General features: G+C 45.5%; 2 protein-coding genes across 3 annotated transcripts; both read left to right on the top strand.

Annotated features, from left to right (window-relative positions):
* Positions 1-819: 819 nt before the first annotated feature.
* LOC109736426 (S-type anion channel SLAH2) lies at positions 820-3,194 on the top strand. The gene is made up of 2 exons (XM_020295648.4): positions 820-1,555; positions 1,640-3,194. Exons 1-2 carry the CDS (start codon positions 926-928, stop codon positions 2,861-2,863), a joined length of 1,854 nt encoding a protein of 617 aa, XP_020151237.1. The 5' UTR covers positions 820-925; the 3' UTR covers positions 2,864-3,194.
* Positions 3,195-33,391: 30,197 nt separating this feature from the next.
* Positions 33,392-35,774, top strand: LOC109736434 (S-type anion channel SLAH2). 2 transcript variants are annotated; one of them, XM_040392295.3, is made up of 3 exons: positions 33,392-34,084; positions 34,179-35,399; positions 35,633-35,774. In XM_040392295.3, the coding sequence occupies exons 1-2, from the start codon at positions 33,542-33,544 to the stop codon at positions 35,394-35,396; spliced, it is 1,761 nt and encodes a 586-aa protein (XP_040248229.1). In that variant the 5' UTR covers positions 33,392-33,541; the 3' UTR covers positions 35,397-35,399; positions 35,633-35,774. The 2 variants fall into 2 exon arrangements, with proteins under 2 accessions (XP_040248229.1, XP_020151245.2); XM_020295656.4 differs by lacking the exon at positions 35,633-35,774 and having other exon boundaries at positions 34,179-35,592.
* Positions 35,775-72,089: the final 36,315 nt, after the last annotated feature.

Genomic DNA, 72,089 nt, shown 5'->3' with positions numbered 1-72,089 from the left:
GGTGTTTGTTGTACTGCCATGATTGAGGATGAATAGATCAGAAGTATTCCCGCAAAAAAGACCGTGCGCTACATTTCAGAATACCCACCATCCCCACCACCCACACCAACTTTAGTCAATTGTATTTATATGATTAATGGAAACCTTCCGTTATCTCGAGAAAACTATTATACACCTATAATTCTATAAAAATCATGATAAATACTATTATAGTTTTAATTTACAAACGTGTTACTCGTTTGAGCACGACTGGGCCCCATATATGCACCATTTCGTTGCACCAATCTAATCAGTCGTACTCCTAGTATTACTATCATTTAAGTCAAATTGATACAGCTATACTATTATTCAAGTAAAAACAGACTCAGAAATATCTATCCACGCCGATCCACACTTGCCGGCTCACCCCAACACACGAGACATGTTCGTTGGATCGAGCTCTCTCCGTCACATCGTCTGTCAAAGTCCAGGTGTCACACAAAGAATTTCGTCTCCTTCGACCGATCGATCGGTGGCCGAGGACGTGAAGACGACGACGGGGGTGACGTCGCATTCTGAGATACTACAACTACGGCGCGACCGCGCGCTATATCTTTAGCTGTAGCTTTTCGAGGTGCGGTGCGGCCTGTGCGGTGATGCTTGGAACCTTCGTGTTCCCTCCATCCACGTGCGTGCCGGCGCCGCTGACCTGAGCGGCCCGCCCGCCGGCGCCACTAGCACCGGTCGGTCGGTCGATCCATTTACTGGCTGGCCGCGCGTGCGCCCTCCACTCAGGCCATGTGTGTGTATATAAGCTAGCCACGAACACGCTGCGAAGCACATACATTCACTCGCCACCCGCCGCCAACTCGCACGCGTCTTCAGGAGCTTGCTGGCTGCTCACGCGTCTTCAGCACAGCACAGAGAGAAAGAGAGAGTTGTTAGCATGGCGTCCAGGGAGGTCAGAGTCCAGGTGGCGGGGGTACTAGACGGCAAGCCGAGGTGTGCTCCGTCCCCGGAAACGCTTCTCGATCGTGTCCCCTCGCGGGCCGCCGGTGGCGCGGGCAGGACGGCCAAGGACGCGGCCGTGGCTTCTCACGCTGACACGCCGTGCTCCGTCTCGTTCAGCGTGCCGGGCTCGCCGTCGGGGCTCCACCTCGCGCAGCTTGGCATGCCGCCGTTCGTCCGCGGAAACGACGCCGACGTGGGCGCTGCTCGGGTGCCGCCGAGCGAGTCGAAGGTCGAGCTCGTTCACTACCCGGCGGTACCGCAGCTGCTGAAGCAGGCTCGACACCACTCGCAGCCGTCCCTGGTGGTCAGAGGCGGCGGCGAGGTGCCGACGGTGCTGCGGAGCGACAGCACGCGGGAGCGAGACCGGCGGTTTGACCACTTCAAGACGTTCTCTGGCCGCCTTGAGCGCCAGCTCTCCAACCTCCGCGGGGTGCCACAGGATATCGACGTCGAACAAGGTGCAGCGTCGAAGATCTCAGAAGAGGACACCGACGAGGACGATGAAGTGCCCACCGCCGACCGCTACTTCGCCGCGCTCGAAGGCCCCGAGCTCGAGACCCTTCGTGTACGTACCACGTAACCGTGTAGCGTTCCACAAAAAAGTTTCACCATTACAATCTTTGTGTCTAATGACCACATGAACATGCAGTCGACCGAGGTGGCGGTGCTGCCTAAGGACGAGACATGGCCGTTCCTGCTCCGGTTCCCCATCAGCGCCTTTGGGATGTGCCTTGGCGTGAGCAGCCAGGCCATGCTCTGGAAGACCCTGCAGACAGAGCCCTCCACCAAGTTTCTTCACGTGCACCCGGTCGTCAACCACGTCCTCTGGTGGGTCTCCGTCGCACTCATGGTGGTCGTCTCCATCACCTACCTCTTGAAGATCGTCTTCTACTTCGAGGCCGTCCGCCGTGAGTTCCATCACCCGGTGCGCGTCAACTTCTTCTTCGCGCCATGGATCGCCTGCCTCTTCCTCGTCAAGGGTTTGCCACATCCGGTGTGGGAAATCCACCACGCCGTCTGGTATGTGCTCATGGCGCCCATCTTGTGCCTCGACCTTAAAATCTACGGACAATGGATGTCTAGCGGCGAGCGACGCCTCTCTAAGGTGGCTAACCCATCCAACCACCTTGCCGTCGTTGGCAACTTTGTCGGTGCGCTGCTAGGTGCCAGGATGGGCCTCCGGGAGCTTCCCATCTTCTTCTTTGCTGTCGGGTTGGCCCACTATGGCGTGCTCTTCGTCACTCTCTATCAGCGGCTCCCCACCAACGTGCAGCTCCCCAAGGAGCTCCACCCAGTGTTCTTCCTTTTCGTTGCCGCACCTAGTGTTGCATCCATGGCGTGGACAAGGATCTCTGGCGAGTTCAACAATGGTGCTAAGCTCCTTTACTTTGTCTCACTATTCCTCTATGTGTCGCTGGTGGTACGCGTCAACCTCTTTCGGGGGTTCAGGTTCTCGCTGGCATGGTGGGCGTACACATTCCCAATGACGAGTGTGGCCTTGGCGACGGTGTTGTATGCATCGGAGGTAGACAATGTGTTGACGCGCTCACTGGCAGTCGGGTTGTCAGGAATCGCTGTTGTCACAGTCACCGGCGTGCTAGCCACCACCATGTACCATGCCTTCGTGCGCAAGGACCTCTTCCCCAACGACGTATCCATCGCCATCACGCGGCGAAGGCCCAAGTTTAGCAAGATCCTCGCGCACCTTCGATCGTCGGGCTCTGATGTCAAGGAGCTTGTTCTCTCCATCCCAAATTTCAGTTCCAATTCCAAGCAGGGTGCATACTCCGATGATGCTGGCTCCAACTCCAGGATGAGCAGCAGTGTCGGCGAGTCTCCAGTGGCGCACGGGCATGGGAGAATAGAGTGTTAGACGGTCGGTGCAAGACACGGTGCATGTACGCACGGCTAGCTTATGTTGATTATTAGTAGTACTTGTATAGAGTTCTTTAGATTTTTTTCTTCATTCTTTTTCTTCTTTGCAGACTTTCTGCACATAGTTGCAAATTAGGACTGCACTGACGTAACATTTTTCCACCTTCAAGTTCGCCGTGGATTTACCTTTTCCACACAAGCTACTAGTACTAAGTACATACAAAAAAAGTACGTAAATGATGTACGTCCACAGGTGTTAGTCGATGTGCATTCACATATCCTTGTGTAACCTTTTTCCACCCTCAAGTCAAATTCGAAAGCTACTAGTACTCTCTCTGTTCTTAAATATAATTCTTTTAAAGATTTCAATAGAGATTACATATGGAGTAAAATGAGTGAATCTACGCTATAAATGTGTTTGTATACAGCCGTACGCTGTCCCAATTGGAATATCTATAAAAAGACTTATATTTAGAAACGGAGGGAGTACTAATTGTGTATACTTGACGTGTGTTTGCTGGTGTTTTTTTAAGAGTACGTCAAAGTGTACCATATTTTGACAAATAATATATAAATTATACGTAGCAAAAATAATATCATCAGAAACTATGTTTAACTATGAATTCAAACTTTGACAAAAAATACGAAGAGGATCAATAAACGAAGAGGATCAAACTTTAATAGTTAAAATATTTTAATAGTAAAATGACAAGCATTAATAATGCTCTAGGCCGGTAAAAGTTCGTACCTTGGATTCCTTTTGAAAAAAAGGAATCAGGTATGAGTGTAATGTACGTACGGTCAAAGGTACTCACATTCGGGTTATTTTTTTTTTTTTTGAGAAATCACCGGGAGAGGAGTCCCTTCACCTGAATATATTACTCAAAGTGGCCATTATGCCAAGAGAGTGATCCAGTTTATAAGGGAAACCGGATTGAAAACCTGAACAAGTTGACCCCGTTTATAAGGAAAACCGGGCCGAAAACCGTACAAGTAACAATATTACAAAAGGATGAGAAGAACATGACGCCCAAGATAAGGCAGGACCTAGCTAGCAGGTGAAAAGGACCATCACCACGAGAGAGGCTAGGTTAGTTCTAGGCCAGGTTCACGGGAACATAAGAGGAAGGGTTTACTTGACTTTGGTGATCCCATAGCTACTGGTTAGCTAAGACTATCTATATAGGAGTATCATAAATGGTGTGATGTGTAGAAAATATGGTGGAAGCGTTCTACCCTCCGTGGAGGGCCACGTGAGTATTTATTGTTACGATGGGGCTTATCCCATAGGGCGCATACAGTTGAGATTGTAACTTGGAGAGAGAGAGAGAGAGAGAGAGAGAGAGAGAGAGAGAGAGAGAGATAAGATCTAAACAACATGCAAGTCCATCTCTACAACAACATGACCCTAACTACCTGAAGCGCCTGACTACAGAAGATATGTTTAACACACCCCCTTAATCACAACTTGGTCAAGTTGAGATTATACTTGAACTCTTCAAAACTCTTTATGAGCAATGCCTTGGTAACACCATCTGCAATATGATATTTTGAATGAATAAAACGGATGTCCAACTATTTGCAAGCAACACGTTCTCTCACAAAATGAAAATCTATCTCAATATGCTTTGTTCGAGCATCGAACACTGGATTTGCAGAAAGGTATGTAGTACCCAAGTTATCACACCAAAGATAAGGAGCCTGAACCTGTTTCACACCAAGTTCCTTGAGTATAGACTGTATCTAGATAATCTCTGCAGTGGCATCCGCCAAAGCTTTATATTCAGCCTCTGTACTAGACCTGGAAACCGTTGCCTATTTCTTAGCACACCATGATACTAGATTTGGACCAACGAATATTGCAAAACCTCCTGTTGACCTCCTGTCATCAAGACCGCCAGCCCTGTCAGCATCAATAAATGGACTGATAAGGGTGGAATGAGATTTGCTAATCGTTCGTCCAAAGCCAGCTGTGTTGCTGACATATCTGAGAATACGCTTAGCAGCTGTCCAATGAAGAGTGGTAGGTGCATGCAGAAACTGACATACTTTGTTTACAACAAAGGAGATATCTGGTCTAGTAAGAGTTAAATATTGCAAGGCACCAATCATGCTTCTATACCGAGTGCTATCTTCCTGATTCAGGAGCTCACCTTCATGCAGACTCTGAGCCTATATCCTTCAGAAGTTAAGATCTCCCAAGTCCTTCAATGCAAACTCTGAGCCTATATCCTTCAGAAGTGTTGTCACTGCCTCATCAGATGCACTAGTGACGATGATATCATCAACATATATGTACATTGTTGTATTAAATTTATTATAAATAAATAATGAAGTGTCAGACTTGGAAGAAACAAAACCAATATCTTGCAACTTCACGCTTAATCGAGAATACCATGCTCTTGGCGCCCGTTTCAGACCATAAAGAGTCTTGTCAAGTTTGCACACATGAAACAGTGCATTCTTGTTCTCAAACTCAGGTGGTTGTTTCATGTAAACCTCCTCTTCCAGAATACCATGCAAAAACGCATTCTGTAGTCCAACTGTCTTAGGCTCCATCTCCTAGACACAGCAATAGACAAAACCAATCTGATAGAAGCAGCTTTAACAACTGAACTAAAGGTGTCCTCATAATCTATGCCATATCTTTGTTTAAAACTTTTAGCTACCAATCTAGCTTTATACCTATCAATTGTTCCATCTGCTTTTTTTCTTAATTTTGTACACCCACTTACAATCTATCAAAATTTTACCTTGACCACATGGAACCAAGTGCCAAGTATTGTTTTTCCTCAAGGCCATATATTCTTCTTCCATGGCCTTACTCCATTTCGGATCTGCCAAAGCTTCCTCAACAGAATGTGGTTCTCCTGTGCTACATGTCAGTCCAAACTTCAATTTTTTTTGTAACTGACAGGCTGAATTTTCCCTGTTTGTAACCTTGTACTGGTGCATGGAGGACGTGGAGCAGGCACATCCGACTCGGCCGCAGAAGATCCCACGCCCGATCACCCAGTCCTAGCGGGACTCTGTTGGAAATATGCCCTAGAGGCAATAATAAATGGTTATTATTATATTTCTGTGTTCATGATAATAGTCTATTATTCATGCTATAATTGTATTGTCCGGAAATCGTAATACATGTGTGAATACATAGACCACAACCTGTCCCTAGTAAGCCTCTAGTTGACTAGCTCGTTGATCAACAGATAGTCATGGTTTCCTGACTATGGACATAGGATGTCACTGATAACGGGATCACATCATTAGGAGAATGATGTGATGGACAAGACCCAACTTAAGCATAGCATAAAAGATCGTGTAGTTTTGTTTGCTAGAGCTTTTCCAATGTCAAGTATCTTTTCCTTAGACCATGAGATCGTGCAACTCCCGGATACCGTAGGAGTGCTTTGGGTGTGCCAAAAGTCACAACGTAACTGGGTGACTATAAAGGTGCATTACGGGTATCTCCGAAAGTGTCTATTGGGTTGGCACGGATCGAGACTGGGATTTGTCACTTCATGTAAACGGAGAGGTATCTCTGGGCCCACTCGGTAATGCATCATCATAATGAGCTCAATGTGACCAAGGCGTTGGTCACGGGATCATGCATTGCGGTACGAGTAAAGAGACTTGCCGGTAACGAGATTGAACAAGGTATTGGGATACCGACGATCGAATCTCGGGCAAGTAACATACCGATTGACAAAGGGAATTGCATACGGATTGATTGAATCCTCGACACCGTGGTTCATCCGATGATATCATCGTGGAACATGTGGGAGCCAACATGGGTATCCAGATCCCGCTGTTGGTTATTGACCGGAGAGGCGTCTCGGTCATGTCTGCATGTCTCCCGAACCCGTAGGGTCTACACACTTAAGGTCCGGTGACGCTAGGGTTGTAGAGATATATGTATGCGGAAACCCGAAAGTTGTTCGGAGTCCCGGATGAGATCCCGGACGTCACGAGAGGTTCCGGAATGGTCCGGAGGTAAAGATTTATATATGGGAAGTCTTATTTTGGTCGCCGGAAAAGTTTCGCGCTTTATCGGTATTGTACCGGGAGTGCCGAAAGGGGTCCGGGGGTCCACCAAGGGGGTCCACCAGCCCCGGGGGGCCACATGGGCTGTAAGGGGTGCGCCTTGGCCTATATGGGCCAAGGGCACCAGCCCCAAGAGGCCCATGCGCAAGAGATAAGAAAGAAGGGAGAGTCCTAAAGGGGGAAGGCACCTCCGAGGTGCCTTGGGGGGGAAGGACTCCCCCCTGGCCGCACCCTTCCTTGAAGGAAGGGGCAAGGCTGCGCCCCCCCCTCCCTTGGCCCTATATATAGTGGGGGGAAGGGAGGGCAGCAACATCTAAGCCTTGGGCGCCTCCCTCCTCCCCTGCAACACCTCTCTCTCTCTCGCAGAAGCTCGGCGAAGCCCTGCCGGAGACCCGCTACATCCACCACCACGCCGTCGTGCTGTTGGATCTCCATCAACCTCTCCTTCCCCCTTGCTGGATCAAGAAGGAGGAGACGTCGCTGCACCGTACATGTGTTGAACGCGGAGGTGCCGTCCGTTCGGCACTCGGTCATCGGTGATTTGGATCACGGCGAGTACGACTCCGTCATCCACGTTCATTGGAACGCTTCCGCTCGCGATCTACAAGGGTATGTAGATCCACTCCTTTCCCCTCGTTGCTAGTAGACTCCATAGATGCATCTTGGTGAGCGTAGGAAAATTTTAAATTATGCTACGATTCCCAACAGTGGTATCAGAGCCAGGCCTATGCGTAGTTACTATGCACGAGTAGAACACAAAGAAGTTGTGGGCGTTGATGTTGCCAATTCTTCTTGCCGCTACTAGTCGTTTCTTGTTTCGGCAGCATTGTAGGATGAAGCGGCCCGGACCGACCTTACACGTACGCTTACGTGAGACAGGTTCCACCGATTGACATGCACTAGTTGCATAAGGTGGCTAGCGGGTGTCTGTCTCTCCTACTTTAGTCGGAACGGATTCGATGAAAAGGGTCCTTATGAAGGGTAAATAGAAATTGGCAAATCACGTTGTGGTCATACGTAGGTAAGAAAACGTTCTTGTTAGAAACCTACAAACCACGTAAAACTTGCAACAACAATTAGAGGACGTCTAACTTGTTTTTGCAGCAAGTGATATATGTGATATGATATGGCCAGAAGATGTGATGAATGATATATGTGATGTATGAGATTGATCATATTCTTGTAATAGGAATCACGACTTGCATGTCGATGAGTATGACAACCGGCAGGAGCCATAGGAGTTGTCTTTATTATTTTGCATGACCTGCGTGTCATTGAATAACGCCATGTAATTTACTTTACTTTGTTGCTAAACGGTTAGCCATAGAAGTAGAAGTAATCGTTGGCGTGACAACTTCATGAAGACACAATGATGGAGATCATGATGATGGAGATCATGGTGTCATGCCGGTGACGAAGATGATCATGGTGCCCCGAAGATGGAGATCAAAGGAGCATGATGATATTGGCCATATCATGTCACTATTTGATTGCATGTGATGTTTATCATGTTTTTGCATCTTATTTGCTTAGAACGACGGTAGCAAATAGGATGATCCCTTATAATAATTTCAAGAAAGTGTTCACCCTAACTGTGCACCGTTGCGAAGGTTCGTCGTTTCGAAGCACCACGTGATGATCGGGTGTGATAGATTCTTACGTTCGAATACAACGGGTGTTGACGAGCCTAGCATGTACAGACATGGCCTCGGAACACACGCAATACACTTAGGTTGACTTGACGAGCCTAGCATGTACAGACATGGCCTCGGAACACGGAGGACCGAAAGGTCGAGCATGAGTCGTATAGAAGATACGATCAACATGGAGATGTTCACCGATCTTGACTAGTCCGTCTCACGTGATGATCGGACACGGCCTAGTTGAGTTCGGATCATGTTTCACTTAGATAACTAGAGGGATGTCTATCTGAGTGGGAGTTCATTAAATAATTTGATTATGAACTTAATTATCATGAACTTAGTCTAAAAAATCTTTACACTATGTATTGTAGATCAAATGGCCCACGTTGTCCTCAATTTCAACGCGTTCCTAGAGAAAACCAAGCTGAAAGATGATGGCAGCAACTATACGGACTGGGTCCGGAACCTGAGGATCATCCTCATAGCAGCCAAGAAAGATTATGTCTTAGAAGCACCGCTAGGTGAAGCACCAATCCCTGAGAACCAAGACGTTATGAACGCTTGGCAGCAGCGTGCTGATGATTACTCCCTCGTTCAGTGCGGCATGCTTTACAGCTTAGAACCGGGTCTCCAAAAGCGTTTTGAGAAACATGGAGCATATGAGATGTTCGAGGAGCTGAAACTGGTTTTTCAAGCTCATGCCCGGGTCGAGAGATATGATGTCTCCGACAAGTTCTTCAGCTGTAAAATGGAGGAGAACAGTTCTGTTAGTGAGCACATACTCAGAATGTCTGGGTTGCACAACCGCTTGTCTCAGCTGGGAGTTAATCTCCCGGATGACACGGTCATTGACAGAATCCTCCAGTCGCTTCCACCAAGCTACAAGAGCTTTGTGATGAACTACAATATGCAGGGGATGGAAAAGACCATTCCCGAGGTGTATTCAATGCTGAAATCAGCTGAGGTAGAGATCAGAAAAGAACATCAAGTGTTGATGGTGAATAAAACCACTAAGTTCAAGAAGGGCAAGGGTAAGAAGAACTTCAAGAAGGACGGCAAGGCGGTTGCCACGCCCGGTAAGCCAGTTACCGGGAAGAAGTCAAAGAATGGACCCAAGCCCGAGACTGAGTGCTTTTATTGCAAGGGAAGTGGTCACTGGAAGCGGAACTGCCCCAAATATTTAGCGGACAAGAAGAAGGCCGGCAACACCCAAGGTATATGTGATATACAAGTAATTGATGTGTACCTTACCAGTACTCGTAGTAGCTCCTGGGTATTTGATACCGGTGCGGTTGCTCATATTTGTAACTCAAATCAGGAACTACGGAATAAACGGAGACTGGCAAAAGACGAGGTGACGATGCGCGTCGGGAATGGTTCCAAGGTCCATGTGATCGCCGTCGGCACGCTACCTCTACATCTACCCACGGGATTAGTTATAAACCTCAATAATTGTTATTTAGTGCCAGCTTTGAGCATGAACATTGTATCTGGATCTCGTTTAATTCGAGATGGCTACTCATTTAAATCTGAGAATAATGGTTGTTCTATTTATTTGAGAGATATGTTTTATGGTCATGCCCCGCTGGTCAATGGTTTATTTTTGATGAATCTCGAACGTGATGCTACACATGTTCATAGTGTGAATACCAAAAGATGTAAAGTTGATAACGATAGTCCCACATACTTGTGGCACTGCCGCCTTGGTCACATTGGTGTCAAGCGCATGAAGAAGCTCCATGCAGATGGACTTTTGGAGTCTCTTGATTACGAATCATTTGACACGTGCGAACCATGCCTCATGGGTAAGATGACCAAGACTCCGTTCTCCGGAACAATGGAGCGAGCAACCAACTTATTGGAAATCATACATACCGATGTGTGCGGTCCAATGAGTGTTGAGGCTCGCGGAGGATATCGTTATGTTCTCACTCTCACTGATGATTTAAGTAGATATGGGTATGTCTACCTAATGAAACACAAGTCTGAAACCTTTGAAAAGTTCAAGGAATTTCAGAGTGAGGTTGAGAATCAACATGACAGGAAAATAAAATTCTTACGATCAGATCGTGGTGGAGAATATTTAAGTCACGAATTTGGTACACACTTAAGGAAATGTGGAATAGTTTCACAACTCACGCCGCCTGGAACACCTCAGAGAAATGGTGTGTCCGAACGTCGTAATCGCACTCTATTGGATATGGTGCGATCTATGATGTCTCTTACCGATTTACCGCTCTCATTTTGGGGTTATGCTTTAGAGACTGCCGCATTCACTTTAAATAGGGCACCGTCTAAATCCGTTGAGACGACACCGTATGAATTATGGTTTGGGAAGAAACCTAAGCTGTCGTTTCTAAAAGTTTGGGGATGCGATGCTTATGTCAAGAAACTTCAACCTGAAAAGCTCGAACCCAAATCGGAAAAATGCGTCTTCATAGGATACCCTAAGGAAACTATTGGGTATACCTTCTACCTCAGATCCAAAGGCAAGATCTTCGTTGCCAAGAACGAGTCCTTTCTAGAGAAGGAGTTTCTCTCGAAAGAATTGAGTGGGAGGAAAGTGGAACTTGATGAGGTGATAGTCACCCCTTCCGAACCGGAAAATAGCGCAGCGCGGGAAAATGTTCCTGTGGTGCCTACACCGACGGGGGAGGAAGTTAATGATGATGATCATGAAGCTTCGGATCAAGTTGCCACTGAACTTCGTAGGTCCACAAGGACACGTTCCGCACCAGAGTGGTACGGCAACCCTGTCCTTGAAATCATGTTGTTAGACAACGGTGAACCTTCGAACTATGAAGAAGCGATGGCGGGCCCGGATTCCGACAAATGGCTAGAAGCCATGAAATCCGAGATAGAATCCATGTATGAAAACAAAGTATGGACTTTGACTGACTTGCCCGATGAGCGGCGAGCCATAGAAAACAAATGGATCTTTAAGAAGAAGACGGACGCAGATGGTAATGTGACCATCTACAAAGCTCGACTTGTCGCTAAGGGTTATCGACAAGTTCAAGGGGTTGACTACGATGAGACTTTCTCACCCGTAGCGAAGCTGAAGTCCGTCCGAATCATGTTAGCAATTGCCGCATACTATGATTATGAGATATGGCAGATGGACGTCAAAACGGCATTCCTTAACGGCTTCCTTAAGGAAGAGTTGTATATGATGCAGCCGGAAGGTTTTGTCGATCCTAAGAATGCTAACAAAGTATGCAAGCTCCAACGCTCAATCTATGGGCTGGTGCAAGCATCTCGGAGTTGGAACATTCGCTTTGATGAGATGATCAAAGCGTTTGGGTTTACACAGACTTATGGAGAAGCCTGTGTTTACAAGAAAGTGAGTGGGGGCTCTGTAGCATTTCTCATATTATATGTGGATGACATATTATTGATGGGAAATGATGTAGAATTATTGGAAAGTATAAAGGCCTATTTGAATAAGTGTTTTTCAATGAAGGACCTTGGAGAAGCTGCTTATATATTAGGCATCAAAATCTATAGAGATAGATCAAGACGCCTCATTGGTCTTTCACAGAGTACATACCTTGACAAGATATTGAAGAAGTTCAGTATGGATCAGTCCAAGAAGGGGTTCTTGCCTGTATTGCAAGGTGTGCAATTGAGCACGGCTCAATGCCCGACCACGGCAGAAGATATAGAACAGATGAGTGTCATCCCCTATGCCTCGGCCATAGGGTCTATTATGTATGCCATGCTGTGTACCAGACCTGATGTAAACCTTGCCGTAAGTTTGGTAGGAAGGTACCAAAGTAATCCCGGCAAGGAACACTGGACAGCGGTCAAGAATATCCTGAAGTACCTGAAGAGGACTAAGGATATGTTTCTCGTTTATGGAGGTGACGAAGAGCTCGTCGTAAAGGGTTACGTCGACGCTAGCTTCGACACAGATCTGGATGACTCGAAGTCACAGACCGGATACGTGTATATATTGAATAGAGGAGCAGTAAGCTGGTGCAGTTGCAAGCAAAGCGTCGTGGCGGGATCTACATGTGAAGCGGAGTACATGGCAGCCTCGGAGGCAGCACAGGAAGCAGTCTGGATGAAGGAGTTCATTACCGACCTAGGGGTGATTCCCAATGCGTCGGGCCCAATGACTCTCCTTTGTGACAACACTGGAGCTATTGCCCTTGCGAAGGAGCCCAGGTTTCACAGGAAGACCAGGCATATCAAGCGTCGCTTCAACTCCATTCGTGAAAGTGTTCAAAATGGAGACATAGATATTTGTAAAGTACACACGGACCTGAATGTAGCAGATCCGTTGACTAAACCTATCCCTAGGGCAAAACATGATCAACACCAGGACGCAATGGGTGTTCGATTCATCACAATGTAACTAGATTATTGACTCTAGTGCAAGTGGGAGACTGTTGGAAATATGCCCTAGAGGCAATAATAAATGGTTATTATTATATTTCTGTGTTCATGATAATAGTCTATTATTCATGCTATAATTGTATTGTCCGGAAATCGTAATACATGTGTGAATACATAGACCACAACCTGTCCCTAGTAAGCCTCTAGTTGACTAGCTCGTTGATCAACAGATAGTCATGGTTTCCTGACTATGGACATAGGATGTCACTGATAACGGGATCACATCATTAGGAGAATGATGTGATGGACAAGACCCAACTTAAGCATAGCATAAAAGATCGTGTAGTTTCGTTTGCTAGAGCTTTTCCAATGTCAAGTATCTTTTCCTTAGACCATGAGATCGTGCAACTCCCGGATACCGTAGGAGTGCTTTGGGTGTGCCAAACGTCACAACGTAACTGGGTGACTATAAAGGTGCATTACGGGTATCTCCGAAAGTGTCTGTTGGGTTGGCACGGATCGAGACTGGGATTTGTCACTTCATGTAAACGGAGAGGTATCTCTGGGCCCACTCGGTAATGCATCATCATAATGAGCTCAATGTGACCAAGGCATTGGTCACGGGATCATGCATTGCGGTACGAGTAAAGAGACTTGCCGGTAACGAGATTGAACAAGGTATTGGGATACCGACGATCGAATCTCGGGCAAGTAACATACCGATTGACAAAGGGAATTGCATACGGATTGATTGAATCCTCGACACCGTGGTTCATCCGATGATATCATCGTGGAACATGTGGGAGCCAACATGGGTATCCAGATCCCGCTGTTGGTTATTGACCGGAGAGGCGTCTCGGTCATGTCTGCATGTCTCCCGAACCCGTAGGGTCTACACACTTAAGGTCCGGTGACGCTAGGGTTGTAGAGATATATGTATGCGGAAACCCGAAAGTTGTTCGGAGTCCCGGATGAGATCCCGGACGTCACGAGAGGTTCCGGAATGGTCCGGAGGTAAAGATTTATATATGGGAAGTCTTATTTTGGTCGCCGGAAAAGTTTCGCGCTTTATCGGTATTGTACCGGGAGTGCCGAAAGGGGTCCGGGGGTCCACCAAGGGGGTCCACCAGCCCCGGGGGGCCACATGGGCTGTAAGGGGTGCGCCTTGGCCTATATGGGCCAAGGGCACCAGCCCCAAGAGGCCCATGCGCAAGAGATAAGAAAGAAGGGAGAGTCCTAAAGGGGGAAGGCACCTCCGAGGTGCCTTGGGGGGGAAGGACTCCCCCCTGGCCGCACCCTTCCTTGAAGGAAGGGGCAAGGCTGCGCCCCCCCTCCCTTGGCCCTATATATAGTGGGGGGAAGGGAGGGCAGCAACATCTAAGCCTTGGGCGCCTCCCTCCTCCCCTGCAACACCTCTCTCTCTCTCTCGCAGAAGCTCGGCGAAGCCCTGCCGGAGACCCGCTACATCCACCACCACGCCGTCGTGCTGTTGGATCTCCATCAACCTCTCCTTCCCCCTTGCTGGATCAAGAAGGAGGAGACGTCGCTGCACCGTACGTGTGTTGAACGCGGAGGTGCCGTCCGTTCGGCACTCGGTCATCGGTGATTTGGATCACGGCGAGTACGACTCCGTCATCCACGTTCATTGGAACGCTTCCGCTCGCGATCTACAAGGGTATGTAGATCCACTCCTTTCCCCTCGTTGCTAGTAGACTCCATAGATGCATCTTGGTGAGCGTAGGAAAATTTTAAATTATGCTACGATTCCCAACAGACTCGATCCCGAGGGAGATCCCGCGCCAGATGTGCCCGCCCTCGATCCCGAGAGGGGTTCGCTGGCAGACAGCCCGGGCGAACCAGCAGCGCCCACGTTGGAGGTGGGGGCCGCAGCTGGCTGGAGCTGTTGCGCCTGAGTGGGGGACAGCCGAGCCAGGCTATCAGAACCCCACAGGCCCGCGGCGCGCGTGGCAGACGGAGATTGGCTCGCGTCAGCCCCGCGTGGGCCGCCCGCCCCGTCACGTCCGGAGGTTGATTCAGGATGCATGCTACCACTTGAGCACTGCGTTGGTATTCCCTTGAAGAGGAAAGGGTGATGGCAAAGTAGCGTAAGTATTTTCCTCAGTTTTTGAGAACCAAGGTATCAATCCAGTAGGAGACCACACGCAAGTCCCTCGTACCTACACAAACAAATAAGAACCTTGCAACCAACGCGATAAAGGGGTCGTCAATCCTTTCACGGCCACTTGCAAAAGTGAGATCTGATAGAGATGATAAGATAATATTTTTGGTATTTTATGATAAAGATGAAAAGTAAAGAGTGCAAAATAAAATAGATTGGAAACTTCTATGATGGAGAATAGACCCGGGGGCCATAGGTTTCACTAGTGGCTTCTCTCAAGATAGCATAAGTATTATGGTGGGTGAACAAATTACTGTCGAGCAATTGATAGAATAGTGCATAGTTATGAGAATATCTAGGCATGATCATGTATATAGGCATCACGTCCGCGACAAGTAGACCGAATCGATTCTGCATCTACTACTATTACTCAACACATCGACCGCTATCCATCATGCATCTAGAGTATTAGGTTCATAAGAACAGAGTAACGCATTAGGCAAGATGACATGATGTAGAGGGATAAACTCAAGCAATATGATATAAACCCCATCTTTTTATCCTCGATGGCAACAATACAATACATGTCGTTTCCCCTTCTGTCACTGGGATCGAGCACCGCATGATTGAACCCAAAGCTAAGCACTTCTCCCATTGCAAGAAAGATCAATCTAGTAGGCCAAACCAAACTGATAATTCGAAGAGACTTGCAAAGATATCAAATCATACATAAAAGAATTCAAAGGAGATTCAAATATTGTTCATAGATAATCTTGATCATAAACCCACAATTCATCGGATCTCGACAAACACACCGCAAAAAGAGTTACATCGAATAGATCTCCACGAAGATCGAGGAGAACTTTGTATTGAGATCCAAACAGAGAGAAGAAGCCATCTAGCTAATAACTATGGACCCGAAGGTCTGAGGTAAACTACTCACAGATCATCGGAGAGGCCATGGTGTTGATGTAGAAGCCCTCCGTGATCGATTCCCCCTCCGGCGGAGCACCGAAAAAGGCCCCAAGATGGGATCTCACGGGTACAGAGAGTTGCGGCGGTGGAAATAGGGTTTCGTGGTGCGCCTGGATGTTTTGAGGGTATATGAGTATATATAGGCGAAGGAAGTAGGTCAGGGGAGCCACGAGGGGCCCATGAGGGTGGGGGTGCGCCCATGGGGGGAGGCGCGCCTCCCTGCCTCGTGGCCTCCTCGTTTATTTCTTAACGTCCACTCCAAGTCCTCTGGATCACGTTTGTTCCAAAAATCACTCTCCCGAAGGTTTCATTCCGTTTGATATTCCTTTTCTGTGAAACATTGAAATAGGCAAAAAAAACAGCAATTTGCACTGGGCCTTGGGCTAGTAGGTTAGTCCCAAAAATAATATAAAAGTGAATAATAAAGCCCATTAAACATCCAAAACAGAATATATAACAGCATGGAACAATCAAAAATTATAGATACGTTGGAGACGTATCAAGCATCCCCAAGCTTAATTCCTGCTCGTCCTCGAGTAGGTAAATGATAAAAACAGAATTTTTGATGTGGAATGCTACCTAGCATAATTCTCAATGTAATTTTCTTTATTGTGGCATGAATGTTCAGATCCGAAAGATTCAATATAAAAAGTTTAATATTGACATAAAAATAATAATACTTCAAGCATACTAATAAAGCAATCATGTCTTCTCAAAATAACATGGCCAAAGAAAGTTATCCCTACAAAATCATATAGTCTGGCTATGCTCTATCTTCATCACACAAAAATATTTAAATCATGCACAACCCCGATGACAAGCCAAACAATTGTTTCATACTTTTGATGTTCTCAAACTTTTTCAATCTTCACGCAATACATGAGCGTCAGTCATGGACATAGCACTATATGTGGAAAAGAATGGTGGTTGTGGAGAAGACAAAAAAAGGAGAAGATAGTCTCACATCACTAGGCGTATCAACGGGCTATGGAGATGCCCATCCATAGATATCAATGTGAGTGAGTAGGGATTGCCATGCAACGGATGCACTAGAGCTATAAGTGTATGAAAGCTCAACAAAAGAAACTAAATGGGTGTGCATCCAACTCGCTTGCTCACGAAGACCTAGGGCATTTTGAGGAAGCCCATCATTGGAATATACAAGCCAAGTTCTATAATGTAAAACTCCCACTAGTATATGAAAGTGACAACATAGGAGACTCTCTATCATGAAGATGTTGGTGCTACTTTGAAGCACAAGTGTGGTAAAAGGATAGTAACAATGTCCCTTCTCTCTTTTTCTCTCATTTTTTATTTGGGCCTTCTCCCTTTTTTTTCTTTCTCTTTTTTGGCCTCTTTTCTTTCTCTTTTTATTTATTTAGTCCGGAGTCTCATCCCGACTTGTGGGGGAATCATAGTCTCTATCATCCTTTCCTCACTTGGGACAATGCTCTAATAATGATAATCATCACACTTTTATTTACTTACAACTCAATACTTAGAACAAAATATGACTCTATGTGAATGCCTCCGGCAGTGTACCGGGATATGCAATGAATCAAGAGTGACATGTATGAAAATCGTGAACGGTGGCTTTGCCACAAAGACGATGTCAACTACATGATCATGCAAAGCAATATGACAATGATGGAGCGTGTCATAATAAACGGAACGGTGGTAAGTTGCATGGCAATATATCTTGCAATGGCTATGGAAATGCCATGATAGGTAGGTATGGTGGCTGTTTTGCGAAAGGTGTGCGGTATTAGAGAGGCTAGCAATGGTGGAAGGGTGAGAGTGTGTATAATCCATGGACTCAACATTAGTCATAAAGAACTCACATACTTATTGCAAAAATCTATTAGTTATCGAAACAAAGTACTACACGCATGCTCCTAGGGGGATAGATTGGTAGGAAAAGACCATCGCTCGTCCCCGACCACCACTCATAAGGAAGACAATCAATAAATAAATCATGCTCCGACTTCATCACATAACGGTTCACCATACGTGCATGCTACGGGAATCACAAACTTTTGAACAAGTATTTCTCAAATCCACAACTACTCAACTAGCATGACTCTAATATCACCATCTTCATATCTCAAAACAATCATAAAGAATCAAACTTCTCTTAATATTCGATGCACTTTATATGATAGTTTCTATTATACCTATCTTGGATGCCTATTATATTAGGACCAAGCTGTTTTGTAGGACTCCCAAAATAATATAAGTGAAGCATGAGAGATCAATAATTTCTATGAAATGAACCACCACCGTGTTCTAAAAAGATATAAGTGAAGCACTAGAGCAAAACTATTTAGCTCAAAAGATATAAGTGAAGCACATAGAGTATTCTAATAAATTCCGAATCATGTGTGTCTCTCCCAAAAGGTGTGTACAGCAAGGATGACTGTGGCAAACTAAAAAGCAAAGACTCAAATCATACAAGACGCTCCAAGCAAAACACATATCATGTGGTGAATAAAAATATAGCATCAAGTAAGTTACCGACGGACGAAGACGAAAGAGGGGATGCCTTCCAGGGCATCCCCAAGCTTAGGCTTTTGGTTGTCCTTGAATTTACCTTGGGGTGCCTTGGGCATCCCCAATCTTAGGCTCTTGCCACTCCTTGTTCCATAATCCATCAACTCTTTACCCAAAAACTTGAAAACTTCACAACACAAAACTCAACAGAAAATCTCATGAGCTCCGTTAGCGAAATAAAACAAACCACCACTTTAAGGTACTGAAAGGGCATGTAGCCCCTAAGTGTGGTTTTGGTAATTGAATGACAATCTCTATGGACTAATGTTTTCAGTGAGATATATTTGAAGGTTTTGTCCATAGATGGTGCCTCAAGGATATTGGATGGAATCAAGGATGAAGTCCATATAGATGAAGTTATATTTGCTCTAAGCTTTGGTATTAAATGACAATTCCTATGGAGCATCAAGTGCATTGGATCTTATATGAAGATATGTTCCATAGTGATGCTTGAAGTTCTTTGGGTTGTTTTGTGAAGATTGCCATCAAAGCATCCGAAGAAGTCCTCATGGTATCCCTCTCTGGATACCCCATGCACACGGGCTTATACCGTGCGCACGGGGTCGAGTGTCAACTCTCTGGATACCCCGTGCTCACGGGGCCTAGGTGTTGGCTCTCGAGATTCCATATCCAGCGAGGTTTCAAGTTGGTCTTCTGAGGATCAAGGCTTGAGAGAATAATCAAAGAGAAGAATTCGAGTTATGGTTTCAAGACAAGATCATGATGAGCTCATGTGTTGGGTTTCGGTTGATCAAGCCTTGAAGCAAGCAACTAGAGTGAAGAATTCATTATGCCTCTCAAGACAAGATCATGTTGATCAATTCTTGAAGCAAGCAACTAGAGTGACGAATTCATTATGCCTCTCAAGAGTTTGGGATGGAGTTTTTAGAAGGGCAAGTGGTGACCAAGATGATATTCATAGTGGAACTTGATATGGTCATGAAAGAGTCTTTGGTGATATTGTCTTGAAGCAATGAAGTGAAATGAAGAGTTCATTGTGGCTTTCAAGAAACCAAGATGGAGCTTGAAGTAAAGATGTTGGTTGACCAAGATGAAGCTCGAAGAGTATATCTAAGTGGTCAACTCACAAAGCACAAACAATGTACCACGTGAGATCAAGTGATCTAGTGGTATGGTAAGTAATTATGAATTGTGCTTTGTTACCTAACCCATGCTATATGTTTGTTATGTCTATGTGGGTTAGGTGTTTCTCATAGGCTTGCATCAAAAGGAAAGATCTCGTGTAGCCTATGTGTGGATGACATCAAGTGGTGATGGTCATCGGATTCGAGGAGTCCAAGTGCAAGATGAGATGACATCAAGTGGTGATGGTCATCGAGTACGGGGAGTCCAGGTGCAAGATGAGAAGCCGGAGGTTATATGCTTTGAAGCTTGCGGTCCACATCATGATAATGTGCATGTGAAGATGGGCTTGAGATAAGGCTTCCCTCATTGCATCATGAGGAAGCAATTTGAGTATCTTCACCAAGTGGTCGTGGACAAGAAAGGGATTCCAACTTGAGGCAAGCATTAAAGTCATCATCAAGCTCAAGTTGAATGTGCAAGGCAAAGGTATACCTTAGCTAGGTTTTCCTAGTTTTGCCGGTCTCATAGTGCTTGGTGGGAGACCGGATTATAGGTTTGATAGCCGTACTATTAAGAGGGACTCTCGGGCAAGTAGCTTGATCACGTCGCATGTAGAGAGCTCAAACCTTTGCATTACTTGCATCATTCTTTCTTGTTGATCTTAGGTGGTTCTCTATGTGAGGACCTTGGGCTTTTCCATAGCTTCAAAACGAGCCCAAGATCATCGAATTCGGAGTCCGTATGCCCAAGTTATCGATGTTTTAGTGGGCTGCTGCTGGCTGTCCTGGGGGCCCCGTATGCACGGGGTCTTTGACCCCCGTGCGCACGGGGTGTCCAGAATTCTGGGTACTCCGTGCACACGGGCTCGTACCGTGCACACGGGACCCCGTGCACCCGGGGTCTCAACCCCCGTGCGCACGGGGTGCCCAGGAAATGCCCGTTGGAGCCCCAACGGCTAGTTTCGGAGTTTGGCTATTTAAGGGCCCTTTCCTCCCACCGGTTGGGGGTTAGTTCACACACATTCTAAACACCATTTTGAGCCTCTCTCCACCTCTCCCAAACCCCTATCTCCCCTCTATGTGAAGGGGAATTTGTGGATGGATTAGTGAGCCATTTGTTGATCATATCCAAAGCATCCCCTCTCTTCAATCTCCTACTTTCAAGAGTGCATCTTATGAGATTGAGAGAGTGAGTTGAGCATTTGTTGCTTGACCTTGCATTGCATTTGTTGCATTGGTTTGAGCTCCCTGCATCGATTTGTTCGAGTGTGAGCCCGTGAGTTTATTACTCTTGGAGGCCTCCGCATCCTAGACGGTTTGGTGAATGTGGAGTGTGATGAGAATAACAGCTTCCATGCGGATCAATTTGTTTCAAGTGTTGTAGGTGATGAGGCTCCTTCCCAAGCTACAAGTACAATGGGGATTGGTCATATTCTTCCACAAGAAACACCCCTTGTCCATGTAGAAGAAGAACGAGTAAGAGCCCCTCTTGTGGATCCACCACAAGGGAAGTCATCACCCCCAACACAAGAGCAAGATGCTATGGGAGATCGTTTACCTATCCAAGAACAAGATCAAGTCCCTCATGTTCATGGGCTAGATCAAGGGCCCCTTGAACCAATGCTCTCTCGATAACAAGTACTTACTTCATGCGTTTGTTTAAATTAGAGTCAACATTGTGTATGTTGCATCATGGCATGTTTAGTACTTGTTGAGTTTGTGTTTCTTGCAACAGCTTAAACCTCCTTATTGCATCTATGAGACTTTTGAGAAGAAGCATATCATGGGGATCTATAAAACCATGCTCATGGTTCACTTATCCCAAATATGCCAATTAAGCAATTTATTGCATACCCATTCCTCAAAGTGCTCTTATGTGCAATATTGATAAAATTGCAAGAAACAATCTTTTTGGTTGTGGTATTTGCTCTCATGCTTAGTAATTCATTTTTATGCAAATGAGATCAGTTTGCGCCATGTGCCTTGTGCCATGTGCCATGCGACAAAGCCCTACGCTAAGATCAAGTTTGTATAAATAATGGATTCATTCTTGGATATCATGTTCTTATCTTTTGTATCTTTTTGTGTGTGCAAGTTTCTTTGTGGATGCTCATCTTGATGATTATTGGCCACGTAAGAAACTTATACACATGAGAAAGTGCATATCCCTTCGTAACTGGATATGTGCATTTGATTCCACTCACAATATGAGAAATGCACAAATTAAGGAGGAACTCATACTATATTGGTCTTCTAGATTTTTTCTCCATTTTGGCACTTGTTGCCAATGGGGGAGAAGTTTAGAGGGTTTAGGTGAAGTAGGTTGGTTCATGCATATCTACATTTGTTGTGGTTGTTGCATGGATGTGTATATAGAGGAAACTCCACCAAGTTCTTCCATGCACATATTGTGGGGGAGTTTGCTCTATATAGCGTGGTTCTACTAGTATCAAATTCTTGTGTAGTATTTCGATGCTAGTACAACCCGTTTTGATAACATCAACTATCTTTGTGATATTTGAGGCTATCAAAACCACCTCAAGTATTCAATTTATTATCGGATAGATTGCATACTTGTTTTAAATTCATTATATAAACCCTCTTGTTGAGATTGTCATCAATTACCAAAATGGGGGAGATTGAAAGGGCATGTAGCCCCTAAGTGTGGTTTTGGTAATTGAATGACAATCTCTATGGACTAATGTTTTCAGTGAGATATATTTGAAGGTTTTGTCCATAGATGGTGCCTCAAGGATATTGGATGGAATTAAGGATGAAGTCCAATCCTCAAAAACCTAAATGAAAAAAAGATACGGGGCTTTTAAGATCTAGAGAGGCAAAAAAATTCAAAAAATTTCAAATTGTGGTCAAACTGTGGTCAAACAATGGTCAAACTAATTATTCTAGAATATTAGTGTTACTAAATAATTATTTCAGTTTTTTTGAATTTTGGTCAAATCTGGTCAAACTGTGGTCAAACAGTGGTCAAACAATGGTCAAACTAATTATTCCAGAAATATTAGTGTTTACTAAATAATTATTGTTTTTTAAAACAATAGTTTCAAACTCAAACAGTGAAATGTGTCACTTCCTGCTCAAGCTAAATTGCTGAGGGTTAATAGAATTGACATCTTACTATTGTCAGAAAAACAACAAGTGCAGACTTGGAAACGAGGGAGAATAGAACCCGAAAGTTAAGCATGCTCAGGCTGTAGTAGTGAGAGGATGGGTGACCATCCGGGAAGTTAGATGATTTGAAATGATGAGGGGTGATTAGAGATTAGAGGATAAATTGAGCAATGATGAGGGGTGGTGATTAGAGATTAAAGGTTAAAATAATTCAGAAATTTGAAAATAAAAAAAAATTAAAAAAAATTTGCAAATTTTTTTCAAAAAAAAAAATCATAAAATTTCCTTTAATGAAGGGCGCAGCGTCTAGAACAGAAATAATCCAGGCCATGTCGAGGATACGTATGTAGCAAAGAGAAACATGTGTGAGGTTATTGAATGCCGGAGAGAGCAATGCTGGATTGTCAATGTAGGATTGCAGATGCTGTGCCGACAGGCTTATGGCACGAAGGAGAGGAACAGAGCTGAACCGCATGCTGTGGACCAACGTCAAGTCATCGCACAGAAGGCGCTCAAGTTTCGGGAGTCTGGTCAGCTCGACACCGTGGAAGAAGCAGTCATGGAGTTCCAAGGCCAAGAGCGACGAGCTGGGAGCGTCGATTTCCAATTTCTCCACAACGGAGTCCAAACATCTGCAGCTGGTCAAGGAAAGGAGCTCTAGGCCATGACAGGCGTCAAGGAGACCGGTGATCTCCGAGCTGGTGGCGAAGACGAACTCGTGGAGGGTGATGTTGGTGAGCCGGGCGAAGGCGGTGGGGAAGGACGCCATGAACGATGCAAGGCGTTGATCGTACTCGCCGAACTCGACACCGTATGCAGTCCGTAAGGTGAGCTCAAGGCGGTCGGTAGTGGTGGCGGCGATGGCGTCGCCGATGGAGCGCAGGCACGGGTCTACCTCTACAAGGTAGAAGGCGAGGCGCAAGCTTGTCCGGTGACGGGTGGGTTGCAACCCCTTTTCAAAAGTTCACCTTGCATAAAGTAATTAATTTTTTTTTGAGAAACTTTCAATCTATTCATTTTCAATCGTGACGGTACAAAGAGCAACAGAGGTGATCAATATTACAACCATGTCTTCGGACCACCTAGTGACGACTACAAGCACTGGAGCGAGCCGTAGGCGCGCCGCCATCATCACCCTTCCCTCACCGGAGCTGGGCAAACCTTGTTGTAGTAGACAATTAGGAAGTCGTCGTGCTAAGGCCCCATAGGACCAGCGCACCAGAGTAGCAACCATCGCTGATGAAGAAATTCATAGATCAGAAGGATCAAACCTGTATACACACGGACGAAGACGAACAAAGACCGTAACCAAATAGATCCACTGAGGACCAGCGCCGACCGAATCCCTCAATATCCGACGGTGACAAATCTTCACACGCCTTCCAACGATGCTAAACGCATCATTCGACGGGGGTAGAAAGTGGATGTAGACATGTACTAGTGATACATGGATGCATTGGACAACGAGGAAAAGAGTAGGTCCCGTGTGCCACTTAGGGCGGCCGTGATTTAAAGGACCTTTTTAGTAATTTTGGTGGATTAAAATAATATTTTTCTATGTTGGCCGTTTGACCCGTAGAATTGAATACTATAGAAAATTTTCTTAAGATTATTTTACTATTTCTCAAAGGATTTATAGCATCCATTCAAACATCTTTGAAAAGAATCATTTGTTTTTCCTATAATGCAATCAAACAACCTAAATTTTGTAGGATTGAGATTTTTTTCCGACAAATGGTGGATTTTATTGACTCAAAATGGAGCATCAGGAGCAGGATACATAATACAATGAGCACACACCCGGCCTCTGCATAGTTACGATGCACTCAGCTAATTGAAGGAGTGAGATGACCATAACATTCCAATCCTATACGTTTTCTTTTCCTATATTTTTAGAATCCTGCGAATGAAAGAGGCCCTTAATGTGATCCTGCCGCACATCTACACACCTCAATGTGGATCTTCAAATCCATGCAATCGTCGTGTCGCTCATTACGGGCGACTCGGGCAGCACCACCGCCACCACCGCAGCAACCCCCTCCCCGGCCTCTCCCCCTCACCGCCGTCGGTCAGCACCTTCGGGGCAAAGCCCCGCGCGGTCGCCGGTGGTGGCGGGATCTCTCTCTCTCCTTCGCTGATTCTCTCCTAGGTGATTGTACAACTGATCATCACGAGATCCGTTCTGCTGCCTCGGCTACGTCGTATGTCCTGCTACAGGTCAACTACGTAGCTCCGCCACCGCTAGATCCCTACGATGCGGGATTATGGCCTGCTGGTTGTGAATCTTTGTTGATGAGCGGTGGTTCCAATCTGACGGGTCTGGCCGGAGGTCGCCAGGGCGAGACTTGGACAACCCAAGGAGTGATTTCTTGCCCGTTTGTCCAGATCCATGTGGCCAGCGCCGGTGCGGCTGCTGCATGCGCTTCATCGTTGGTGATGATCCGTGTGGTGGCAGGCTCTGGCTTGGCGTTGGATGGAGGCCTCGTTGGCCTCTGTCCGACCTATGGGGGCGGTCTCCACATGGACGACGCTGCCGGCAACGGTCTCCTTCAAGCCTAACCGTGCTGGCATCAGTTGGCCTCTAGAGTTGCGGATTGTGCTGGTCATCGAAGGATCTTCATGAGAATTTTCTCTTTCAGATCTGGTGGCTGCTATCAAATGATCTTATTGGCATGGTTGTGGGATGCAGCTGAAGGACTTCCTCGTGAGTATTCACGGTTCTCACTCTGGCCAGTTTGTCTTCGACAATGAGATACAATCTATCGACGGTGACTTGACACACATGATATTGTTGTGCAACGACGGCGCTGGGATTTCTAGCCCAACACATGAAGTTGTTATGATCGTGGAATAGTGGTGGCGATAACACACAATTTACTTCGTTGTGGTGGTGCTTCACGGGTACCCGCTCTAGAGCTCCGGGGTTAAAAACCTAGGTCTGACCTTAGTTGGTTATGCCTGGCAATGGAGATGTTTTTGCGTCGTTACCTTGTTGAAGGCATTGCTCGGATATGCTCAGACTTCTTCTTTAGGGTGAAAGCCTAGAATCTGGCATTTGTTGGATCCAGTGACGATGGCGCTTGAGCGTTGTTCCCTTCGTGAAGGCGTTGTTGTTGAAGAACCTCGGTGTCCTTATGGTGTCAAAAGGTTGTTGGTGTGGATATGGTTGTTGGCATAGTTTGTCGATCGTTGTTCAGATCGCTTTGGGTTTTTCCTTTTTCCTTTTTCTCGCTTAGGCATAGCTTTGGTCTTGTATGACTTTGCTCTTTGCTGGCGTGCTTACTTGTGTGTGTGTGTGCGTTGGTATTGGTCGTGTGCATTCTAGTTATGCAGAGGCCGGGTGTGTGCTCATTGTGTTTGTATCCACTTGATGCTTCATTTTGAGTCAATAAAAGCTAGCCCTTATGGAAAAAATCCATGCAATCCATGCACGTCAATCATACGATACAAAGGCATCATAGTTCAACAGTTTGAAACATATATGACATAGCAAAACAAATCACAATTCAACAATCCAGACATTGCCAAAATGAAATCAAAGTCGGAGCCTGACGGGTCGTGGGCAGCCTGGGCACCGCCAGCGCCCATGCTTGTCCGTGCCCAAACTAGCTGCAGGGAGTGACAGGCGTCCACCGGTGGCCTCTGCGTTAGTGGAAAGCTTTTCGGAATGCCCCAAACGGCCGTCTGATCCTCCTCTGTCCCAACCTGGTTCGACGTAACAATCCTTGTCGACGGCTGGATCAACGGGGTGCAGGCTCCCTGGCGGAGTGAGGGGGGGGGGGGGGGGGCAACTGCTCCTCGAGGTACGCATCCGCTTCATACGACGCCACTTCCCTATCTCGCTACCTCCATCGCTGGTCCCTCCGCGCGATGTTCTCCAGCTTGCACAACGTACCAGAACACGGGAGACCGACGGACGACGACGACGCAACCTTGGTTGCGGCGGTGGGGGACGGGTTGGATAACATCTAGGTAGGCGGATGGGGGCCGGAGGCGAGGATGGCGGAGCAAGCGTGACTGGCGGTGAGGGTTCGGATGCGGGAATTGGTGGAGGCTGCGGGAGGAGGGCGGCGAGTTTGGTGGAATTGGTGCAACTTATGGTAGGGTTAGGGTGTCGGGTCCGACGTGGCGGATGCGCCCGGGCCTTCCTATATCCGGCCTACATTGGGCTGGATATGAGGGGTGCCGGTTAGCCCTGTCGTATGAGGCCCATTTGAGGCGCTTGTCTGGGTCGCATTTTTTGACCAGACAGGGACTGGGCCGTCCGCATTGGCGTCTGAGGGGAGTTTGAGGTGCCCTACTGTAGATGTTGTAAGTCTGAGGACGAAGAAGACGGCCAAACCATCGATCGATCGAGAAAGATGGGAAAATATCACGTGTTCCCAACTCTAAAATGATCTCATGCTTATAATTTTCAAAAAATAAATTTAAATGTTTAAATATAAATCTGAAAACAATTGTGAATGTTCAAGAGATATGTGTCTACTATTTCAAAAGGTTTCAAATCCAAATTCTGAACACTCTTGGAGAACACAAAAAAGACAAATTCAGATGCGAATAGTGTAGTATTTAGCATTTGTCTTTTTATAACACTAGGCTTAATCTACACATTATATTGTTGCGGAGGCTGGGGAAAATTGGTATCATCTAGATATTAATATATATTTCCTTTATCGAAAAAATTCACGAAGAAGTGTCTTTTTGGATTCTCCTTGTGTATTTCGATTTAGGACCTAATTTTTTTAGGAATTATGGACTCATGTTCTATGAATATTCATAATGTTTTCTAGATTTTTTAAAACACTTGAATTTGTTTTTTGAAAGATTGGAGCAGGGAGCATTTATGAGTTGGTAACACAGGATATGCACTCCGAGACCGATCTTTCCTTCCGGCACGACAGCAGAGGCCTTCCGGTGCACACTCAGCGTATACGCCGCGTAGCACGCACTACGGTGCAAATAGATAGATTCCCCCCTTCTACCCAAAGGAATGAATAGCTTGCAGTTTCTTGTAGATCCATCCATGTGCTTTTCCCCATCAATTTCCAAGTATGCACAAGTTCATTCGTACATTGCCTAAACCGGTTACTAGTTCCCAATTACGCTATTAGTACACAAACTTGCACAGTGCATACAAATTCATACATAAAGTTGAAAAAGACACAAATTAACCCTACAACTTGTGTTTGAGGTACATTTACATACATTTCCGTCAATGACAGTTAACTTACTGCTAACTTTGCCTACGTGGCACACCAGCGAGGCCAGGCCCGCACTCTCTTATTTGTGGGTCCCACCTATAAGTGAGAAAGAGAAAGAAAAAAGAATAATGTAGCACTGTTGCTGCCTAAACTCGATCTCAAAAGCTCCCGCATAGGGGGTGTTGCACAAGCCAATGAGCCGCTTTCTGTTTGCTTAATTGCATTTAGATACACATGTTTATATATCTTAGGAAAGGTCTGGAACAAAAGATTTTCACATTCTATTATTTGAACCGGTAGAATTGTTTTATCTACGTTCAAGAATTTGTTTCTTTGTATTCTACTATTGAACGAGTTTGAACCATCTGAATAGACTTTTTTTTTTAAACCGGGGTAAAAACCAGGGCGCTGAATAAGCCATACGCGTGCAGATAAATTATAATAGAAATTAGTCCACATGGATTTTGATACGATCCTAGGTCGTTACAGTAATCGCCTTCAAGTTTGGCCCAATAACCATCACACCCAAGATACCATATTATTGTCTAAAAAACTTATTTATAGAAAATATTTTCTAAAAAATAAAAATTATAGAAACTGGTGGTATTTGATCTCTTTTTATTTAGTGCCTAGAAACAAATTGATTGACCAGTAGACTGGCGGTCTGACCGGTAAAAATCTGAACCGAAAGGCTAGTCGGCTTGGTTTCCAAAATTATGGGAGAAGAAACGAAAAGCTCTGGAAGTGATATAGACATAGGTACCTACTTTTACTTCTCACGTCAGCTGTAGTTGCTGCGCAATTTTATTTTTCTATTTATTCTTCTTTTGCAACTTACAGGTCGGACCCACAAATAAGAGAGTGCGGGCCCGGCCTCGCTGGCATGCCACGTAGGCAAAGTTAACTGAGAGTTAACATCCACTAACGAAAATGTATTTAAATGTACCCCAAACACAAGTTATAGGGCTAATTTGTGTCATGTTACAACTTTATGTATGAGTTTGTACGCACCGTGCAAGTTTATGTATTAATAGTGTAATTAACTCAAAATTAGAGTAACTCCTTCAAAAACAATCTTACTATATAATATTTCAGTTTACTTATCATTAAGACTGTGTGCTACCACCATATGTGACACACGTGATAATAAGCAATCCAAACAATTCACACCACCACCCACACCAACTTTGGTCAATTGTATTATATGATTAATTAAAAATTTTCATTATCTAAAAAACTAATATACACCTATAATTGTGTAAAAAATAACAATAAGTATGATTAGAGTTTCCTTTTCCAAACGTGTTGCTCGTTTGAGCACGAGCTGGGCCCCATTTCTTTGCGCCAATTTAATCAGTCATATTCATCATAGTATTACTACTATTATTTGAGGGTAATTAATACAGCTATACTACTAACGAAAAAGGGTTTCCCCCCGCTTTATATTATAAAGCATACCACCAAGCATCCAACACAACAGTTTCAAGTACAATAAGTCATAGAATCATGCTGCGGGCACAGCAAGACAAGCCCCAAATAAGACTACTAGGAAAAGCTAATCTGGCTCGGGAGGGGGCGGGGGAGGCGGCGGGGGAGGAGCAAAAGACGCCGCCGAGGCATGAAGACTTGCCATGATGTTATCGATGATGCCTCGGTCGCTCCGCTTACTAAGCGGTCTCCATAGCTGCAAGAAGCCACACATTTTGTAGATCACATCAGTCACACGGGACGGAATCACTCGTTCGATGACTAATTTATTGCTGGTACACCAAAGGGACCAAGCAAGGGTACCTAGCGCGACCCAAATAGGGGCGCGCCTAGTCTCGGGAGCCGAAAGACCTCCCCGAACAAATCCGGGAGGTTGTCATGGCACCATGTGCCCCCAACCACCTCCCGGAAGCAACTCCATAAGAACTGAGCTGCCGGGCACCGGAAGAAGATGTGGTTGCAATCTTCCGGTACCAGACAAATGGGGCATAGACCATCCCCAGGTCCATTACGCTTATGGACCTCGGTGCCTGAGGGGAGGCGTCCTCTCACCCATTGCCATAAAAAAATACGGATCTTCAGAGGGAGTTTTATCTCCCAGAGCACCGTGAGCTCCACTGGACCAGGAGTAGGCACAATCGCCTGGTACAGAGATCTAGTCGAAAATCTACCGCTTGGCTCGAGGTGCCAGGAGAGCGAATCCGGTTCCAGAGAAGGAGGATGAAGGGCAATGCATTCAAGTAATTCATCCCATTGCGAGAGTTCGACCGCCCCGAAGGTGCGGCGGAAGGCAATCGCGCCTAGGTTCTCTAGGACCGCGGCCACAGAGATCTGTGGGCGAACACAGATAGAGAATAGAGCAACAAACCGCTCTGCAAAGAGGCGGGGTCCCGCCCATCTATCCAGCCAAAAAAGTGTGGCAGCCCCAGAGCCTATCTGGATGGAGGTCCCAATGCGCAGAACCGGTAACAAAGACATCACCGATTGCCAGAATTGGGAGCCTCCAGACCTAGAGGCAAACGCTAATGGTTGCCCGCGAAGGTACTTCCCATGTATAATCTGAAGCCACAGGCCGCCCTCCTCAGTTTGGATCCGCCAAAGCCATTTGGACAGGAGGGCAATGTTCATACGCTTGGAGGAGATGACCCCCAAGCCCCCTGGTCCTTAGGTTTGCAGATCTCAGACCATTTGACCATATGGTACTTCTGCTTATTGTTCTCTCCCTCCCAAAAGAAGCGGGAGAGTAGTTTGGTAACTTCCTGATGAAGGGATTCATGTAGGCTATAGAATCCCATGATATACATCAGTAGGCTAATAAGGGAGGAGTTCATTAGAATCACTCGAGCGGCTTTGGAAAGCCATCTCCCTTGCCAAGGCTCCATTCTAGGTTGGAGCTTGGCGACTATTGGACGGAGATCCTTTTCCAGGAGTCGTGCATCACTAAGGGGCATGCCTAGATAAGTCATCGGGAAGGACCCCAAGCGGCAGTTCAAACGGTTGGCAATCCGCTGGGCCTCCCCTTGGGAATATCCCATGACCATTACCTCGCTCTTGGCAAAGTTTATTTTGAGGCCCGACATTTCCTGGAAGCAGAGGAGGAGGAATTTGAGGTTTTGAATATCCTCATCTGATCCCTCCACCATCATAATGGTGTCATCCGCATATTGGAGATGGGCCAAACCCCCAAGAGTCACCAAATGAGGGCAAACCCCTCTAATGTGACCCGCACGCTTGGCCAAGTCCAGAATCGAGGCGAGCGCATCAACCACAAGGTTGAATAAGAATGGGGAGATCGGGTCTCCCTGCCGGACCCCTTGGCCAGTCATGAAGTAAGGTCCAACCTCCCCATTGATGTTAATAGCCGTCCGGCCGTAACTAATTGCATCACCCGGGCCACCCAGTGGGGGTCAAAGCCACGTTTCAGCAACACTTCCCGAAGGAAGGACCAGTGAACAGTATCATAGGCTTTATGGAAATCTATCTTGAAAAAGACCGCACGGAGGTGTTTGCTCTTAACCTCATGGATAATCTCATGGAGGGCAAGGATCCCATCTAAGATATATCTCCCTTTTGTGAAGGCCGACTGGTTCGGGTGATGAATCCGGGGAGCAATAAGGGCCGCCCTAGTGGCGTACCCTTTAGCGAGGATCCGAAAAATCACATTGAGGACTGTGATCGGACAGAATTGTCTAATGTCCGCCGCTCCCGGTACCTTGGGAATCAAGGAGATAATCCCGTAGTTGAGTCGGGACATGTCTAGGGTGCCCCTAGAGAACTCGCTAAACAGATCAAGGATGATATCCTTGACCATCGGCCAGAAGGCCTGGAAAAAGCGAACCGGCAAGCCATCGGGGCCTGGGGCCGACATCGGGTTCATAGCCTTGACAAAGGTCTCCACTTCTGCAACATCGAAGGGGGCCAGCAGGGTTGCATTTTCCTCGGGGGAAATCTGTTGGTCGCGTGACCAGATATGGTCGGCCAAGGCGACACCATTCCGCTGCCGTCCCTGAAATAGAGACTTGTAAAAGTCGTCCACTAGTAGGCGGATAGCCTGAGGATCTTGAAACAACTGTCCACCCTCCCAAAGGAGAGGGATGGAACAACGTCGCCTACGGCCATTAGCGATGGCCTGGAAATAAGCAGTGTTGGCATCCCCAAATAGCACCCAGTTAATGGAGCCGCGTTGGCGCCAAAACTCTTCCTCCTTGGAGTAAATCTCCATAAGGGAGTCCTCCAAATTATATCTATGCATCCATTCCTCCGCGGAGATCCCAGAGATATCTGCGCGGAGGTCAAGGTCCCGGATCTCCTCGAGGAGGGAAGCCTTCTGAATACGAAGATCTCTCCCAATGTTCGCCCCCATCCCTTCATGAACTGTCGGGATCGTTTGGACAAATGATGCCATTCATCGAGGATTGACATCTGCCTATGGGGCTCGGCGCGAGCCGAGACCCAGTGAGTCTGGACGGCTTCCATAAAGCCTGGTTGCCGATGCCAGAAGTTCTCGAAACGGAACCGCGGGGGGGGGGGGGGGGCGAGGCCGTTCATCCATAGAGGCTAAGAGGAGGGGGATGTGGTCAGAACCAATACGGGTAATGGCCTGAAGAGAGGCCAAAGAGAACCGAAGTTCCCAATCCGGGGAGACAAACACCCGATCAAGCACGCTAAGGGTCGGGGAGACCTGTCGATTAGTCCAGGTAAAACGAGCCCCGACCCTGTCTAGCTCACGAAGACCCAGATCCGCGACCCAGTCATTGAAACGACGCATCCCGGCCAAATCCACCCGAGAGTTATTCTTTTCCTCAGCGGATCGAAGGAGATTGAAGTCGCCTCCAACCACGACCGGGAGGGTCGCGGAGGAGATCTTGGCATGAAGCTCTGCCAAGAAGGCGGCGGATCGACTGTGATCGGCCGGACCATAGACCACTATGATCTCCCATTTGAAGTTCACGTCTACTCCCTCCGTCTCAAAAGATTTGTTTTAGATGTCTAGATATGGAAGCATTCGATGCACCTGGTCGTGCTCTAGTGTTAAATGCATCCATATCTAGACAAATCTAGATAAATCTGAGACAAAGATTTTGGGACGAAGGAAATATTATTCGGGCGTCGCTATTCCACCAACCCACAGACTTGCGGGCTCAGCATAGAAGACCCATCTGACAAGACACGAGACATGGTCGTTTGATCGAGCTCTCCATCACATCATCCGTCCAAGTCGAGGTGACACAAGAATTTCGTCCACGTGATGCTGTGATGCGTGGAACCTTCTAGTGCTTCCCGTCCACGTGCGCGCCTCATCCCCACCCCGCCGGCGCCGCTGATTTGAGCCTGACCGCCCCGCCCGGCGGCGCACCACTAGCACCGGTAGGTCGGTCGATCCATCAGCTGGGATGTGTGTGTGCGCGCGCGCGCGTGTATATAAAGCTAGTCATGCCCACGATGCGATGCATATCCATTCACTCACCAGTCACCACCAGTTGTCCGTTTTGAAGAGCTTGCAGCTGGCTTCAACGGTGGAGAGAGAGAGAGAGAGAGAGAGAGAGAGAGAGAGAGAGAGAGAGAGAGAGAGAGAGAGAGAGAGAGAGAGAGGTTGTTGCCATGGCAACGAGGGAGGTCAGCATCCAGATGGCGGGGGTGGACGGCCAGCCGGGGTGCGCTCTGTCCCGGGAGCCGCTTGTCTTCCGTGCCGTGCCGCGGAGAGCCGGCGCTTCTTTGATGGAGGCTGCAGACGAAGTCGCCGCCGACGACACGATGACCAAAGACGCGGCCGCGGCGGCTCAGGATGAGACGCGGTGCTCTGTCTCGTTCAGCGTGCCAGGCTCGCCGTCGGGGCTCCACCTTGCGCAGCTCAGCATGCCGCCGTTAGTCTGCGCCTGCGATGCCGACGTGGGCACCGCTCCTGTGCTGCCGATCGAGTCGAAGGTCCCGTGGGAGCGAGACCGGCGGTTTGGCCACTTCAAGACGTTCTATGGCGACCTTGAACGGCAGCTCTCCAACCTCCGCGGGGTGCCACAGGACACCGACGTCGAGAAAGGTGAGGCGTCAAAGATCTCAGAGGAGGACATCGACGAGGACGATGAAGTGCCCACCGCCGACCGCTACTTCGCCGCGCTCGAAGGCCCCGAGCTCGAGACCCTCCGTGTACGTACCGCGTAACCGTGTAGCATTCCACCAAAAAGTTCCGCCTTTGCATACTACAACCATTTTTGTGTCTAATAACAATGTGAACGTGCAGTCGACAGAGGTGGCGGTCCTGCCTAAGGACGAGACATGGCCGTTCCTGCTTCGGTTTCCAATTAGCGCCTTTGGGATGTGCCTTGGCGTGAGCAGCCAGGCGATGTTGTGGAAGACCCTGCAGTGGGAGCCCTCCACGAAGTTCCTTCACGTGCACCCGGTTGTCAACCACGTCCTCTGGTGGATCTCCGTCGCACTCATGGTGGTCGTCTCCATCACCTACCTCTTGAAGATCGTCTTCTACTTCGAGGCTGTCCGTCGTGAGTTCAACCATCCTGTGCGCGTCAACTTCTTCGCGCCATGGATCGCTTGCCTCTTCCTTGTCAAGGGCGTGCCGCATCCGGTGTGGGAGATCCACCACGCCGTCTGGTGCGTGCTCATGGCGCCTATCTTGTGTCTCGACCTCAAAATCTACGGACAATGGATGACTAGCGACGAGCGGCGCCTCTCTAAGGTGGCCAACCCATCGAACCACCTCGCCGTCGTTGGCAACTTCGTCGGTGCGCTGCTTGGCGCTAGGATGGGCCTCCGGGAGCTGCCCATCTTCTTCTTTGCTGTTGGGTTGGCCCACTATGTGGTGCTCTTTGTCACTCTCTATCAGCGGCTCCCTACCAACGTGCAGCTCCCCAAGGAGCTCCACCCAGTTTTCTTCCTTTTCGTCGCTGCACCTAGCGTCGCGTCTATGGCATGGACAAGGATCTCTGGTGAGTTCAACGATGGCGCTAAGCTCCTTTACTTCATCTCGCTATTCCTCTACGTGTCGCTGGTGGTGCAGGTCAACCTCTTTCGGGGGTTTAGGTTCTCCCTGGCATGGTGGGCGTACACATTCCCAATGACGAGTGTGGCCTTGGCGACGGTATTGTATGCATCAAAGGTAGACAATGTGCTGACACGGGCATTGGCAGTTGGGTTGTCAGGAATCGCCGTCGTCACAGTCATCGGTGTGTTAGCCACTACCATGTACCATGCCTTCATGCGGAAGGACCTCTTCCCCAATGATGTGTCCATCGCCATCACGCGGCGAAGGCCCAAGTTTAGCAAGATCCTCACACATCTCCGGTCATCGAGTTATGATGTCAAGGAGCTTGTTCTCTCCATCCCGAATTTCAGTTCCTATTCCAACCAGGCCCCCTACTCTGACTCCGGCTCCAGCTCCAGGATGAGCATCAGTGTCGGTGAGTCTCCAATGGCACACGGGCACGGAAGAGAAGAGTATTAGACGGTATGGTGCATAACATGTTGATTAGTGTAACCTGTATGGAGTTCTGTATTTTTTTCTCCATTCTTTTTTGTCTTTGTGAACTTGCTGCACATAGTTGCAGATTAGTAGCGATATCCTGACTTGATGGTTGAGCTTGTCAAATTAGTGGTTATATACTTTCGTTCATCAGAAGCAAGTTACATTTCCTGCTCTATTTTGATCTCCAAGTAACTCCATAGACCTGAAAATTGCAGGAACAATTCACCAAAGGTGCATCAACCAGAATGGATGGCCTAGTGTGTTGCAACTTTGGAAGTGAGATTTTCAAATAAGAGAGAAGAATTTGCAAAATCATTTTTTGTGTGTGACTATGATGTGTTGATGGCGGTACTCTCAGACTAAGCTTTCTTTACATAATAGGTTGAAGCCAAGTTTTGGTGTTCTGTGTCTATTAGTTCCGGCATCCATATAGTTACATACGAACCGTATTGTTCTCAAAAAATCTACAAATTATTTCTGGTTGCTTAATGAAAGCCTCAGATGTGCTAACATAATTATGTATTATTTTATTTTAAGAAAACTAATTGCTACCTGGAACAGAGACTGAACAGGGTTCGTCCCACAGATCAAAGCACTTACATAGTCGAAAATATAGAAGTATAGACACCTTCCGCCACAAACTTGAGTCCAAAATGCATGTTGTTTTGCTTGCAGAAAGAGGAACTACACTCTGAATAAAGCGTGAGATCATTGCACAAGCATGGTTAGCATACTCGTGCTACTTGCTCTATGGTCTTCCTTTTTGTAACCACTGGCTCTATTGTTATCTCTACGGATGTGGAAAATCCAACATTGAGTATGTCACGTAAGATTTTCTTTCGGTCGTCTTCCACTTGGCACAAGCACGTGACACCATCGCAATTTAGGTACTTGCATTGCTCAAGCAAGTGTATCCTCTTCAAATACACAGCATAATTCCTGATGAGCCTCACGTAATTCATGACGTCCATTTCCGTACTAATTCCATAGGCTTTTATCTCCAGCGAACTCAAGTTGTGGTGCTCAAATTTAGGCCTTTCCCCTACCACAGTGAACTTGTAGGGACGTCGATTTCTAAAGTCAGGATATAGCTACAAAAACAAAACAGGTTTAAAATATCTAAAATGGTAGAGAAGATAAGATATTTTTTTTTCCAGATGTATGCATGAGAGCATGCATGCAGATGGCCAGAGGTTTTGCTTTCTTATTAGAAACAAATATAGATAGATAGAGAAATAATAAGGTGCACTACTACGTACCTCAATATAAAGGTTTTTCAGGAAGGGTGCAGCATCTAAAACAGAAGGGATCCAAGCCATCCGGGGTATATTCAATCTGCAAAAATAAACATCTACGAGGCCATTGAATGCGGGAGAGAGCGACGTTGGATTCAGAAAGTAGTATTGCAGATGCCGTGCAGAGAGCTTTATGGCACGAAGGGAAGGAACATAGCCAAAACTCACGCTCTGGACAAAGTTAGTGCCATCGCAGATAAAGCGCTCAAGTTTTGGGACTGCCGTCAGTTCGACTCCGGGGAAACCGCAACCATGGAGTTCCAAGGCCATGAGCGACGAGTTGGGGGCGTCGATCTTCAATTTCTCCACAACGGTGGCCCAACACTTGCAGTTGGTCAAGGAGAGGAGCTCTAGCGCGTGGCAGACGTCGAGGAGACCAACGATCTCCGAGGTGGTGGAGAAGAAGAAGTCGTGCAGCGCGAGGCTGGTGAGCCGGGCGAAGGCAGTGAGGCAGGTCGCGAGGAACGACGCGAAGCGTGGACCGAACTCGACGACCACAAGGTATGCCTTGCGTACGGTGAGCTCGAGGCGGTCGGCGGGCGTGGCGGCGATGGACTCGCCGATGGAGCGCAGGCACGGGTCGTCTACGTCCACGAGGTAGAAGGCGAGGTGCAACCTGGTCCGGTGATAGGTGGGGAGCAGAAACCACGTTACAACTTTGGTGTACGTGGCCATGACACTATGCGCCGAGGATCTCCAGAGATGGTGCGGCACCAGCGTGGCGATGTGCATGTCGAGATCGGGGAGCATGCGCAGGAGGCGCCTCCAACGCCTCGCCACGGCGCCCGCCGTGACCGCCGCGCGCAGGTCTACGCGCTGGAGTATGTCGACGAGGACGTCGTCGCGTAGGGCGCTGATGCTGTCGCCGCCGCCGCCGCCGTTGCTACCCTTCACTCGTTTACGGCCACCCGTCTCCATTAATGCACGCCGGCTCGGCCGAGTTGCAGCTGAGATTGCATGACGGCGCAGCAGATATATAGGGCGTGTTTGGTTGCCTACATGAGGCCCGGCCTGACTCGCGCGGGATGAAAACGGGCTGATTGGTTGCTTGGTTTTACTATCCGGCCCGCATGTCACGAACCTTAAAGCACTCCTGGGCTGGCTTCATGGAAACGCTCGAATTGGCAGTTTCTCCAGGGTCAGGCCCGAGCGGTGCACGTGGGCGGCGGCGGCGGCTGCACGCGCGCGACCACGCTCGAGAAGCCGCGTTGCTTTCCGAAGCGCCGGTAGTTATTAGTCTCACCGCTCCCTCTCCCCACTCTCCCCCACTCTCCCAACTCTCACCGGCGGCGGCGGACCGGAGCAGAGCAAGAAGACCACCGGACTCCATCACCGGCGAGCGGATCATCACTTAGCCCACGGCAATGGCGGTAAGCACTTTTCTCTGTTCGTCACGCAGTACTTTTTTCCATTCGATCCGGCGATAGGTTCGATCCACGGCAGAGGGGAATGGGGAATAGAGGTAGATAAGCATGTAGAGGTAATTCATACTAGTTCATACGAGTTCATAGTACTTCAAACTAGTTCATGCAAGATTGGAATAGAGGTAGATGCGGATGCAGAAGGGGGATTGGGGGATTGGGGGTACACAATGGACACCGGATCACCGCGGCGGCCGTCACGGGCGTGCGGAGCGGCGGGTCGAGCCGCTGGCCTTCATCTTCTTGTTCATCGCCATCCGGGGCGGTGGGTCATCGTCGTCGTCCTCGGTGGAGTCGAGGTCGATCTGCCAGGTACGGCGGCCTGGCTCCGGCGCCCTCGCTGGCATCTGCACCGGTTCTTCCTCCTCCTTAGGCTCCCCACCGATGACCGTCAGTGGCGCGATTGCCGTGTCCCAGTACACTGCGGCATGGCGGTCATTAGGAGACCAGTAGTTCTTGTACTTGCGTCACTTCTTCCTCTGTTTAGCATCGTCGGAGATGGCCTGATTCATGGCCCAACGAATGATGTCGACTGCCATCGCGCCCTTCGCTGGGTCAGAAATCAGCGTCTTCAGCTCTTGTGCAGTGGCCCTCTTGAGCACTGCATCAGATTCCTTCTGCATGTCAGGCATGGAGCCGAAGTTCGAGCACACCTTCATGGTGTTCTCGAACTTGGTGCGGTCACCAGCCGACCACCCGAGGAAGAAGGCCCTCCAGCCAATACCCCAAGGGAAGGGGTTGGCGTTGGAGTTGGAGCTAGAGCTCATGGCGATGGAGAGGAGGAAGGTTGACAGTGAGAAAAGAGAGGGGGTGGGTAAGTAGTGGTGGGCAGGGTGTAAATATAGGGGCGAGGGAGAGGAGGAGAAGAGTGGCAGTCATGCCGTTTTAACTACATGCTCATCAATAAGCCATGAACTCTGTGTTGTGCCTGACTCCATGAATTGTGTGCAGATCGAGGAGAGCAATGAGATGGGCACGGAGGTGCTCCCGGCCGTTGACAACAAGGGCAAGCAGCCCCTTCATCCAATGCCCGACGAGGTTGTGCTGCCGCCCACCGCCGAGGAAGAACCGAAGACGCCGGAGGCTGGCGAGGACGAGCGCATGGAGGAGCCCCCCAGCAACAAGCGTCGCAACTACGGCCACTACCATGAGGAGGATGGCCCAACTCACTTCTACAAGGTCATCCTTCCACCGAAGCTTGAGTGCATCCCCATGCCCTGGACTTCACCAAGCACTTCGTCGCGGTGCCGACGGAGTTCAAGCTCAGGAACAACACCGGCTGCTCTTGGAAGGTGACGGTGAAGCTGATGAACGACAGGGTGACCCTGGATCAAGGTTGGGCCACCTAAGTAGCCGTTCATCAGATCAAGATCGGCTACATGGTGACGTTCAAGCTCCTCACTCCAGACACCCTCAAGGTCATCATCTTCGACGACGAAGGCATTGAGGTCGTCAACAAGTGCGGGAATCACGACGAAGCCTTCGCCACCAAGGACTAGTGCCGGGGCACCTCCTTCCTAAGTACTATCGAGTCTGCTTTGAACTGTTTATGTTTATGGTTTATGCGTTGAACTGTTATGAAGTGTGGTACTGCTTATCTGAACTATGATGTTAAGTAGTTGATCCTCTGTTTATACTCTGCTCTGCTTATGATGTGTGCTACATAGTAGTGCCGAAGTGTGCTGGTAACCTCACCAACTAGCCAAAGAGGTTACCACACACCAGGCGTTGCATACAACCAAACATCATGCCTTGGGTTTGTCCACTAACATGCAGGCAACCAAACACCAGTCAGTGTTGTTCAGCTCATGCAGGCAAGAGGGCATGCAGGCAACCAAACAACTTGCAGATGGTGCATTTGAGGCTGCATTTGCATAGCTAGGCTGAGTTGAGAAGGGTATGCAATGCAACTACTGTAGACTACGGCAACCAAACATACCCATAGAGTATATATCCACGGCGGTGGCACGTATATATGTCCCAATTCATAGAGTTTGGTTTCGGACCATAGCTAGCTCTGGGCCCATCAGTGCGGAGCAGCCCAAGTCCGGTATTAGAACTAGTATTGAATATTCTTTCTACAGAAAATATGTAATTTCCTTCAAAAAAATGTAATTTCTACCACTTCAAATTTCTATGCATCCCCTTTTTTATAATAACAAAAGTTCAGCCTGCGTCAAGCAAACCCACGTTATGTACACAATGTAGTGATACGTGGATGTATTTGACATCGACCAATATAGTGTAGGTCTAGACCTCTAGTGTTATATATGCCATCTTATGACTATTATTAGTTTGAATTTGTGGATTTAATTTGGACGTGATGTTTCTCAGCTCAAGCTCAAATGAGCTCTGGTGAACAGTAAATTCAACAAAAATGAAAACATGTTCAAAAAATTGACAAAATTGATGGATACTTGCAAACATTCATCATGAAAGATCATTTGTGGAAGTTGCGGCAAAAATACAAAATTGATGCTCCAAAAGTGATGTTTTCAAAAGCATATTGGAGTGCTGATTTTGTTATTTTTTGCCGCGACTTCCACGAATGTTCTTTCATGATGAAATTTGGCAAGCCTCCAGCAAATTTGTCCGTGCTTGCCATAAAAAAAATCAGAATTTTTTGACCATGTTTTCATATATTTTTTCGAATTTATTGTACATCCCGAGCTCATTTCAGCTCGGGGGTAGAATAGGACTGTCGATTTAATTTCCACTAGTTTTGACTATTAAGGAATTTTCAGGCTGGTTGAATAAAAAGGGGTCATTCGGTTTATCGTATAAGTTTGTCAAAACTTTGGATAACCAACTATATTATACTAAATATATAGATTACAAACTAAAAAACATATGCATAGATTTGAGTTGAGAAGTAGTTTTCCAAATATTATTAATTTTCTTAGTTATTAAATAGGTATTGCAATGCAAACTAGTTGGCGAAGTTACATACCGTTTCCATTTCCAAACATCACCATTTTTTGAAACAGAAGGATAACACATTAATAGATGGTGAACACGCTCAAATAGAGAATGGAAAATTCAAATCGGTCAGATCATTTCGAGGATATGCAAGTTGGAATGACGAAAAATATCATTGAACATGGGAGAGAGCTGTACATGTTCGATCAAGAGGTTCCTGGTATGAAGGCAAGGAAGATATCAAAACCGTATGTTCTGTGGCGTTGTATTGACATCACAAATAAATAGTCATGTTTGTGAACTTTGAGCAAGTTGGCTCAGTAGTAGGTGAAAAACATGAATAAACATTGCCCTAGCGACGTGTGTGTACATATTCCCAATGACTAGCGTGACCCTAGCAAAGGTATTGTATGCATCAGAGATTGACACGTGCTGACACGGGCTATGGCAGTGTGGCTATCGGGGATCGCCGTCGTCACCACCACTGGTGTGCTCGCAACCACCGCGTACCATGCCATTGTGCGGCGCGACCTCTTCCCCAACGTTATGTCTATTACCATCACACGGCGAAAACCCAAGTTCAACAAGATACTCTCACACCTTCAATCCTCTATCTCTGGTCGATGTTAAGGAGCTCGTTCTCTCCATCCCAAATATGAGTTCCAGTTCCAAGCAGGGCATCTACTCCGACAATTCCAGGACGAGCAGCATTGCCGGTGAGTCTCTGGTGGCACACGGGCATGAAAGATCAGAGTGTTAGATGATTGGTGCACGACATGGTGCACGCATGCAAGGCTAGCTTATGTTGAGTAGTAGAACATGTATAGAGTTCTGTATGTTTTTTCTTCGTTCGTTTTCCTTTTTTCATCTTTATGAACTGGCTGCACGTAATTGAGAATTAGGTGTGATATCGTTGAGCAGTTTACATTGCCATTATAGTGTATAATTGCTGGAATTAATGGTTGAGTTTGTAAATCTGGTGGTTATACTTCTATTCTCTAGAAGTAAGTTAGATTTCTTAGATTCTAGTCTCATCTCCAAGTAACTCCACAGTCCTACTCACAAAACAAACAAACACAATCCATAAACCTGAAAATTGGACGAACGTTTCACCAAAGGTGTATCAATAAGAATGGGTACCCTAGTGTGTTGGAACTTTAGAAGTGAGATTTTCCAAAAGGCAAAAGATAACTCAAAAAAGCATTTTGTGTGTGTGATAGTGACATGCTATTCCCTCGTTGCTCGAAACCAAGGTTACAGTTGATGGCATGGCACTCTTGTTCACTTTCTTGTTTTGGGCTTTGAGCTTACCGGATAGTAAGCATGAAACCAGGTTTTGGTGTCCGGTGTCTACTTGTTTGAGCTCCATAAAGGAGTAATGATCTGTACTGTATGGCTCCGAACTAAGAGGGTGCTTGGATACGTTTTAGTCTCATGACTAAAAGTAGTGGGACTAAAACTTGCTAGCCTCATCCATGCTTGGATCCCAATATATTAAAGAGACTAAAATCAAGTTAATGAGCATTTATTATCCTCCAAACCCTCCAATCCAGAACTCGCATGTGTTAAAGGAGAGGAGTTAAATGAGGAGAGAGAGGACTAATCCACATTTTAGTAGGGGTACCCTGACTAAAAAATTTTAGTCTCATGACTAGTTTTAGCCTCTCTTTAGTCAGGGATGCTTGGAACTTTAGCCTCTTAAAGAGACTATTTTTAGTCAGACTAAAATAACTCCCTTGGATCAAAGCACCCTCTAACTCTACAGATTCTTCTCTAAAAAAACGCAACGAATTCTTTCTTTTGTTGAATGAAAGCCTCAGATATGCCAACTTAATTATTTATATGTGGTTCTTTAAAGCAATTATAGCTACTGGATCAGAGATACATCAGGGTTTCGTTCCACAAACACTGGTAGAAAATGGGCCTTTAGTCCCGGTTCGCAAAGGCCTTTAGTCCCGGCTGTGCAACCGGGACTAAATATGCGCGACTAAAGACTCCCCCCCTTTAGTCGCGCCTCTTACGAACCGCGACTAAAGGCTTTAGTCCCGGTTCTCGTGGCTAACCGGGACTAAAGGCCTCCTCCGCAGGTTTAGGGTTTTAGCTACTGGATCAGAGATACATCAGGGTTTCGTTCCACAAACACTGGTAGAAAATGGGCCTTTAGTCCCGGTTCGCAAAGGCCTTTAGTCCCGGCTGTGCAACCGGGACTAAATATGCGCGACTAAAGACTCCCCCCCTTTAGTCGCGCCTCTTACGAACCGCGACTAAAAGCTTTAGTTCCGGTTCTCGTGGCTAACCGGGACTAAAGGCCTCCTCCGCAGGTTTAGGGTTTTAGCCCCCCTAAACCTGGTTTTTCTGCGATTTTTTTTATTTTTTTTTATTTTCAAATTTCTGAATTATTTTAACCTCTAATCTCTAATCACCACCCCTCATCACTGCTCAATTTATCCTCTAATCTCTAATCACCCCTCATCATTCCAAATCATCTAACTTCCCGGACGGTCACCCATCCTCTCACTACTCCAGCCTGAGCACGCTTAACTTCCGGGTTCTATTCTCCCTCGTTTCCAAGTCTACACTTGTTGTTTTCCTGACAATAGTAGGATGTCAATTCTATTAACCTTCAGGAATTTAGCTTGAGCATGAAGTGACACATTTCACTGTTTGAGTTTGAAACTATTGTTTTAAAAAACAATAATTATTTAGTAACACTAATATTTCTGGAATAATTAGTTTGACCATTGTTTGACCACAATTTGACCAGATTTGACCAAAATTTAAAAAAAACTGAAATAATTATTTAGTAACACTAATATTCTAGAATAATTAGTTTGACCATTGTTTGACCACAGTTTGACCACAATTTGAAATTTTTTGAATTTTTTTGCCTCTCCAGATCTTAGAAGCCCCGTATCTTTTTTTCTGTTAGGTTTTTGAGGATTTTGAAAATGTTTAACGGGGTTTCCCCGGTTAAAATCGGATGTAACTTTTCGAGTAGATGATTTTTCATATAAAAAACTTTTTGATTTTTCATATAAAAAACTTTTTCATCCGAGTTCGTATGCAAAAGTTATGCCCATTTTAAGAAATTCCAGAGAGATTTTGCAAATAAAGTCGAAATTCATATTTGTTAATTTTCCCAAGAACTAGACCACATATCACATGAGAAACTTATTTTATTTTATTTTTTGACATTTCCATCATTTTATTTTGGTTTTTCTAAAACTGAAAAGGCGGTCGGGGGGTAGAGTTTGATGGGCCCTTTAGTACCGGTTGGTCTGGCCAACCGCGACTAAAGGACTAACCTTTAGTCCCGGTTGGTCTGGCCAACCGCGAGTAAAGGCCTTCGGGCCAGCTTGAGGACCTTTAGTCCCGGTTGGCCAGGCCAACCGGGACTAAAGCCCCTCCCGTCCGCCAGCTGTCGACCGAGCGCGCTGGGCCCAGATAGTTGGTCGCGGGTCTCCTCCCGAACCGCGACTAAAGACCCCTTTGGTCGCGGTTCGATTATTTTGAGGACTAATGGGGGCGTATGGAACCCTCTTTTTCTACTAGTGAAATAGAAACACATAATTACATAGTGGAAGATATAGATTGATAGACACATTCCGCCGTAAACTTGGCTCCAAAATCCAAGTTATTTTGCTTGCCGAAAGATGAACTACAATCAGAATAAAGAATGCGAGCATTGCACTAGCAAGGCCAGCAAACACGTGTGACACTTTATCGCTTTGAAACAACTGGCTCTATGGTTATCTCTACGGATGTGGAGAATCCGAGATTGAGTTTGTCACGTAAGGCTTTCTTGCGTTCGTCTTCCACTTGACACAAGCACGTGACACCGTCACACCCTGTGTACTCGCATTGCTCAAGCAAGTGTATCCTCTTCAAACACACAGCATGCCTCCTGATGAGCCTGATGAAATGCATTACGTCCATGTCCTGACTAATTCCATATGATTTTATCTCCAGCGAACTCAAGTTGTGGTGCTCAAATTTAGGTCCTTCCTCTGCCAGGGTGAACATGTAGGGACCTTGATGTGTAAACTGGCGATGAATTAGCTACACCAGAGAAAAAAAAGTATGATTACTTAGTGTGATCTTTTTTTATAAAAGAGGTGTCAACGGGCTCCGATTTCCCTTGCACAAACAACAACATTCTATATAAGTTAATTATAAGCAAATAAACCTCACAATTATTAAGTGTAGGAAGATAAGATTTATGGATGCTGGCATGAGAAGAAAAATGCAAATGCAGACGTCATGAGATTTGATTGCCTTGTCAGCAAGAAATTTATATAGAGAGAAGAAAATTAAGATGTGTACCTTAATTGAAAGGTTGCTCAGGAAGGGCGCAACATCTAGAACAGAAAGAATCCAGGCTGTGTCGAGGATATGCATGTTGCAAAGAGAAACATCACTAAGGCTATTGAATGCCGCAGAGAGCGATGCTGGACGGTTGTGAAAGCAGCATTTCAGATACCGTGCGGAGAGGTTTATTGGACGAAGGCTTGGAACACAGCCGACCCGCATGCTCTGGACCGACGACGACGTAGAGTCATTGCACAGAAGACGCTCAAGCTTTGGGAGTATGGTCAACTCGACTCCGTGGAAGAAGCAGTCATGGAGTTGCAAGGCCAAGAGCGATGAGTTGGGAGACCCGATTTCTAATGGGAAATTTTACGGTGCATCATAATACACCAAATCATGTGTATTATATGGGCGATCTAACGGATTAGAATAGCTGGGCCTTTTTGAGCCCAAGGGTATTTTCGACCTAAATTTTTTATACCTTTAATCGGCCCAATGAAGTCCAGGGGTATTCTCGTCCGAAATTTTTCGATTAAATTAATTGCATTAATAAAACACTTCATTATAGAGGTCCAATCCTCGTGCGTACTCTTTTGAAATTTGGTTCGAGCGGTTCGTCCTCTCTCCTCCTCTCGAGCCCTAACCTCGGCGCCCTCGATCGCCGCCGATCGCCCCCGGCTCCCTCGATCGCCGCCGATCGCCCCCGGCTCCCTCGATCGCCGCCGATCGCACTCGCCGTGTCACTCCTTCCTCCTGCTCCTACTCCCCCCTCCCCCCTCCATCGCAAGTCACCCCACTCGGGTCGCGGCGCCAGATCTTCCGACGAGCCTCCCCTCCTTCCCCGACCCGAGAGGCCACATCATCCTCATCGACGTGCATCAACTTTTTCACGCCGGATCTTCGCTGTAAGTGCCTACCCATCTCAAATCTTTGCTGGTCCCTTATGCTTATAGTACCAATAGGGGTCGGACTTGATTAGGGTTTAGGATATGTTATGTGAGGTTTAGGGTTTATGGTTTCAGAAAGTTGTGACGAGATTTCGATTGAAAGGGAGTGTAAGTTGGATTTAGGTAGGACATGTTGATGTAGTTAGTTAGGGTTTATGGTTTCAGAAAGTTGTGACAAGATTTTGATTCAAAGGAAGTGTAAGTCGGATTTAGCTAGGACATATTAAAGCACTTAGTTAGGGTTGTGTGCCATGAGAATTTGTCAGCAGATTTGGATTCAAAGAAACTTATTTTGGATTTAGTTAGGAGATGCTTTTGAATTTGAGTTTCCAGATATTTTGGATTTAGTTAGGAGATAATTATTTTTGTATGGAGTTTGGAGATATTTTCGACTTAGTGAGGAGATAATTTGGATTTAGTTAGGTGATAATTTTGGATTCAATTAGGACGCAATTTTGAATGGAGTTTGCAGATAATTGATCTATCAGGGTGGATCTATCAGGGGACTTGAAAGATTCGTGCACTTTGGATTTAGTTAGGAGATCATCAGTTACAACAAGTACAATCAATTAAATATTTCTGGATTTAGTGAGGGAATATTTTATACTTACTTACAGCTTTTGAAGGACTGAGTTTGGTACATGAATCCGATATGAAAAATTAAATCAATTATTTAAGCAGAGTATTGCATAATTATTATGTATGCTATCCATCCGTAACATTGACTATCTGTTTTCGTTGGCAGCATAACGACATGGATGATAAAGGCAACGATGGCAAAAACTTGGGGAATACAGGCAAGGATGACAAGGACATGGGTGATAGACGAAACGAAGGCAAAGGAATGGATGGTATGCGCACGGATGATAACGATAATGAGGATGCAGGCAAGGATGGCATAGACCTGGATGATGTACACATGCAAGGTAAAGGAATTGATATTAAAGGCATGGCTGGTTCAGATCTGAATGAGTGTATGGAATACATAGAGATTGTGAAGAAGACTTTCAGGACTGAGGAAGAAGCCTACATGTTCTACGTAGGCTATGCGAGAGAAAAAGGGTTTGGTGTTAGAAAGGATGATCTGAAGTACAGGGGTCCGGGTCCGAAACAAAATGCATACAGAAGGACATACAAGTGCTGCAAACAAGGATGGCGGGCCCTTAAGCACTTTAACAGAGCTGATAGAAAAAGAACACCGAGGGGTCTTTCTCGGTGTGGGTGTCCCGCTCTTTTTCAGGTTGAGCTACAACATAGTAGTGGCCTCTGGTTCGTCAAGAATTTTGTGGACAAGCATAACCATCTGTTTGTCCCTGCTGACCTGACTCCCTACTTATCGGCTCATCGTAGAATGACTGATGCACAACAGGCCGATGTCATCGAGTATGCTGTTGGTGGACTTCGAACACATCAGATTATGAATGTAATGGAGAAGAATGCCGGAGGTCCCGACAAGCTTGGATATATAGATCGAGACCTATACAACCATGTTTCAATCCAGAAGAAGCGCAAGATAGAAGGCAGTGACGCTAGATATTTTCTCACCTATATGATTGCACAGAAGAAAGCAGACCCGGAATTCTTTTTTCAAATACACAAAAGACAAAGAAGGCCATTTGAGGAACATATTCTGGGCTGATTCACAATCCCGGATTGACTATGTTGCCTTTGGTGGTGTCGTGGTGTTCGATAGTACATACCGGTCTAACATGTACAGGCTTCCGTTTGTTCCATTTGTTGGTCTGAACCATCACCGCAACATAGTTTTGTTTGGGGTCGGTCTAGTGTCAGACGAGACAGTTGCATCATACCAGTGGCTTCTTCATGTATTTTTGGAGGCAATGTCCCAGAGGGCACCCATTTCAGCAATCACCGATGGGGACGGTTCAATGGCTAAAGCAATAGCTACTGTCTGGACTGGAACAGATCATCGTTTGTGCACGTGGCATATCGAGGAGAATATGGTGATGCACCTCCGCAAGAAAAACCTTGAGGAATTTAGGGAATTCATTTACCGTCGTTGGGATGTTGATGAGTTTGAGAAAAGATGGGAGGCTTATAAGGTTCGATTCAAAATAAAACCAACGGGGAAGAGGTCGTCATGGGTTAACAGGATGTACGAGCTGCGACACAAATGGGCTGATGCGTACACAAAGGGTAGATATTTCCTAGGCATGATGAGTAATCAGAGGAGTGAGTCTCTCAACTCAAGGCTTCATGTGCACATGAACAGGAAGATGCAGCTTGTTGATTTGTTGCAGCATGTTGAGCACTGTGTATCCATAATGCGTAAGAATGAAGCAGCATTAGACGCAGTAGCAACACATATGATACCCTTCACTAAGCTGAATGCACACCCTCTGGAGATTGCTGCCTCTTATATTTATACAACTGTGATGTTTCCAAAGGTAAAGCGTCAGATTGTCGAAGGGACAAATTGGCAGGTCACGGACCGGGTAGCATGTGATGGTTTGGTCGTGTTTGGAGTTTTGCGCAAAGCCCCATATGATAAAGTCCCATATGGCAGGGATGCTACAGAATTGCAAGGTAAGGAAGGTAAGGATGCTGAGGACTTGCATGCAAAAAAATTGGAGCTGAGGATCCCAATGACATGGAAGGTAAGGATGTGAGGACTTGCATGCAAAAAACTTGGATGCTGAGGATCCCAATGACTTGGAAGGTAAGGATGCTGAGGACTTGCATGCAAAAAACTTGGATGCTGAGGATCCCAATGACTTGGAAGGCAAGGATGGTGTGGACTTGCATGCCAAAAACCTGGATGCTAAGGATCCCAATGACTTGGAAGGTAAGGATAGTGAGGAGTTGGATGCAAAAAAGTTGGATGCACAAGGCGTGGATGCTAAGCCTGTGGATTTTATATATCACGTGACTTGTCTGTTTACAGGAGCAAGACTGGATGATGCAGCTTGTACATGTAAAAAGTTGGAAAGTCAGGATTACCCATGCACACATATATTCTGCGTTCTGGATCATCTTGGTGTACGCACATTTCCAAAAAAAATTGTCAAGAAAAGATGGACAATGCATGCCAAGCCAGCGTTCCCTTCTTCGAGGATTGCGAATACTCATGTATGGTCTGATCACATGAATAAGTATCATCAACTACGCAACATGGCTAGTGACGCTTTATTCACAGCCGCAGCTAGCGATTCACAGTCAGAACAGGTGATGGAGCTCCTCCGGAGTATATTGGTTGATGGAGAAAAAACTGATTTGGATGAAGGCCATAAATCATTTGTTCCTTTGCCGGCATAGTTCTCTGCTGCTCGCGAATGCTGCAATGATGACGTGGAAAATCCAATCAAAATAGTTCTAAAAGGGAGACCAACTACCGAAGAATCGAACAAGAGGATTAAATCCAGGCGCGAGCGGATGAGAGGGAAAAAAAGCAACGAAGTTAGTGCACATGTTTATCTCATTGTTCATTTCCATACATGCTTACAATGTTAATATGTTCTCTCTTTTTCTTCAATTTACTCAGGAACAAATCGGGGAAATCAAAGGTCACAAGGAGGAAGAAGCGAAAAGAGAAAGACTCAGAGACAGAAGAAGACACAGATTCAGATATAGAAGAAGAGGAAGATTCAAAAAAAAGCAACGAAGTTAGTGGACATGTTAATCTCATTGTTCATTTCCATACATGCTTACAGTGTTAATATGTTCTCCCAGAGAGTGTTCACATGTTTTTCTTCAATTTACGCAGGAAAAAATCAGGGAAATCAAATAGCACAAGGAGGAAGAAGCAAAAAGAAGAGACAGAGTCAGATACAGAGGCAGATACAGAAGAAGAGACAGAGGCAGATACAGAAGAAGAGGAAGATTCAGGTACAGAAGAAGAGGAAGATTCAGATGCAGAAGAAGAGGGAGATTCAGATGCAGAAGAAGAGGGAGATTCATATGCGGAAGAAGAGGAAGATTCAGATGCAGAAGATGGTGGGCTGAGGAGGGCTACGAAGAGACCATTGGAGGTTGCAGAAGAGGATTACGCAAAACCAAACAAGTGGGCATCAGCACAATTGTGCGTACTTAAACATGTTTTCGAATGCTGGCTGCAGATTCATCTATTTCATTTTTTGCAGGAAACGCAAGGGCGCTCCAAATGTCAATGCTGGGAGGAAGAAAAAGAACGATGACAAGGGTGCGCGAGGAAAACCAGTGAAGTTAGTGTCTATACTTACATGTCCGCTCTAGAAGTCGGGTATTTGCTAGTACTGTGTTGACGTTTGTTAACTTTTCCAGGAAAGACTCTAGGAAGGGCGGTAAAGAACAGGCCAAAGGGGTGATGAAGACAAAAAGGCCTGCTAGAAATGTACCACAGGCTGAGCGAATAAGAGCTGTCAAGTTAGCTTATGTTGCTATGACGAGAAAATCAGTGAAGTTAGTGTCTTTTCTGTTATAGTGTACTGTACATGCTCAAATCTTTTTTGCTATCCTATTAACAAACGTTGTTTCATGCAGGAAAGCTATAGTGAAGTAGAGACAGGATGTTTAGATGCACAGGGTCAAGCAGAGAAAACAAAAGGATTTCTGGGGTCGAAAAATTGAGAACAAACTAAAGTAGACAATTTTCCATGCCGTGATCCACCTTGTTTCTAATGTATTAGACCTATTTGATGGACTGCCACTATTTTTCTGAATTCCTCATTTGCTTGGTACACCCTCATTTTATTATGGACGGGTCGACATGGTAGGCTAGTTATGATTTATCAACATCGATGAAACAATGCATTTTTAGTGAAGTTGGTTTTCTGTATTTTTTTCATTTTTTACATAATATATTGCTGAAATTTGTTCAAGTGTAGTCAAATTTCATACTTCAAATATAAAATAGAAACCGAAAATTTATATATATATAAGAAAATAGAACCTTAATAGAAACCTCGTTTTCAAATAACCTTGAAAATCGTTTATTTTCAAATAGAAAATAAGCATACTGATATTTTAAAAATAGCATGCTCATGTGAAAAAAAACATGTTCAATTGAAAATAAAATAGAATGAATATGCGGATTTAAAAAATAGCATGCTGCTTTGAATATATTGTTTTTAAAACACCATGCTATTTTAAAAATAGCATGCTGATTTTAAAAATACCATGCTGATTTTAAAAATATGATTTCAAAAATAGCATGCTACTTTTAAAATTATAATGCTCTTTTCAATATGCTACTTTCAAAATAACATGCTGATTTCAAAAATATCATGCTAATTTTAAAAATAGCATGCTACTTTTAAAAATATAATGCTCTTTTCAATATGCTACTTTTAAAATAGCATGCCGTTTTCAAAATATCATGCTTATTTAAAAATAGCATGCTTATTTTCAAAATAGCATGTTTTTTCAATATGCTACTTTTAAAATAGCATGCTGATTTAAAAGAAATCATGTTCTTTTGAATATGATATTTTTAAAAATAGCATGCTGATTTCAAAATAACATCCTCATTCTAAAAATATAGCGTTGTTTTTAAAAATATAACGCTGTTTTGAAAAATAGCATGCTGATTTCAAAATAACAGCCTCATTCTAAAAATATAACGCTGTTTTTAAAATAGCATGCTGATATAAAAAATTACATGCTTTTTGAAATATGCTGTTTTGAAAGCAGCGTGCTGATTTTGAAAACAACATTTTTTTTAATTACGCTTTTTAAAAGATAGCATGTTTTTTAGTATACTGTTTTTCAAATAAAAAACATGCTGGTTTGCTCTGTTTTTGAAAATAGCATGCAATGCCATTTTGAAAGTAACAGAAACATCACTTTTTGCATTGCATTTGGACCCGCAAGTTTTTGTTTTGCATTGATTTTTTGTGCGACACACATACAAACCGCATTTTCAAAATAACTCGTACTAGCCAACACAAAAACCTCGTTCAAAAATGAAAGTAGTGTCCAATCCATTTGAAACCCGGTTAGATTTGATTCTAAAAATACTAGCATCACTGTGTCAAAAAAAGGAAATATAAATTGCGGTCCATAAAGGTAATTATATCAAGGAGGGTACTAGGGTGCGTTATATATATAGACTTGCATAGCAAGTACATTACGCCACATAGGGTACCACCAAGTTAGTGCCAAGTTCCACTTACTGGACGATCTTCATACCAAGTCGGACCCAAAAGTTATACCACCAAAGTACCAGTTACTACCAAGTACCAATTACTACTAAGTCGCAATTACTGGACCCAAAAGCTGATACTACCAACTTGCAGTTACTGGCTACTACATACAAATTATAAAACTAGCGTCAAACTAGTGCCATGGGTCAACGAATCCTCATGCCACTAACTATGTTCACCCTAAGCCCACCTTCACTCCTTTCCATGAACCTGAAGATAGCCATTTGGTCTTCTTTCATTCTGGCTCCCTCAACGACTTCTCTCCAGTTCTTCGTCATGATCGCACGCCCGTCCTTCTTGCCCATCTTGAACAAGACCTTTTTATTACCTTCAAAATGTTCGTTGGTGACACGAACAACCATGGGCTTTCGCAGATAATCTTTTAGGTAGGCCTGACTGTAATCCTTTGAGAAGCACTGATTGCACAGGGAAATAAATAATGTTACATAAAAAATTAAGTATGATTTGCACACAAAAAAGTAAGTATGATTTGCACAACCACGCCCGTCCTCCTCTCTGTCTCTACATGATGGCATTTTCACTAGTGAAGTATGATTTGCAAAAAGAAAAGTCCAAGTGTTTACCATCTTGCTCTTCCGTCTGATGACTGCCGAGCGAGTGACGGTGCTGACATAGTATGGTATGGGAGGTTGGCACTGCTTTACTATGGATTTGAGACAGTCCCGCCGATCCTCGTTTAGCGATACATGGTTGCCGTAGAAGATGCGATCCTCGAAAGTTCCTTTTCTCACAATGTATCCCGGACCTATATAAAAAAAATTAAGATGACAGAGTAGTAAATAATTTCATATGTAAGATCTAGAACATCAGCACTGGGTTAATGATCAATGCCTACTCCAATGATCAAGAAATGAAGGACATAGATAACCCAATCACATCCACCCAGCAATATCTCGTAGAAACATGGGCAAATTGAATATTTGATTTATTTAAACTAACAACTAAACACTCGTCTATGTAAGCTCTAGTTCAGTCAATGTTGATTTGGAAGGTCATCTAGAACCCAAACAGAGTAATGTGTGGTAATCAAGTGTCTCTCAAATATCAACTTTCGATATTTCACGGTACATTTAATATCTGACCAGCCATATAGAACTTTACCCCGTAGTGCCAAGATAGGATCGTGGTCCACATCTCCATCTCCATCAGAACTATCATCAGTGTCATAGTCGCTAGAGGTGTCATCATCAGCGCTATAGCCGTCACTCCCACGTGAAGTGCCATCTGAAGCATCATCTGAGGTGGTCCGGTGATCACTCTCTTCACTGCTGATGAGGATGGTTTCCCTTGCCATTCAAACCTGTTGCATGCATTGCAATGAACAAATGTTAGTTATTGATATATGAAATCAGTCTTCCATTAGGACTTGTTAGCACCATATACAATGTGAATAATCTTTTCGCATACTTCTCGCTAAGTACGTAGTTCATGTATAAACATCTACACGAAAAAGCTAGTCGACAGCTATTCACACGACTAGTCAAGACTAGTGGTTAGACTCATAATCATTGGGCAGACATAACCAATTAGGATATTTCAAGGTTACCATTTTGTGAGCTGGACAAGAAAACTTGGTAACCAACCAATTAGTAGCCATGTAAAAATGAACCATGATTGACTGCTCTCATCGAGCAATACGTGAAACTATAACTGATCTGCCTTTGATCACTGCAAATTTCCTGATGGGCTGTTGTGTGGTACCATCAGGTAATAAATATAAAGTCTTTAAATTGTCCCAACAAAACAAATAATGCATTTGCTGCTGTACATAACATTTTTAGAGGTAGCTGTGGAGGTTAATTTTCCAATTTCCAGTGAGAATAAGGACATGATAGAATCTCTCAAGCAAGATGGCAGCATAGTGAAAGGCTATGAGAACGAGCAAGGTATGATGACCAATAGTCACCCTTTTGTATAGTTGCTATTTATTTACTCATTACTACCCATACCAACAAGTAAAATCATGATTATGAAGTACAATGGTAGAAAATCCAACAGTGAGGAATTTGTTGCAATGTGAACTACTAGCTCACAACAAATTTTCATTGACCCCAACAAGCCCATACCATATCTTGGAGATAGGCTGACATAATTCAAGTAAGCAATAACAACAATCAGCAAAAATATGCACCAACCAAAAATATTACATGTGTGCACATATCATCAAAAACATGCACCAATCAAGAGCAGTCTATACTTGACAAATCCTTCAAAATATGCACTAATCATCATACTACCATCGAGTAATACATGAAACTATAACTGATCCTCATTCCATCATTACAAATTTCCTCATGGACTGCTTCTATGCTCGCCTTTTTAGTTTTTAATAACTAAGCATCAGCAAATACATATACACAGTCTTCAAACTATCCCAACAAACCAAAACATGTGTATGCTCCTGTGAATATACTTTTTCTATATCTAGCAGTGGGGGGTCATTTTCCAGGGGAAAAACTACTTGATAGCATGTGTCAAGCAAGATGATAGCATAGTGAAGGCTATGTCGATGAGCAAGGTATGCTGGCCAACACCCACCTTTTTCTCTTACTTGCACGAAAGTGTTTACCCATTACTACCCATACGAACAAGTAAAACCATGATTATGCAGTACATTGTCAGATTATCTTGCTGTAAAATTACTTGTTGCAATATGACCTACTAGTTGACAATAAATCTGCGAATACCCGAAACATGCACACAAGCAAGTGTTAGATTTTAACTTGGGCGGTGCTGTCAGATCAACATTCGAAGGGCAGGGAAGATCAATCTTACCTGCGAAGTGGTACCAGGTGAGGCTGGAGTGGACTTGTTTGAAGCTGGCACAACCGGAGCTTCGGGCGGCGCGACCAGGATTGGGGATGAAAAGTTGCGGTTGTCGGACCTTGCTGTCGACGAAGCAGTGGAGAATCGTGGCCGGAGCAGGGGGGAGTGGGTGGCCTCGCGGATCCGGCGGATTTGATGACGACGGGGCGGCCAAGGTGACGGCTTGGCAAACCCTAGTCGTCGCCCTCCGCGTCGCCTCTCTGTCTCAGCAAAGAACAAAGTGGGGTGGGATTGGGAATGGGGGTGGGGTTGGGGCCATCGCCCACTTTTCTCTCTGCCTCCCACTTGTGCAGGCCCACAAAAGGAACAAAGTGTTCGGCCGGATCAGATGCAGATTTGGCAGCTTTACCAATTCTGGCCAAACAGAAAAGATCAGCATGACCACAGGTGTTCTTTTGAAGAAACCCTAAAAATACACTGCTGTTCATATTGCATGTGGATGAGTCTTTCAGTACACCAATTGATCTTGAATAATTTTAAGCACTCCACAATATATATATATATATATATATATATATATATATATATATATATATATGAAAATAATGGTTAACCAATAAAATGGTAAACTATTAGATGCAAGGTTACAAATATTTGAAAAAATCAATAATTGAATTGTATGCATTTTTATGATTAAATTTAATAAATGTAACGTTTCTGCAAAAACTATTATAATTAAAATATTCATTGGTATTTTCCAAAAAAAACAACCGCAAATGACTACTTATGCCAACCAGAACTTCTTCAGGGTTTCGTTTATTCATCTATTCTTTGGCATGCTGGTTCTCATAACGCCTTCTTCGGATCTTCTCTTTGTCCGACAAATTCCTGAGATATTGGGCTAGCGCCTTGTGTTTCGCCCTCACACCATGCTTCATTTGGTATCCTTTGGCAACTCCTTCGGCGTGCTCAAGAATACTAACGAAAGCCGGGTCTAGATATTTGCCACAGAACGCGCAACGATACGCCATACGCTTAAGCACATTGCACTGTCCATTATGCAATTCTTCAAGGGTTTTCTGAGTGTGTGCATCCATCTCTCCTTCGGAAATGTCCGCATAATCATGAGAATAAGGCTGCAAGTTTAAATTATGTATGATATAAGCTGCACCATTGTTTACAGTACCTAATATTCCCTAAGTTTCATACTGTAGTGCCTATAAATTATTTTTAAAGTAAATATTTATTAACTTTGAAAATTTAAGGAGAAAAAAGCAATATCAAATCCATATGAAAGCATAAATGATATGATGTACTTTTAAAAAAATTGTCAATAAACATGCACAACCTTTATGATGTCTGACTTTTGGCATAAAACCAAAACGCACTAAATTGTGGAGTGGATGAACCATTAATTTCTCAAAGATTGATTGAATAAATAATGATCATTACGTACTGATGATCAACATTATATTTAGAGCTAGATTCCATTATGCCAATTCAACAATGTATTGATGGTTTAATGATTAACCTCTAACCTTATACATGAAGACAGATCTAGGGTTAAAAAATTAAAATTACCGTAACGGAATTCCAGTCCATGCCGTGCATGTGCTGCTGCTTGTGATTGACGACGGAGTACTGCACCTCGTTGACACGATGCTTCTCTGGGTCGGACACCGAGTAGTCCAAAGCTTTCCCGTGGGGATCCTGATCCATGTGATGGACGACGACGTCGGTGGTTAGCCCCGCAAGTCCACGATCTGTCACGACGCCGTCCATGACAGGCCCCTCACGTCCATGCCCACGATCTGTCACGACGGCCAATCGACCTCCACGAGTGGATTTCATGTCCGGCGGCTGGGAGGCGGGCGTGTGAGCGGCTGCGATGGTTTTAGAGCGTAACCTAGGGGGAGAGATGCGGGGAGTAATTGGTAGTTACCTACTACAGCGGAAATACTTATGAGAAAAATTGATTGGTCGGCGTTGGGCACCTTCAATGCAGCGGCGCTTCTTTAGGCGCTTAATTAGGATCCTGGAAAAAAAATCACAAGCGTAGGCGCTTGGGGCAGGACCTAGGAACTGGATTTTGTACATCTACGTGATGCAATCCAAAGATCGTGTCCGGAGTGGATGGGTTGGGGATTGAAAATTGTGTACATAAACCCTAATGCTCAAGACTTGTGAAAACATTAGATCAAATTGTCATCAAGTGATCTAGTATTACTTGGATCGAGACTTTGTGATCATCATGTAGCCACGCCACAAACACGATGGTTCTAGTATTACTTGGATCAACACCTTAGGCAGCAAACTAGTGCATTTCCTTTTTAAGTCACCATCTTGCTTCTTGAAAACCACATGTACACACTCATCATGTATACCATAACAGATCAGAATCTGTTAACGAGCGCTCGCAAGCTTAACTAGCTTCAAACGAACCTAGCCAATCAGGGTTTTATGCTACTTAATCTAAATGAGCCGATGATTAATGAGCACGAGTTTAACAAGCAGAGATGCCAAACCACACACCAATTAACATAGTTCTACCTTAGTTCAACGCTTCCATATATACAAAAGCAAGCACCACTTAGTAGTACTGGTGCACATAGTTCGACCATAAACGTTCACCAACAAAGTATAGCATAGGGTAGTACTTAGCATAGTTAAAACCAAAAGAGCATCAGTTCTAGCTGCAAGGGTGCGCACTTCCCTAAAGCCTCAAAGAAACCTCATCAAGTAGTCGGCATACGCGGCATGCTTCACCCTGAAAGCGTAGCCATTCTTGATGCTGCCTTGGGATGTTCCGACTGCATGGTTGATGGTACTCGACAGGTCGCCTTTCATCACCTTGTTGCAGTAAGGGCATCTGTAGCCGTTTCCGAATCTAGGCCTCACAGCTTTCTCGAGCTCACCACTGTCCAGCTGCCTCAGCTTCTGCCTCCTGAAGATCCTCTGGGTTTCTGGGTCGCTGTCAACATCGTCACTTAGGACCTACATGTAGTACAAAATGTTGCGTAAGTATATTTAATATGATAATTCAGCAGACACATAGTCTATGAAACATAATGTAATTGATGACAGCGTAAAATATCTTCAAATGACGTTGAAAAAATAAATGCATAACTTATTAGTTGCTACATAAGCAACTAAATGGGATAGTACCATATAGTAAAAAAAATGAAGGATCAACCATACATGTCGAAGAGAGCACTAGCATTGCCACATTTTGCCACACATTTTTTTCCAAGCTTGCCTACGGTTAGTTCATCAAAATGAGAGCCACAAGTTGGCAAGCCTAAGGGAACCTTGCCACACTTATTGTGTGTATGCCATGTGGGACCCAAGTGTGGCTTGCCTAAGGTGTGGCTGGAACCAAACACTCACTTAAGTTGGTCAAACTTGCCTAACCTTAGATATGGCAATCTTTGGCAAAGTTAGTCACAAACCAAACAGCCCTTTAGTGCAACAAAATTCACTTGTTACGTAAAAATGCATGAACTGATGATGTAACATGGCAGAGTAGCATACAGATGTACTAATGCAAAAAAAAGACTTATAACTTACATGCATGACTAGATAACATAGCTTGTGAGCTGTATCTATTTAGGGTTAGAATTTTGTGTGCTTATGATGATGGATATTGAAAGTCCCCATGTTATCGTCGTGGAAGTTTCCCCTGTTGATCGATACCCCACCCATCAATGTTCCTGAACCATTCAACGTTCTAGGTAAAGTAGTTAATTATTATGAATTCTGACAATAAGTGATCCCAAATGCTGTACTTACAAAAAAGGGTTTTTATCATTTATGCCACCAGTTGTGTCCCACAACTAAGAATCACCACTAGGAATTTCTACTGCTAAAAAAAGCCATCGCTTCGTTAGACACATGCTCAAAAATGCCACTTCACATCATTATTGTGATATCAAATCTATCTTGACATGCTATAATGGCATCAATACCTATGGACCAACATGCAGCTCTCCCTCTATCTCACTACAATAAAGTGTGGGCCCACTTGATCCCAACAGCGTTCTTATTTTCCTGTAAAATTATTCGCTTACTTACTCCTCACAAGTGGGGCCACACTTATCATTGTGAGATAGAGAGAACTAATGTGGGCCTGGGCTTTTTTTTGTCATATTGGATGGTCAGCAAGTTTTACATGAAAATAACAATGTCTAATGGCATTATTGAGCAAACATCTAACGGAACGATGGCATTTTTGATACATCTAATGGCATTTTTGAGTAAGCATCTCACGAACCGATGGCATTTTTGAGCGGCTGTAACTTCTAAGGGAAAAACTGAGTAGTGGGATACAACTGGTGGCATAAATGATAAAAACCCTACAAAAGAACTAATTAAAACAACTCAAGTAAAACATTGATGATATCCAATTTCTTTCTAAAATAGCCATTGCTTAGAGATAATCAATGTTTAAAATCATTGCCACAACCACTTATGGAAGATTTAAACCAAAGATTGATCAAGTGCAACCAAACATGTACTCAACATTTTAATACCATATTTGCCTTGTACTAACCAGGGAAAACCTAGGATATTACAAAATAAATAAATAAATGGGATAGATGACTAACCTCTTCTTCGTTCTCGTCGGCGAGGACCACATGTGGGGGCAGAGGAGGCAACAACCGCGGCAGACGAACACTTGGCTGAGGCTGAGGAGCCACCACCTGCTCCGGCAGAGAAGCCAGAGGAGCTACCTGTTCCGGATTATTAGCAGAATAATTTATATAGGTCAAAAACTGACATATACATGCCTCAATAAATGTAATTTAGCTACACAGCTGCGGATCCAGGATTTCATACTTGGGTGTTCAAAAATTTATATTCCAAACTAAAACCACAGCAATATTTTTCAAATGGAGGGAGTAATATCTAAAATTTTCATGTGAAAAGATTCTTTGTCCATCGTAATGACAGTACTGACATGAATGACAGAAAATGAAGATTATTTACTTCATGACCATAGAATATGACATTTTCATAAACAAGGCATGGTGTTGTTATCCTTAAGTTGCAGAAAATATTTTCACAATCACCTACGTAGGCAATTCAATTCCAAGGTCAAGCTACGTATTTGTATTAACGTATTTGTATTAGCACAGTCACCAAACCTAGGTGGATTTATTAGCAGAATAATTTATCTAGATCAAAATATTTCCTATACAGGGCTCAACACATGTAACCTAGCTAGTTGCCTAACACATCTATAGAATATTGATATGGAGTCCATCGATCAAAGATAAAAAGAAACCCTGGCCTTCCCCAAAAATAGTCAAAAGGACTGACCAGAGCACACCTAGGATTTTACAAAAAATTAAAGGAGATAGATGACTAACGTCTTCTTTGTTGACATCGCCGACGACCACAGGCTCGGGCACAGGAGGCGTCGCCCGCGGCAGAAGAGACACCTGCTCCGTTTGAGGAACCAGAGCAGCTACCTAGTCCAACATAAATAGCAGAATATTTTATATTGATCAAAAAATGTCATATACATGCCTAAACTAATGCAACCTAGCAACACAGCTTCGGACCCAGGATTTCAAAGTTGGGTGTTCAAAAATTTATATTGCAAACCAAAACCACAACAATATTTTTCAAACGGCTGAGATCAAGTTGGCTTTTGAGTCCAGAAGGCATTCTTCTGCCTCTGCTTCTGTTACTCAAGAAATTAAAGAGTTAGGAGTAATATCTAAAATGTTCATGTGAAAATATTATTTTTCCATCATACTGACAGTACAGACATGAATGACAGAAAATGAAGATTATTTACTATGACATTTTCGTAAACAAGGCATGGTGTTGTTATCCTTTACTTGCAGAAAATATTATGCTGAAAATAAGCAACCAAATAATATATTTCAAGTAGGGATGATAACAAGTCTAAAATATTACAGCCTATGGTAATTGGACTCCAGGAATCAAGCAATTGGTGTTGAGCAAATTGAACGACAAAAAATGTGTCTGCTGGATTAAGCGTGAGAGGCTAGTTTTATACAAATTGACATGAAGTTTAGTGCACAAACTACACCACTTTTAGTCCATTTAGCAATAAAAGAACCATAATTTCGGGTGGTTGGTAGATCTATCTTAAGATTTGGCATCAACACATTTTGGATGCACGAGAGCCATGGATCGGAGTGGTTGGTAGATCTTAAAAACAAGATAACCTATACAATGAGGAGGCGACCCCCACACTCATGCGCCCATGTGGATCCGCCCTTGAAACCTACCGGATCTAAGGAATATAGGTACAGATTTCATACATGGAAGAAAAGCAGAAACCCTAGCCATGCCCAAAAATAGATAAGGGACTGAACAAGGAAACCTAGGATATTTCCTAAAATAGGACTGACCTCTTCTTCTTCGTCGTCGCCGTCGACGTTGACCGTGGGCTGCGGCAGAGGAGGCAGATGGCGTGGCAGAGGAGTCACCTGCTCCGGCGGAGGAGCCACCTGCTCCGGCGTAGGTGACACCTGCACTGGAGCCTGGACGTGGTCGACGACGTCAAGGCCGCCCTGCTGCCGGCTAGACCCCTCGCCGGCGGGGAGGGGTTTCTCCATGTGCAGCTTCGCCCAGCGCTTGGATGCTTCGTGCGCCATGGCGTCGGCCCCGGCATCGGCCCTCCCTCCCCTGGTGCGCCTGGGCATCTCGACGGCGGAGGTGCAGCGGCGGGAAGGGAGCAGCGGCGGGATGGACAGGCGAGTGGTGAGGCGTGGGAGGAGAAAACCCTCGTAATTGTGGATGGAGAAGAGGACGGGAAGAGGGGGGTGGCGATGAGATAAATGCTAATGGGGAAGCGGAGCGTGCTATGGGGAAGCGAAGCCGCCGATTTATTCCTGGGCAGTCAAAAGGAGTTGTTGCCACGTTCACACCTCCCCGTGCGTTGTTCACACCACCACGTCTTGGCACGTCAAAATGTAACTTCTCACTTCTCACTAAAATGAATAGCCCGATCGTGCACAGCCATGATTTAGGAGTAATGCAACTTCCCTTCAAAAAATTGTGTAATGCAACTGCTCCCTCATAACACAGAACAAAATCATACAGTGGGACAACTGAATTTGTAGGCTTGTTTCATATGCACGTGTCATGTTTTATATTTGTCCTAAAATATGCTGTAAAACTTTACAAACAATAGAATGGCAAATGGATGTGACAAAACTTCGTCAGCAACCGCGCGGATTCGTCTGCCATATATCCGATGTCCGGTACCGAGGAGGGGAATGTTGATCCACGCGATGCCATGTGTTTCGTCTGGACCCATATCATGCACCCCGAGCCAACCGGGCCAAAACATGCGCCGCTAGCCTTCTCGATCCAGCAACGAGCTAGTGTCCACCATGCGCAGAGATGCTCATGTGGACAGGTTTGCTAGCACTAGTGAATGACGTCGGATCTCGGTGTGCAATATGTGTAGCCGAGTGTCTCTTTGGCGTGCCTGCCATACAGAAGGGACTCGTCGAAGGTCCAACGAACCACGGTGGGGTCAATGCTGGATGTATGGTGTGGGTCAACCTGGCTAACGGTGCATGGTTTGAGTTTAGGTGGCTAGGTTTGCATGGCTGGGGGGCTAGATGGCTAATGAGTGCGCATGCGTCATCTGTACATTGTCAAGGTTGAATGGTGGTTGTCTACGTGGCCATGCGTGCATGCATGGTGTGGGTCCAGTTTGCGTGAGGCGCACGGGATGTGCCTTGGTGGGTAGGGCCCACAACTTACGGCACAGATGTTCTGAAGCAGATGAAGGGGCGGGCCCCAGTCTTCGTCCACAAGTAGGACTTGGTCCCTCTCGATGGCTAGCTCCGGGATGCGTTTTGGTCTCTTTTACACACAACCTATGTGAAGGCTTATGCGTGCCGCTCTCGATGTTCGACCACACCCACACCGCGAAAGGTCCTAAGAAATTTGGATCCCTCATGAATTTGCACGGATTATAGCGGCGGCAGACGAGACCCGGCATTTTTTGCCCTTAACAATGCTCTGAGGCGGCCCTGCTAATTGGCCACACATGGCACAAATATGGACCAGAGCTTAGCATGGAACTGTCACCCCCAATCCCTGCTGTGATTTCATGTGGCCGCGGTATAGATCCTGAATTTCGGAGGATACTGCCCTAGAAATGCGGCAAATGTCCCGAATATGGCAAGCGCGGGCTCCGAGAAAGGCCGGGACCTTGCATGCGCTTTTGGATTGGTCTCCGTTGACCCGAGAGAGAGCATCGACGAAAATGGAGGAACGGGCCCGCATTCATTGCGCAAACCGGACACGTTACCTCAAGGTAGCTAGATCCAAACCATGCACCCCCGCCGTCTAGACCCACGTGGTGCACCACTTAGACACTAGACCCACATCACTTACGCCGGCCCCCAAGCCAACCATTCCCCATGTAGACTCATATGCTGCACCCCGCAAAATAGCTTAGCACAAGACTTCCACCCCGATTTCCACAACATGCACCACTACACGTGAGTGTCCAAAAAATGGACTATCGCATTATCAACATTTTTTTTGCCAAAACAAGTAAGTTGTTTTTAAATTGCTTGAAAATAGCAAGGTTTCTGTTTAATTATAATTTCATTAATTACACATTATAAAGTGCAGTTTTTGTCCCTCAAAAAGGGGTGCTTTCCTTTTTTGTAAACCCACAAAATTACTTCCTTTCCCTCGAAAAAACGAATCCTTCTTCACCCTCTCACGATCACGTTCACGGTGGCCTCGCCCTATAATCTAGGAGTGGTCGATCCAATCTCCCCACGGGGGACAACTTCCACGCACTATCTATATTGGTTGGTTGCAACCATCTCGCCATCATGGTTTTTTATGGGAAAATCACATTCTTTTGTTTTTCCTTCCAAAGATATGTGGCGAAAAAACATGGAACAAAAATTGTAGAAGGCATGGTGGGATACGTGCACATGTTGTCTTTTTGTACTACAAGTGCACTTGTTGGCAAGTTGCATGTGCACGTGTCATGTTTCATATTTTATTGAAAATTATGATGTACACCTTTACATAGACGCTTGAATTATTGTTTTCGTATGTTAATAATTCCTAAATATTGAAATTCAGCATGCACATAACACATGGCTTCCAAGCTTCGTCAGCGACCGCTTGGATTCGTCTGGTATATGCCCGTTGTCTGGTATTGGGCGGGGGAATGTGGATCCATGCGATGCCATGCGTTTCATCTGGACCCATGTCATGCACCCCCAGCCAATCGGGCCGACATCATGTGCCGCTAGGCTTCTCGATCCTAACCATGCGCTAGTGTCCACCATGGGTAGAGATGCTCAGGTGCACAAGTTTGCTGGCACTAGTGAATGACGTCGTATCTCGGTGTGCAATATGTGTAGTCGCGTGTTGCTTTGACATACCTGGCATGCCGAGGGAAGGGACTCGTGTAGGAGGTCCAACGAACCGAGGTGGGGTCAATAATGGATGGATGGTGTGGGTGAACCTGGCAGACGGTGCACGGTTTGAGTGAAGCTGGCTAGGTGTGCATGGCTGGGGGCTAGATGGCTAATGAGTGCGCATGCGTCTTGTGTACATTGTCAAGGCTGACCGGTGAGTGTCTACTTGGCGACGCGTGCATGCATGGTGTGGGTCTAGTTGGTGTGCGGCGCACGGGACGAGCCTTGGTTGCTAGGGTCCACATCTTGCGGCACAGAGTTCTGAACCAGATGAAGGGGCCAAGTGTGCTTGCACGGTGTGGGTCCAGGTGAGTGTGATGCACGGGACGGGCCTTTGTGGTTTAGGCCCACATGAAGCGGCACCGAATTTTGAGGAAAGTGAAGGAACGAGCCCCACACACCGTCCGCATGCCGGACTTGTTCCCTCCCATTGGCTAGATCCAACATGTGATATGGCCTCGTTTACACTTACCCCGCGTGAGGGTTTATGCATGCCCCTCTCGGTGTTTGAACATACCCTTCATGGGTCATATGATGAGACCACGCCAGGCCCCGTGATGCACCGCCTAGGCACAAACCGGACGCGTTACCTCTCGGTAGCTAGATCCAAACCATGCACCCCCGCTGTTTAGACCCAAGTGGAGTAGCACATAGACACATGACCCGCGACACTTGTGCCAGCCCCCGAACCATGCATCCCCGCCGTGTAGACTCATATGTGGCCATGTGTGCATGCATGTTGTAGTTCCAGCTGAGTGCGATGCACGGGACGGACCTTGGTTACTAGGTCTAACATCACGTGGCAACGAGATTTGAGGAAAATGAAGGAATGGGCCCCGCACTCCCTTCACAGGACGGACGCATTCCCACTCTGTGGCTTGATCCAGCATGGGATATGGCCCCAGTTGCCCACAGCCTACGTGAGGGCCTACGCATGCCGCTCTCGATGTTTTACCACACCCTCTAGGGGTCGTATGATTACAGTTGCGCTAGGTCCTGTGAATGTTCGGCCCCTCGATAATTTGCATGGATTATAACGGCAGCTGATGAGCATCATAGCCTAGAGAACGGCGTCGAGGCCACCCCTCCCTTTGGTAGCATATGGTGCATATATGGACCAAAGAGCTTAACATGGGGCTTTCATCCCAATCCTTCCTATGATTTCATGTGGCCGCCGTAGATCTTGAACTTTCGATGTTACAACCCTAGAAATGCGGTAAATGTCCCGAATATGGGAGGGAGGGGGGAGAGAAAGGCCACGCAATAAACTATCCCCATAATTTTATGTTTGTTTTATCTGGCAAGCCAAACAAGTTTTTTAAAATAAGGATTTTAAGCATGTTTTAATAAGGATTTTATAATTTCACATTATAAGGTGCTTATTTTTTCCTAAAACAAAGGTGTTGTAAACGCACAAAGCTCCACATTGAGCCTCTCACCATCACGTTCACGTTGAACTCACCCTAAAATGAAGGAGAGGTAGATCAAATCTCCCCACGGGGGGGCAACCTCCACCTAGTAGCTAAATATGGTTAGTTGAGAATTTCTCCCCAAGTCGTTTTTTGAGGCAAAATCACATTCTTTTTTTCCTCCAATATTGTGGCGAAATACATGGAAGAAAAACCGTGGGAGGCACGGTGGAACGAGTGCACCTGTTTTTCCCCTCCAAAAGTGCATTAGTTGCCATATTGCATGTGAACGTGTCACCTGTACAAACAATTGAATTGTCATTTTTATTTTTTTAACAATTCCTAAATATTGAATTTCAGCATGCACCTACCCCATGTCAGTTAGGTCAAATTTGTTTTATCCAAGCTCCGCCAGCGACCGTGCAGATTCTTGTACCATGCACGTGTTGCTCCGGGCCTCTGGCGTCCGGTACCGGACAGGGGAATCTAGATGTGATGCCATACAATTCATGTTGACCCATATCATGCACCCTTAGCCAACCAGGCCAACAACATGCACCGCTAGCCACCTCGATCTAGACCATGCGGTAGTGTCCACGATGGGCAAAGATGCTCAGTTGGACATGTTTGCTGGCACTAGTGCATGATGCCCAATCTCGGTGTGCAAGACGGGTAGCCATGTGTCGCTTTGACATGCTTGGCTTACGGAGGGAGGGACTCGTTGGAGAACTAACGAACCGAGGTGGGGTCAAGGGTGGATGGATGGTGTGGGTCAACTTGGTTAAAGTTGAATGGTTTGAGGCCATTTGAACAATGTATGCCATTGGTATGGTCATGAGCTACCTCACTTGCCTTACCACGAAATTTTTCATAAGGGGACAGTGTAAACATAAAAATTTTGAGTTTTTTTTATGTTCTGTTTGTTACATTTATGGCATCGTGTACAACAAATTTGGGGTTATTTTGGAGATGGTAAAAAAAATCACTTCATTACAGATGGACCGTTTGGTCTCACTTAAGCGAGTTTTTCTAACAAGGTGGTTTTTTCGACCACATCCAAATCACCTGAAATTTTGTACACACGATCTTTTCATTAACATAGACAGAATTTGAAAGTTTTCCATTTTTTAGAATTTTATATAATTTATAGTGGCTCAGTGAAACTCAGGTACATACCTCTGACTTTACCTTAAGGGCACAGTGTAAACTTCATTATTGCTGAATTTTCTTTTATAATCATGTTTATTACATGGATGTGACTGTGTGAAAAAAATTGGGTGATTTGGAAAAGAAAAATCCCACCTTCTAACAGGAGATATCAAACCCCACGGCCTGCATACGACTAGAAACCCAACCATATGGGCCAGGATGCAGGCCCGTGGGATGTTGATTTCTCCTGCTAGTAGGCCCCACAGGGCATACACAGAAGTGGATAGGGAACATGCTGTTTCAGTGAGAGAGGCTCATGCAAGTGGTCTCTCAGCCGCGTATATAAGTAGGTGCGTGCGCGTCTCGCTTGGCGAGGTGGGACTAAACTCCCACCACCCGTCAATTGCGCCCGGTGCGTCTCAGCGTTGGGCCAAGTTTTGTTGGGCTGTCCCAGGCGAACCTCACCCGCGTGGTGGACCACGCGTCCCTGTAGATGGTTGGGCTGGCACATCATGTATGCATATCCTTTTTCTTTTTTGTTTTTCACATATTCTCTTTCATTTGTTATTATACAGTTGTAAAACAAAAGTTGTTGTAAACGCACAAAACTCCTTCTTCAGCCTCTCACCATCACGTTCACGTTGAACTCACCCTAAAATCAAGGAGAGGTAGATCGAATTTCCCCATGGGGGACAACCTCCACGGAGTAGCTAAAGATGGTTACTTCATATTTTCTTCCCAAGTCGTTTTTAGGGGAAAATACATTTTTCTTTTTTTCTCCAATATTTGTGGCGAAATACATGGAACAAAAATCGTGGGAGGCACGGGGCTACCTGTTTTTCCCCCCTCCGAAAGTGCACTTGTTGACAAAATGCATGTGAACGTGTCATATTCCACATTATCCTTAAATCATGTTGTACACCTGTACAAACAATTGAATTGTCGTTTTTATTTTGTTATCAATTTCTAAATCTTGAATTTCAGCATGCACCTATCCCATGGCGTCTCATCCAAGCTCCCACATCAACCGCACAGATTCTTCTACCATGCGCGTGTGCTGCTCCGGCGTCGGGTACAAGAGAGGGGAATCTTGATCCGATGCGATGCGATTCATGTCTACCCATAGCATGCACCGCTAGGCAACCGGGCCGACAACATGCTCTGCTAGCCGCCTCGATCCAGACCATGGGCAAAGATGCTCAGCTGGACATGTTTGTTGGCACTAGTGCATGATGCGCCAATCTCGATGTCCAAGACGTGTAGCCGTGTGTCGTTTTAACATGCTTGGCATACCGAGGGAAGGGACTCGTCGGAGATCCAACGAACCGAGGTGGGGTCAAGGGTGGATGGATGGTGTGGGTCAACTTGGCTAAAGGTTTACGGTGGGTGTCTACGTGGCCAAGTGTGCATGCATGGTGTGAATCCAGCTGTGTGTGATGCACTGGACGAGCCTTTTTGGATAGGGCTCACATGAAGCGGCACCAAATTTTGAGGAAAATGAAGGAACGGGCCCCGCACTCCGTCCGCATGCCGAACTCGTTCCCTCCATTGGCTAGATCCAGCATGCGATATGGCATCGTTTCCACATAGCCCGCGTTAGGCCATATGCGTGCCGCTCTCGGTGTTTGACCACACCCTTCATGGGTCATACTATGAGACCACGCCAGGCCCCGTGAACCACCGCCTAGGCACAAACCGGACGCGTTGCCCATTGGTAGCTAGATCGAAACCATATGCACCCCCGCCGTCTAGACCCACGTGTGGAGCATCACGTAGACGTTTAGAGACTCATACGTGGACATGCATCCTCTTGGTAGACGTTTAGACTCATGTGTTACCTCTTGGTAGCTAGATCCAAACTGGAGTCACACCACTTACGCCAGTCCCCGAACCATGCATCCCCGCCGTTCAGACTCATACGTGGACATGTGTGCATGCATGTTGTTGGTCCAGTTGAGTGCGATGCACGAGACATGCCTTGCTTACTAGGTCTAACATCACGTGGCATCGAGATTTGAGGCAAATGAAGTTACGTGCCCCGCACTCCTTTCACAGGCCGAACACATTCTCTCTCGATGGCTTGATCCGACATGCGATATGGCCCCGTTTGCACACAGCCTATGTGAGGGCCGATGCATGCCGCTCTCGATGTTTTACCACACCCTCTAGGGGTTGTATGATGACACCACGCCAGGTCCCGTGAATTTTTAGCCCCTCACGAATTTGCATTGATTATGACGGCAGCAGCCGTGCATCATAGCCCTAGATTGCATGCGTCGAGGCCACGCCTCCCATTGGTAACATATGGCACATATATGGACCAAATAGCTTAACATGGGGCACTCATCCCATTCCCTGCTATGATTTCATGTGGCCGTGTAAGATCTTGAACTTTCGAGGTTACAACCGTAGAAATGCGGTAAATGGCCCGAATATGCGAGGGAGGGAGGGGGGTGGGGGCGAGAAAAGCCACTCAATTACCTACCCACATTATTGAAGTTTGTTTTATCTGGAAAGAAACAATTTTTATAAATAAGGAATTTTTAGCACTTATTAATAACGATTTTATAATTTGACATTGTAAGGTGCATTTTTTTCTCTAAAACAAAGGTGTTGTAAACGCACAAAACTCCTCCTTGAGCCTCTCACCATCACGTTCACGTTGAACTCACCCAAAAAGGATTTCCCTATTTTTTACGATGTTCATTTGTTTTTTGTTTTTTAGACAAAAGGATTTTCCTTTGTGTTTTTTTATTAGTAACATAGGGTTTTACTTTGTGACAGGTAAGCGGCCTGTGGGCCTGTTTGGTTGTTTCTTTACGAACTGGACCCACGGGCCGTTATTTTCTGTGCTTGATACGGATAGGGTCCGTGTCATCACCCCCATCGCCCACACACCCCCGCCCCCCTCATCCCCACCCTCCCCATAAACCACCTCTCCGCGACCCCGCCGCCGCTCTCGACGGTTGGATCAGAAGAGCGCGGAGTGAGATTGGGAGGCCACCAGCAAGCACCTAGCGACTACCGGCGACTAGGTGAAGTGAGAAACCCTAACTTGTAATCTTCGACTTCTTTGTTCCTTGTTGTGTTGCCGTTTCGGGAGTTGGATATGGTTTTCAAAGTTGGAGATTAAATAGTTAGGATTTCCAATCGGAGGTTAGATGGAAGGCGATGCAGAGATTGAAGGAAGTTTTCTACATCGGTAGCTTGCTCGGTATTTTTTTCCTAGGGTTTCGGTATTCCAGGGTTTTCATAACAATGAGCAAGTGCAGATGCGTAGCACAATAGCAGAAAATATCAGCAAAGAGTTCTTTAAAAACATAGAAATTTTTTGGCATTGTGCAGTGGCGAATCCAGGAAGAAACCGGAGGGTGGGCCCAAAACTTATAAGCTGGGCTAGTGGATTAAATTCCTTTTTAGGCCGAAATTAGGTTGGTTTTAGTAAGGCAGCCATTAACATGTAGTCCTAGATTGCAAGTCAACTAAACACTACCTCAGTTGTGCTGCAGAGAAGGAGGGGCCAATGCCGTGCGTCGACGCTTGGGGTGAGCCCATGCTGCCGGTCGAGGATCAAGAGAAGGACATGTCTGAACAAGCTGTGGTGCGGCGGGCACGCGCTGCGTTGCGGGGTTATGAGGAGTGGAGGGCGAGCCACCCGTGCAGTTCAAGTGTATGATTGTTGGTTACTGGTGCAGTACCTTTGTTGATTATACTGTATGATTGTTGCCTAGTGTGTTTACATGCATAAGCCCATTTCTTAAATTCTCATCCTTTGCTTTTCTTCATTTTATTTTGTTTACATAGGTGGTGTGCATAACCTATCGACAGGACTGCAACAGGCCCGATGCTGATGGGTTGACATTTACCATCAGGCTAGATGGGGACACTTCAGTTGTGGTATAAATAACCATGTCAATTTTTACTTGTATTTTGTTTGGTCCCCTCTACTTTGAAGATTAACAAAATGTAGGAAATAAATAGCAATTTAATTCTACATCTACAGATCGTGCCATGCTACGCATGGCACCAGTTCAGCGCCATCCCAGACAGTTCATTGATTTTTCAAGCAAGAGGGAGTCGCACGTATGATTTTGGCGTGTACAAAGGGAATTCAAGGGTGATCATCGGTGGTGAAAACTGGTGCAGGTTTCTTGAAGACTTCGACCTGCGAGAAGTCGACCTTGTCTCCTTCGATTTGACTGAAGACATTCCTATGGTGTACTGCTGCAACCTGCCAAGGACATGCCATCAAAACAAAGAGCATTATCCTCTAGAATCAGCTGTCATAACAAAGGGAATTAATCTGACGAAGCAAGAGGAGCGTAACCTACATGACCTTTTGGCGATGAAGAAACGTTATATAGGTGTATTCTTTGTCCACCGCTTCACCAAGTCGAACATAGCAGGAAAGACGACGGTGTGTTTTTGGTGTACTAGTATTTTTTATTTTGTATGCAATTTTATTAGTTTTTTCATGGAGAGAAAGATTAATGATATGCTATTGTAGCTGAAATGAATGAATACACTGATGTGTGTTTTTGCATATCCTTTTGTTTCCCATAACTGAAGATCCTTATGTAATATATGTAGATGTAGCTGAAGATCCTTTTGTTTACTGTTCCTTCACATATTTGATAATTTTTCTTCCTACGATGGTGCATACAGAGATTACCGATGAAAGTTGTCGACGTCCTGAAGACCCCTTGAGATGGGGAGATACCGGGAGATGGGCTTGCTGGCATTCGGCTGTGCAAGGACAGTTTCATGCCGGTCAAGTACCACAAGTGTGATGATGGCCGCATCATCTTCGGCAAGGGATGGAGTGATTTTGTTGATAGTGAAGAGTCAAGGTTC

The sequence above is a fragment of the Aegilops tauschii genome, chromosome 1, assembly GCF_002575655.3.
Source record: "Aegilops tauschii subsp. strangulata cultivar AL8/78 chromosome 1, Aet v6.0, whole genome shotgun sequence".
NCBI classification, from domain to species: domain Eukaryota; kingdom Viridiplantae; phylum Streptophyta; class Magnoliopsida; order Poales; family Poaceae; genus Aegilops; species Aegilops tauschii.
Note: the sequence above shows the minus strand (reverse complement) of the source record. Positions and strands in the feature narration are given on the sequence as shown.

Coding starts and splice junctions, on each gene's coding strand:
- LOC109736426 (XM_020295648.4), top strand. CDS start 926: ATGGCGTCCAGGGAGGTCAGAGTCCAGGTGGCGGGGGTACTAGACGGC. Junction 1,556..1,639: donor CCGAGCTCGAGACCCTTCGT/GTACGTACCACG, acceptor ATGAACATGCAG/TCGACCGAGGTGGCGGTGCT.
- LOC109736434 (XM_040392295.3), top strand. CDS start 33,542: ATGGCAACGAGGGAGGTCAGCATCCAGATGGCGGGGGTGGACGGCCAG. Junction 34,085..34,178: donor CCGAGCTCGAGACCCTCCGT/GTACGTACCGCG, acceptor GTGAACGTGCAG/TCGACAGAGGTGGCGGTCCT.